At 39.3% G+C, this 72,089-nt stretch overlaps 1 protein-coding gene across 1 annotated transcript; it reads right to left on the bottom strand.

The window, feature by feature from the left end:
* Positions 1-16,932: 16,932 nt before the first annotated feature.
* On the bottom strand, positions 16,933-52,263 carry LOC141600680 (agamous-like MADS-box protein AGL27; the record flags this gene model as incomplete). Its single annotated transcript, XM_074420923.1, has 7 exons — positions 52,259-52,263; positions 51,837-52,043; positions 30,287-30,365; positions 29,939-30,006; positions 29,726-29,825; positions 17,261-17,302; positions 16,933-16,974 (listed from the first exon to the last, which is right to left on the bottom strand). Coding segments are annotated over exons 1-7 (543 nt in total), but the record flags the coding sequence as incomplete, so codon positions are not given.
* Between the last annotated feature and the right edge of the window lie 19,826 nt (positions 52,264-72,089).

Below are 72,089 nucleotides of genomic sequence, written 5' to 3'. Positions count from 1 at the left end.
TAGTAAGTTAGACAAGATTTGTCTAGCTTCCGCTGTTACGAGTGGATGTTTTGTTTTGGATTTCAGTCGTATTGAGATTTTATATACTTTCTTTCGGTATTTCTTTGAGACAATGTAATCGTTTAAACTTTAATAAATGTTTCGGAATGGTTACTTTTGATATACTAACCTCGGGCAATCGAGATGGTAACAACTTCTCATGCTAGGGTGGTCCTTGGTATGACACATTGGTATGTGGGGGTGTTACACCGAGTCATTTCGAGTTGAGTCGGGTTTGATTAATTAGTTGAGTCGGGATAATTAATTAATTAATTAATTAGTTAATATTTGTGAGTCGGGTCTAAGTTGAGTTGACCAGGATTTTCGTATATCATAATAATTAATAATAATGAGCTATGAATAAATATGATAATTAATAATGAATTATAAATAAAGTATAAATAATTAATATTGAATAATTTTCTATTGTTTAAGTGACGGATTTGTGAAACGGATTTACTGAAGAATATTTTTTAGTTGATTGCGTAAATTGGACTATTGCTGAAAAGGTAGGATAATCTTCTCATTTAACTGTGTCTGATTGAATTGGCTTCAGCATGAGATATGGTAATTGTTGATAATTCTGTTGTTAAGATTTGGCACATCGTTATTGTAATACTACGGATTTTATAGGCTGGTACTCGACCGAGTATGGCCTACTCGGTCGAGTAGTGTTGGTCGTGTAGTCTGTTTGGCTACTGCCGAGGAATACTCGGCCGAGTATGATGAATACTCGACCAAGTAGAGGATACTCGGCCGAGTATACTCTATACTCGACCGAGTATCCGGTCTGGCGAGTAATATTTCAGCGGTTTGATTCGAGAGTAATTAGAGGTTATATATTTTCGATTATCAGTTTCTAAACATCATTTTACAAAACCTAATCAAATGTACGACGCTCTAATCACTCCCAATCTCTCCTGTGTGTGTGTGTGTGTGGACAATCTTAGCAATCGTATTCAACCCTTCATCCTTTCGTCGGTAAGTCTCTGTCCCCATGTTTGTTGATGGTTAATTCTAGGGTTTGCATTTAATCATGAATTGGGGGAAATGGGGTTGTGCAATTAGTAATTGTGTTATGTGATTATTGTTTAGGCGAGGACTTCGTAGAGGAGCCGTTCTAGTGCCTGATTCTCTGCATTGCAGTTGTTGCTAAGGTAGGGTTTCCCTACTCAATTTCTGTTGATTGAATTAAGATGTGATGGTATTGTGTTTACTGTTATCTGCAGATCATCGGAGTGTTGATGTTGTGGTGGTGGTTGTGATGTGGTGGTGTTGTGATGATTGTGGTGGAGTCACTTGCGAGAGTGACTTCACGCCCTAGTTCGCCCTCCGTGGAACCCGTCACGGGAGGAGATGTGCACATTAAGGGACAGGGTTATCGCTCGTTGATGAGCGGGATTTAGGTGGGGATTGGCTGCGGTCCCCCACTGGCGACGAGGATTACCTGTTGCGATGGGTAATCTGGCAGGGCTACACACTTCGGTGTGTAGTCGGTTACTGTGTGAGATCGGGAGACTGGGGATGGAGGATGATCAGCTGGTTACTTGTGCTTTTGTCTTATTTTGATTGAGCAGTACTGACCCCGTTGTTGTTTTATGAAATCTGCAGTGATCCATTCGGGGATGGTGAGCAGGCTGTGACAGGTATTGCATTTGGTGAGCTTGGGGCGGTCATGGGGGTGTCATCGCGCCAGATGTAGTGTTACCATCATGAGTCGTAGCATATGATTTTGTAGTTGTTAGCATTTGGATTCGCTTTTATTGGTTTTTGGAACTCTGTAACCTTTTTACATTTACAGTATTTTAATAAATGTGTTTGGGACAGTTGCTTTTGATATGTACTAACCTCGGGCAACCGAGATGGTAACAACCTTTCATGCTAGGGTAGTCCTGGTAAGGTACCTTGGTAGGAGGGGGGTGTTACAAAGTGGTATCAGAGCCGACGATTCCGGTACCTAAAACAAATGAACCCAATGAACTTAGGGAGTCTAAATAAAATGAACCCGGGGAGAGTTGTTTGGAGCTACCGCAAGGACTCGGGAGACGTCCCAGAGTCGCATTATGGCCCTCACGAACTCCAGCCGGTCACAGGGGGAATGTGTTGTGTGTTCGTTTAATATATGTGTGTAGTATGTTGAAATCGGATGCTTGGAATATGTGGTAGGAGGTGTAATGTATGAAATTTAGAAGGATATTGAAATTGGTAAAAGGCGTGATGGAATTGTTATGTGACATCTTTGGAAACGGTTTTGGTATGAAAATGATTGGCATGTTACGTGTTTACTATGTGGCATTCAGATTTATAACGTAATGTGTGTGATTTTTGAGTAGAAAGCATGATAGGATGTATTCTTTATTGTTTATAGCTCATTTTGGCATGACTCGGCCGAGCAGGGCAGGTACTCGACCGAGTGTTGTTTGGCAGTGAGTAGCAATGGCTACTGGATGTGTTTACTCGACCGAGTACTTAGGTGTACTCGACCGAGCTCGGCCGAGTGTGGTTTATACTCGACCGAGTATGTTTCGTGTGAATTTGACGTTGGCTACTGGAGTGGATTACTCGGCCGAGTATCAGTGATACTCGACCGAGTAGTCCTTACTCGACCGAGTATTGTTGCATACTCGGCCGAGTGCTTCTTTGGCGAAGGGTCATTACATTTTGAGTCGTAGGCTTTTGTGCTTACGTTTTCTTCCTTCTTATCAGCTCAAAATACCGCCAAAAAGAACTGCCGCGCAAATTCAAGCTTCTGAGATGACCATAGATGAGATTGCTCGTATGATCGAGCAACAAGAGGCTCTTCTTGAGGCTCTCAAGAATGTGGGAAAGGGGGTGGAGAAACCTGTGGCTGCTACCTAACTTAGCATCATCGTCACCCGCTTCAACCCACCTACCTATGAGGGCGTTGGGGAACCTAAGTTGCTCGAGAACTGGCATCGTGAGATGGAAAGTCTCATGGATGTAGTCAAGTGTCCGCAGGATATGATACTTGAGCAGGTAGTGTACTACCTAAGGGGCGAGGCCGCTGTGTGGTGGCAAAATGTAAAAGAGGACGCCAGAGCTTACTACCAATTTGAGGGTTTAGGGGCTATACCATGGCCGGGTCTGAAGAGTGCTATGAGAGCGCAGTTTGTGCCAGAGCATATCCGTCACAAGTTGAGATCTGAGTTTGATTACTTCACTATGACCGATGATATGACAGTCACTGAGTACTATCACCGGTTCCTTGAGTTGTCTCGTTATGCTGAGGACATGCAGCTAGGGCAGAGGGGTTTGGCTCTTCGCTTTGAGAGAGGTTTGTCAGCTAAGATCTTGAACCGTTTGCCAGCTGGAGTCATCACTGATCTTAAGGATGTGTACCTGAGGGCTGGTCAAGCTGAGAGGTTGGTAGATCTCTCAAAGGAAGCTACAGAGAGGACTCTGAGAGAAGAGAAAAGGCGATAGTGGAAACAACAATCAGTCGGGTAATAAGAAGGGCAACTTCAATCATGCCAAGGCTTTTTCTGGTGGGGCTGGTTTCTTTGGGGGATCCCGAGGTTGGGGTAGAGGTGGTGGTCGGAGTTTGAGTGACAACTCCAACCTTTCTTGCTTCAACTGTGGTGGCATAGGCCACAAGAGATGCGACTGCATGGGTGCCAGGACTGGAGTAGGCTCGGGATCTTTTCAGGGGAACTTCTCATAGGGTCCGAGTCAGAGCTTTGCTAGCAACCGGTAGGGTGGATCATGGGGTAATCGGGGTGGACATAACAACAATGGCGGTTTTAACCGCAATAGTGGAAGATCTTATCAGCGCCCGAACAACAGTGTCACCCAGGATTCGGCAGCCAAGCCGAGTACTTCTAATGCTTCGGTTCAAGGGAGAGGCCATAAAAGCAGCGGGAAGCTCTTCATGATGGATAAGCAGGAAGCGCAGAATGATGCATATGTAGTTACCGGTACCTTTATTGTTCATAATGTACCGTCTTTTGTTTTGTTTGACTCGGGGGCAACACATTCATTTGTGTCTAGGAGTCATGCTTTATCTATGGGCTTGGGGGAGTTTGAGTTGGTAAAGGATGATATGTTTATACCTTCTGGGGAGTCAGTGTCATGTGTTAAGTTGTAAACGAGAGTGTCTATGCTAGTTGGAGGGGTAGATTTACCGATAGACCTGCTAGAGTTTCCTATGGATGGGTTTGAGGTGATTGTCGGGATGGATTGGTTGGGTAAGTATGATGCCAAGATAGATTGTCGGCAAAAGAAAGTGTCTTTAAGGGGTCTCAAGGGTATAAGGGTGTCTTATAAAGGGTTTGTTGTGAGACCTAAGTGTAAGTTCATAGCTGTGATGATCTTAAAGTCATGCTTAAGGAAGAAGTGTCCTTTGATTCTTTGTCCAGTAAGAGATCGTCGAGTAGAGCCGCAGACAGCTGCTGATATACCTGTGGTGGGAGAGTTTGATGATGTTTTCCCTGAAGAGATACCGTAGTTGCCACCAAAGAGAGATGTTGACTTCAATGTGGAGCTTAAACCAGGAACATGTCCTATATTTAAAGCACCACATCGTATGGCACCTAATTAAAGAGCTAGCTGAGTTGAAGAAACAGTTGCATGAGTTGTTAGACAAGGGTTGCATCCGGCCAAGTGTGTCACCTTGGGGAGCTCCAGTGTTGTTTGTGAAAAAGAAAGATGGGAGCATGAGGTTATGTATCGACTACAGGGAGCTTAACCGTGTCACAGTGAAGAACAAGTATCCTTTGCCTAGGATTGATGACTTGTTTGATCAACTGAGTGGAGCAGGTGTGTTTTCCAAGATCGATTTGAGGTCAGGTTATCACCAATTGAGGATAGCAGATGAGGATATTCCAAAGACAGCTTTCCGGTCCCGTTATGGTCACTATGAGTACGTGGTGATGCCTTTTGGTTTGACCAATGCACCAGCAGGTTTCATGGATTTGATGAACCGGATTTTCAGTCCGTTTTTGGATAAGTTCGTGGTTGTCTTCATTGACGACATTTTAGTCTACTCTAAGACTAAAGAAGAACACGAGGAGCACCTGAGGATCGTTTTGCAGACTCTAAGAGAGAACCAGCTTTATGCCAAGTTATCAAAGTGTGAGTTCTGGTTAGAAGAAGTGGCTTTTCTGGGTCATGTCATATCTAAGAAAGGAGTGTCCGTGGACCCTAGCAAGATTGAGGCTGTGACCAAGTGGGAGTCACCGAAGAGTGTTGCTGAGGTTCGGAGTTTCTTGGGCCTTGCAGGCTACTACAGGAGGTTCGTGAAAGACTTTTCTACCATAGCACGACCTATGACTGCTTTGATGAGAAAAGAGACCAGATTTGTTTGGGATGAGAGTTGTAAGACGGCGTTCCATACCTTAAAGGAACGTTTGACCACAGCTCCTATTCTAGCTTTGCCAGAGGGATGTGAAAACTTTGAAATATATACCGATGCTTCAAAGAATGGTCTGGGTTGTTTGTTGATGCAGGAAGGGAAGGTTATAGCTTATGCTTCGAGGCAGTTGAAGCCATATGAGGAGAACTACCCTACTCATGATCTAGAACTGGGTGCAGTTTTTTTTGCTCTTAAGATTTGGAGGCACTACCTTTATGGGGCAACCTTTAAGGTGTTTTCAGATCATAAAAGTCTGAAGTATATCTCCACTCAGAAGGAGCTTAATATGCGACAGAGACGATGGATGGAGCTGATCGGGGATTATGATATGGAGATCATCTATCATGAGGGTAAGGCTAATGTTGTTGCAGATGCCCTGAGTAGGAAGAGCGTTCATTCGCTATGTACAACCATGTCTTCGCTGAAGCTAAGGGATGAGATGTCTAAGATGGGGATCTTTATGATAAGGAAAGGGGATGCCATCGGGGATTTGACGATCGAGCCGGATTTGTATGAGAACATCAAGGGTAAGCAAGAGCTTGATCTTATGATCTAAGAGTGGAAGTCTAGAGTGGAGAGTGGCACAGTTTCCAGGTTTTTTTATCCAAACAGATGGGAGTGTTCGTTTTGATGGGAGATGGTGTGTCCCTGAGGATGCAGATTTGAGGAGAGTGTGTAACGCCCCGTAAACAACAGGAGTACAAAATGGTATATTTTATTAATAGCAGCGGAAATTACAGAGCGTTACCGCCGTATTTCCCCATACAGAGAAATACAAGGCTTACATTATTCTTTAGTACAACCAAATAACTAGTAACAAGTCTTATTGATAAGATTATATTATTATGATAAAGTATTCTTATCCTATTTTCTTGCGTCAACCTCACTCATACCCTTCCCTGTTTCCTGTATCTGAAAAAGATTAATAAAATAAAGGGTCAACCAACCATAGGTTGAGTATATTTCCCATAACCTCCAACTCAAATTAATATAATTCGGGTCATTATTATTGAACAGGGCCACATTATGGAGCCGAGACTCCCTTAGGCTATGCCCTCCTCCGTGTACACAGGATAACAATCTTTTCCTCTTTTTTTTTTCTCTTTTTCTCTTTTTTTTCCTTTTTCTCTTTTTCTTTCTTTTTATCCGGATATAATGGGGCGGAGCCAATTGCCGAGCCCCCTTCAGAGCTCACATCCATGTACACGGGATAAAATAATAATGTGGTCCGGTCCCTTTCAATAATAGTGTCCCGGATGATACATTGGCCAAATGTACATCTTAGCGATGATATTTTAACATTAACGTTATCATGTGAGCATTATAACGTCAATTATTAACACAAACAGTACCACAGTCATATCTCACGTAAACCAAATTACGTAAAATATACAAGTATAACATAACTTTATCACATAAACAATAATTAACGTACATTATAATATTAGTTGAGTAGTTATAACGATAATATACTTACTCATTATATTAACTTAAGACGAAGGGGTAGGAAATATATCTTATATATGAATGATTTGCTAGTTACTACCATGTTATCTAGGAACTACGTAGTAGCAATCTACTAATCTCCATTTTTTGCTTTGTGTGTGCGAGTAAGAATGAGGATGCAACCACATCTATTTATAGTTTGGCAAAGTCGGTTTATTTGCATGGCTAGTTTCTACGTGGAAATCTCCAACACCAATGAAAAGTCATCATTCACAACCTATGTCCCTAAAACAATACGTGGTACATCCATATACCACATTCCTCTTATATATTTTTGCTTTTTAAACATTTGTCATGTGATGAAAATCATTATTATATTATAAAATCTATAAATATCTAGATATTTTATTTTACGGGTTATTTTTTATGGGATAAGTCTAGTAAAATTCTACGAGTGAAGTTATTATTGAGTCGGATTCCAACCGAACTATTTTATTCTTATTCTAGGGTCTTACTTGTACTAGGTTATCATGCCTTTCGAATTTTACATGTCAATATATCCCTTCGGGTGAGATCCATTTTATTTTGTGTACTCTCTCTCGACTCCACATTGATAAAAACATCTTTCCTCTTTTAATGAATAATTTACTTAAATCTATTAAATAATATAATTTTGTTCGGGGTATCACAGAGTGATCCTGACAGAGGCTCATTGCACTCCTTACTCGGTTCACTCATGTGGTGATAAGCTTTATAAAGACCTTAAGAAGACTTTCTGGTGGCCAAACATGAAGAGGGATGTAGCTGAGTTCGTGTGATAGGCCCATTTTATATACATTTTAACCCCCTATTTTAGCTCTATTTTACATGTCATTTGCACTAATGTTAGTGTTTGTGAGCTAATTCCGTGTTCTAGTTGTGTTTGCTTGTTTTTTATTGTGTTTTGTAGGAAATTAAGCTTTTAATAGCTTTTTCCCGTCAAATTAGCATTCACCCAAGTTCACGAGGCTAATGAGAGCAAGTCTTGATCATGCAAAGGAGTTCCGGGAAGTATAGGGGCATTTTGGGAAGAAATTGGAAAACCCGAGCAAGAGGAGACCAATCTTAGTTGGTGGATATGTAAAGAAATGAAATCCAAATGAAAGTCCATGATAAGAGTTTGCATTGGATGCCAAAGGATGCCTAAGATACCTTAGACGGACGCATTAAGACATAAGCATCGGATTCCGCATCAACATTAAGTGCAAAGTTAAGACGGAATTAAGAGAAAATTGAGAAAACCCACGACCCCGATCGGGGTGGGGTGGCCCCGATCGGGGTTAGCCCCCTCTTCATTGTTTACGTTACTCCCTTATTCCTATATAAAGGGTGTTGATCTGGGACCTCAAACACACTTCATATACACTTCTTACATACTTTCTACACCACTTTTATACTCTCATTTTAGTTCTTAGTTTAGGTTAGATTAGATTTCCTTTTAGCATCTCCATTATGTTATACACAATTTCAATTCAAATTATAAACAATTTACATATCAAGTTATTTATTTTTGCATTGTTCTTCAATTCCATTTCCATTTCCATTTCCATTTCAAGGTAATTCTATTTACATTTCCATTATGTTTATCATTTTAATTATCATTAGTGTGGTTTACATTTTCATCATGTTTGAGTAGTTACATTTGTCTAAAGAGTAAGGGAAACCATGCATGACTAAGTAAATTGTAAATGTTAAAATGAGGCTAAGTTAAATTAATAAATTGTTTCTATCACATGTTTGCGCCACAATGTTTAATCTTTGGTTATTGGCCGTAATCGTAGATTAAGTTTGTTAATTCATTCTATAAGTCGAGATGCACGGAATCGGATTAGACTAAGCATGTGTAGTAGGACGACCTAGTCATAAACGAGAGTTCGAGAGTTTCTCTAGGACCCGGTCTATGGTTGACGCTAAGATCGATAGGTGGGTGTCTTTAAGCCTAAACATTTATCGAGTAATCAACTTCCTAAATTGACATGAGCATTTGCATAGTTTGCGTGTGTGACCCAACCTCCCTAGACATTCTTTTTATTGTTGTTTTTACATTACATCAAACCAATCAACCAAAGCAAACGTTAATTTACTAAGGTAAAATTCAATCCATAACAACTAATTAACAACTCCCGTCTCTCTGTGGCTCGACCCCTACGTACTACATTCATTTGTTTTTTTAGGGTATAAATATTATCTTTGTATAGGTGTGCGATAGCCTATCATCGTGGCTAGGTGTTTGACCTGTCAGAGGGTCAAGGGTGAGCAGCGGAGACCACAAGGTAAGATTCAATCCTTGGAAGTACCTGAGTGGAAGTGGGAGTCGATATCTATGGACTTCGTGGTTAGGTTACCTAGGTCACAACAAGGTAATAACATGATCTGGGTAATTGTTGATCGGTTGACAAAGTCAGCTCATTTTGTCCCTATGAAAGATACCTGGTCCAAGATGCAGCTGGCCTTGGGTTATAGGAGACATGTGGTTCGGTTACATGGCATACCTAAGGATATAGTGTCTGACCGTAATGCGAGGTTTATATCCAAGTTTTGGCAGGAATTGTAGGAGTTGATGGGACTACCTTGAAGATGAGCACAACTTTTCATCCTGCAACTGACGGTCAGACTGAGAGGACTATCAAGACCCTGGAGGACATGTTGAGAGCATGTGCCATGGAGTTTGGGGGTAGCTGGGAGGACAGGCTTGATCTGATCGAGTTTTCGTATAACAACAGTTACCATACCAGTATCGGGATGGCACCTTTTGAGGCTTCGTATGGCCGGAAGTGTCGAAGTCCAGTTTATTGGGATGACAGTTCAGAAGCAGTGGTTTTAGGACCACAGCTGGTACAAGATATGGTTGAGCAAGTTCGAGTAATTCGTCAAAAGATGAGAGCAGCTCAAGATCGTCGGAAGAGTTATGCCGACTTGCACCGCAGAGACATAGAGTTCGCAGTAGGTGACAAGGTCCTTTTGAAAGTGTCACATATGCGAGGGGTGATGAGATTTGGAAAGAAAGGCAAGTTGAGCCATAAGTTTATAGGTCCTTATGAGATTTTGGACCGCATAGGCGAGGTAGCCTACAGGTTAGGTTTACCACCAGCTTTGGATATAGTCCACAATGTCTTTCATGTTTCACAGTTCCGGAAGCATGTGAGTGACCCGTCACATGTACTTGAGGTTGAGAACATCGAGCTTGATGAGTCTTTGTCTTATGCTGAGGTTCCTAAGGAGATTCTAGACCGCAAAGTACGCAAGACACGGAATGGTGAGACCGTCTTACTCAAGGTTCTTTGGTCCAATCACAATGTGGAAGAGGCCACATGGGAATCAGAGGAGGCTATGCGAGAGCGTTTTCCTAATCTTTTTTATCAGGTATGGTTGGTTACGGGGACGTAACCGTTTGTCTTTTTAGGGGGGTAGGAGATGGTCGCATGTGTGTTTTTGTCTTAGTTTGAGTCGGGTTAGTCGGGTTTTGTGATGTTTTGTGATGTTTTGTGCTTGTATAGTGTTGGTATGTTGCGTCGGGAGGTCGTTTTGATGTGTTTTTTGGGTAGAGTGTGAACTTCGGAGACGAAGTTCTTTTTAAGGGGGGAAGACTGTAATACTACTGATTTTATAGGCTCGTACTTGACCGAGTATGGCCTACTCGGTCGAGTAGTGTTGGTCGTGTAGTCTGTTTGGCTACTGCCGAGGAATACTCGGCTGAGTATGATGAATACTCGACCGAGTAGAGTATACTCGGCCGAGTATACTCTATACTCGACCGAGTATCCGGTCTGGCGAGTAATATTTCAGCGGTTTGATTCAGGAGTAATTAGAGGTTATATATTTTCGATAATCAGTTTCTAAACATCATTTTACAAAACCTAATCAAACGTACGACGCTCTAATCACTCCTAATCTCTCCTGTGTGTGTGTGTGGACAATCTTAGCAATTGTATTCAACCCTTCATCCTTTCGTCGGTAAGTCTCTGTCCCCATGTTTGTTGATGGTTAATTCTAGGGTTTGCCTTTAATCATGAATTGGGGTAAATGGGGTTGTGCAATTAGTAATTGTGTTATGTGATTATTGTTTAGGCGAGGACTTCGTAGATGAGCCGTTCTAGTGCATGATTCTCTGCATTGCTGTTGTTGCTAAGGTAGGGTTTCCCTACTCAGTTTATGTTGATTGAATTAAGATGTGATGGTATTGTGTTTACTGTTATCTGCTGATCATCAGAGTGTTGGTGTTGTGGTGGTGGTTGTGATGTGGTGGTGTTGTGATGATTGTGGTGGAGTCACTTACGGGAGTGACTTCACGCCCTAGTTCACCTTCCGTGGAACCCGTCACGGGAGGGGATGTGCACATTAAGGGACAGGGTTATCGCTCGTTGATGAGCGGGATTTAGATGGGGATTGGCTGCGGTCCCCCACTGACGGCGAGGATTACTTGTTGCGATGGGTAATCTGGCAGGGCTACACACTTCGGTGTGTAGTCGGTTACTGTGTGAGATCGGGAGACTGGGGATGGAGGATGATCAGCTGGTTACTTGTGCTTTTGTCTTATTTTGATTGAGCAGTACTGACCCCGTTGTTTTATGAAATCTGCGGTAATCCATTCGGGGATGGTGAGCAGGTTGTGACAGGTATTGCATTTGGTGAGCTTGGGGCGGTCATGGGGGTGTCATCACGCCAGATGTAGTGTTACCATCATGAGTCTTAGCATATGATTTTGTAGTTGTTAGCATTCGGATTCACTTTTATTGGTTTTTGGAACTTTGTAACCTTTTTACATTTACAGTATTTTAATAAATGTGTTTGGAACAGTTGCTTTTGATATGTACTAACTTCGGGCAACCGAGATGGTAACAGTCTTTCATGCTAGGGTAGTCCTGGTAAGGTACCTTAGTATGAGGGGGTGTTACAGTTATGAGATGGATTTACTGAATAATATTTTTTACTTAAGAATATTTTTTAGTATATTGCATGTTGAGATTTGGATTATGCGGATATTGGACGGGCCAGGCTGGTTCTGCAGACCATGTCTCTGGTGGATAATGTGGTTGAGTTATTGGACTGCCCCAGGCTTAGTCTAAGGTGGATCATGTGAGTAAATGATTGGGATGCCCTAGGCTTAGTCTCTGGTGGATAACGTGGACAATTGATGTTGAGATATGACATGTTGACAGTAGTGAGACTGAATTGTTGCTTTATTATGATGACGTATTTTATCCTACTCAACCTCGTGGTTGACAGTGTATTCGTGAACACCTGTGATGAACCGTAACTGGGGAACAGACTTGGCAGGTGCTTGAGACTAGCTGGCTAAGAGCTTGAGAGGAGTGTGAGGACATGGAATGGACGACTTAACTTTAGCTCACTATTAGTTACTTATCACCACTAGTTGTCTTTTAATTCCGCTGAAAGTTTGTATTGTACTTATTTTGAGAAGAAAAGAAAAATATGTATAAGGCATTGAGTTTAATTTATTTAATTGCCTTGATTTTCTAAACTTTTTTTTTTACTACCTCCGACATTCCGAGATGGTAACAGTCCCACTTATCTAGGAAGACCTATTTAAGACTCTTAGATAAATGGAGGTGCTACAACAGGCCCATTATGTCTTATAATGAAATATCGGATGTTCTGATCTTTATCAAAACAACATAGAATAGAGTAAACAATTTGTTTTCTCTATTACAAACACGACCTTGAAAGTAGCCTTTAGACTCGATAGTTTTACGCCATCCCGAAACCCGATTTTTTTTTTTTTGTTGAATTCTTGCCTATTGGCCCATTATGTCCTATAATGAATATCGTATGTTCCTATCTCTATCAAAATAACATAGAATTATAGTATACAACTTGGAGACCAATTTCTCTTCATTTCCTAAAAAGAAATGGAGAGGCAAGTTCCTATCAATGGTCCGGATCGCATTTTGACAATATCTAACGGTTCTAAATTTCCGCATAAAAATGAAGGAAAATGAGAATGAAAGGGGAAATTATTATTTAAAGAGATTGTGAGAGGAAATAGAGAGAAATAAATTCCTACAACTTGTTTTCTCTATTACCAACACGACTTTGAAACTTGAAAGTAATCTTAAGGTCTCTAAATGTGTTTATTTCAAACTGTATGCCAATTTTAATACCATGTGTCATTTTTATATGGCATAGAGGTAGTATGGTGTGAATTTCGAGACGTCTTATCCCGAGTCCCAGCCCACCCAAAACCGTAGATAATAGCCTTCAGAATCGACAGTTTTCAGCTATCCCGAAACTCGAAATATTTTTTGCTAAATCCTTATTTATAGGCTCATTATGTCCAAAAATGAATATCGGTTGTTCGGATCTCTGTCAAAACAACATAAAATAGAGTATACAACTTGTTTTTGTCTATTTGCAACACGACAATGAACGTAGTCTTAAGGTCTCTTGAAAGTCACACTACAAGTTTTTTATGTCATATAAAATACACAAATTCTCATTGAAGACATGACATATCCGTCACAAGCTTGTGACGGATACCATTTTACCTCACAAAGTACCCACTTTTTCTCTCTTTGCAACACTATTCATGTGGTCCCCTTTCTCCACTAATCCATTTTGTTACCATTTTATTTCACAAAATATCCGCCACAAATGGTAACCCGTCACAAAGGAAACCAATGGTATAAAATAACCCGAGGTAACAAAATTCACATATGATTTGATATAGAGACATCTTGATATCTTAAGACTACTTTTCAGATTGTGTCGGTAATAGACGAAACAAGTTGTTTACTTTATTCTATACTGTTTCAGAGGGGTCAGAACATATGATAATCATTTTAAGTTGTAATAGCCTAATCATATTTCAAAAATCGCTGAAACATGCCGATTCTTAAAGTTTATCCAAGGTATTGGACAGACTGAGTCCCAGAATAAAATGTCTTGAAATGCACACAACAATTCCTCTATGGTATATAAAAATGAATTGTAGACGGACACTATCCGTCTAAAGTTGTAGAAGCAGTGACCTTCTCACAAAAAACAAGTGAGAGGGCAAGTAGGGGCATCCATTTCTCACCCATTTGCACTATGCATTTTTATTTTGTGAGAGGGACACTATTTATCTATAACTTTAAACGGATAGTGCATGTCTAATTGAAAATTTGTGAAAAATGATTGAAATTGCAGAATTGGCATATAATCTAAAATAGAGACATCCGATAACAAACCATACCTTAAATAACTTGACAAACGTCATGAAAAAGTGTAATTATCCGTATTATTATCCTAAATCATTGCAAATTTGTTGAGAAACATAAATTCTCATTTCAGTTATTTGTGACGGACACTTTTCGTTATAAGCTTATGAGCTGAGTTCTTATGGGTTTCTGAGAGGAGACTTGCTGATTGTGAACTCACTGAACGTTATCTTCAGCAGTTCAACCCAACCACAATTCAGAGGGGCATTTCAGAATAAATTGCAGCCTTCTCGATGTTCGTGATGATCCAGTTGCGGGCTACACATTCAAAGAAGTCCAAAGTCTGACAGACTTCAATTAGCAAAAACTCCATCTTCATATGTAGACTTGGATTATATTTACAGTGCTATATTTGTGGCGCCCATGTGACAATTGGCAGGTACGGACTAGGGAGTACTACAGCATAAACTATTTCAATTTTATTTCTCTTAGTTTGAAAATACAATATACTTCCTTTTACAAATTCTTATTTGATCCGATTTAAGCGTAAAATAGACTTAAAATAACCCATATATGTGATGAATATTACATATTTATAAGTACTAGAAATATCCTTTTATATTCATTTCACGCTTACAACAGTTTTAACGCCTTTAAAGTTAAAAAAAAATGGTACTCGTAATTAAGACCTGGCAAATGGGTCGGATTTCGGTTGGATCACTTCGTATCGGGTAATTTTCGGGTCAACATGTTCTCGGGTCATTTTCGGGTCGGGTAACTTCGGATCGGGTCATTTTATGTCTGGTCGTTTGGGTCAATTCGGGTCATGATTTGACATTAATTCAATCATTTTGATTCAATCGGGTTATTTTGGGTCACTTCGAATCGGGTCAGTTTCAAATCATATTTTGAGTCTTTTTCAGATTTCGGATAAGCCTTATCGAATCGGATCAACTTTGCCAAATCTTGTAACCATGATATATCCTCCATAAATTTCTCTTCAAAGAAACCATGTCACTTGTCAAGAGCTTTCTTCAAAGGGAAGTACTTGCAATCTTGCATGCTGAAAATTATCCAGTTGTTGTTGCTCTATAGTCCAATGAAATTCCACCAATTAGAAACTAGTGTCAGCTCACCACATCCTTAATAAATATACCATGCGCGCACCCACTTCTCCTCGTCCAAGTCTTCTTCACACGATACACTAGGTTTAATAACTAAAACGGACCAAACTTTAGTTTTAACCATAAAACGGAAGATTTGTGTATATACTTATATATAGTGTCATTATGTTTCTTGTCAAATGTAGTTAAAGGACACACCTTTTATTTTTATTTTAACTTTTGTTGCAAGGGTGAAGACAGAGTCATGAATCAGTTCATATACAAAGTTGAAGATGTACGTGATTTTTTTTTTTTTTTTTGACAGTCTACAACTGACGACAACTTTCAGTAAGGGAAGCTCTGCTACTGCACAAGTTCTCATTTGTGATGAGCATATCCGTTGCTGCATGTACTGCTGGTAAGTGTTCTTGCTAATGTAGAAAGTAATTTTATTGCATACTCTATAATGGTCACTCCTAATTTAGGATAGGTTAAATTTAATATATTTGTATGGTACGGTATTAAACTGAATTTTTGCTTCGTCTGTCATTTATCTTAGATTCTTCATTAGTATTGCATACTCGATAATAATGGTCACTCCTAATTTAGGATAGGTTAAATTTAATTTACCATAGAAGAAATTTCATTACCAATAAAAACAAGGAGGCTCGATTTAAGATCGTCCATAACCAGCTGAAGATGTGAAAAGATTTTAGTTTGCCAAGTAAGATATCAATGAATAAAAGATTCATTTTCCCTCCCTTTCATATACGTTCATTTCCATTTTTCTTTACTAGCAAACCTAGAAACTTGCTTCCGTCCAAATTCCTCCATACCGTTTCCCTCCAAATTTCCGTATTGAAACACGCCCTAACTAGCATCATATATGAGTAGTACGATATAAATCAGGGGAAATAGTTTACCTATGTTTAGTTCTTTAGGTGTTGCAAAACAATTGAAGATTAAACTTGCGTGTGCTAGAGATGGCGAAATTCAGAGTGTAAGTTTGCAGCTTGTTCTTGTAGAAAAATAGCCAAAAGCGTTGCAAGTTTACGTGGTCCTCCCTCGCAGGGGACTTGTGTTCCTGTAGTTAATCATAATCACCCGGTTGGCTTGGACTTGAAGTAGTAAAACACAAGGTTCGCAACATGCTAGTTAGACATCTGACATGCTAGCCAATTGGAGATGGAGATTCATGACACGGGTTTGAAACCCATCAGCATCAAGAATGCCCCTGTCACCGTGTGCCTCTCTTTGTAGACCAAAAATATAAAATAATTATAATTCCATTGAGGGAAGATACTCTTGGTTTATTACACCTCGTTATTACGCTGTGTATCGGGAGCTGAAAAGCCCCGTTCAATCACAATATATATCAGCTCACATAGCCGATACATGAAATAAATTTTTATGGTCAGTTTTGGGAGTTGGCAACCCTAAATCAGGCAAGCACTGAGAAATCAAAGGGAATCATGGGAGTCCCATAATATATTTAGAGGAGGAGAGTTAGCGTTCTCTGAGGTAGAGGATAGCTAGTATCAGTGTTGACCAGGCTAATGAATTCCATGCTCTTTTCACTGTCACAATGGCCGGCCTCTGGTCTTACCTGATTGTTAATGTTGATCTCATTTTCATTATCATGATTTTCGACCAGCTTGTTTCCGTCCATTTTATTCAGGTTTCTGACCTGAATACAACACAAGAGTGCAAGATTCATGTATTTCATTGATGTTTGCAATTTTTGGATACCCTACCTTTCAGAATCATCATTTACCTCTTCATTGAGCTGATCATTCTCCAGCTTCAACTTTTGGTCCTGTCATATACTCTATAGACATAAGCGAGTATCAAAATTAAAATGGAAACAAACATGGAGAAATTTTTACACAAGTTATTTGTTCATGGTGTGTTCAACACCATAGATAGTAAGGGGGACATCATTGCCTGACTTTAACACACTCGCCGTCCAAGGCCACAATACACCTTTAAATAACTTGCCAGCGAAGTGGAAGACTCATGTGGAAACATAATTCTCATGTACTGTTCAATTATAAATATCACCAGCCAGAATCACAGATTAAGAAAGTCAGAAATCGGTATACCTGTTCCTGAAGTGTAGCAACTGTTTCCAGCATCAGTTGAGTCTGGCACAAGCAACAGAAAAAAAAAAACTAATTAGACACTTTTTATTAACATAAAGAAAAGACATCGAGCCCTTATTGCAGCTCATGCTACTGAATCAACTGCTTTATTTTTTGTCTCAAGTCTCAACAATTGAAAAATGTTGGAACTATCTCTCCAGGGATTGTGGAAAATGGTCGTTCCCCTACCTGCTGCATCAAAAACTAAATCACAAGCCTCTATAAAAAAAAAGAGCAGTTCTAGCGTAACTTTCTAGTATCTTTTCATTTTTGGGTTCTAACTTGTCTATTGTTACTAGGAAGTAGGGACGTTTTCATTTATCAGCCAACTACGGAAGCAGGAATTGGATAGCTCACACCTTGGACTTCTTTCTTCTGTCTCAAACCAACTCCTACTTTTGACCTTTGAGGATAGATTTAGTTGTCAAAATCGCGATCCGGAACTTATGATCGTACTAACCTAGTCGTCGGATACTAGGATCGTTTTAGTTGTAGAATTGTTATAGGCATCAATAGCGTAGCCAGAAAATTTGATCAGTGGGGTCTTAATGTAAATTTAAGAACCACCCATAAAATAGAGGGGTCTTACATAGTAAAAAAATCAATACAATTTGTACATATGCGGGCATACGATATGGTAAATCTAAACAAAACTACAAAAAACTGTGGGGTCTCAAGACCCCATTTCTCATATAAGGTGGCTACGCCACTGGTTATAGGATCGTTCAGAAGCGGATAGGATCTAACATGATCGTGTGGGATCAAAGGTAGGATCATTCAGGATCATAAAAGACTCCTCATATAGACTTTTGACATTATACTTCACAAATTATACCAAATTTTCAAGCTTGTTTATCCAAGCTATTTGTAGGATCTTACGATCCTTTGATTCAATCCCTCAATCCAATACTACAAGTTCATCTTCGATCCAATGTAGGATCCCTATTGTGACAATCTTGTTTCTGAGCTACGAAAAAAAAGAAAAAGAAAAAAATAGTATTGGAATCTATTTTTATCGATCAATTAGAATTACCACCTAGTATCTACGTTAGCGTAAAATGGTCCATACTTTTGTACCCTTCATAACTTTCCGAACTCCAACGTCTCCCTAATGCTCTTAGTCCTACTTGCGGATGCACGTTTCGGAGTAAATGCAGCAAAATTTACCCGGCCCGAATGAGCGCCCTATACCTGATCTGACATGCGAACTAAGGACCCGAGCTTGACGCATAATCCGAATTCACCCGACTCAATATGAGCCGATCCGAATGTTTATTGTTGCACATTTACCATTATTCCTAAATAACTTGATAACAACTTATCAGGAAATTAAATTCCTAAAAACGTAAATTTCTGCAAACTCAGGCGGCATAACCCGGCCACCCGGGTAACCCATTTGCCTAGGTCTAATTTGGAGACTTTTAGTCTACACTTGGTGAATGCGAGCCCCACTATCAGGCATGAAAGGCAAGAAAAAAATAGTCCTTACCACGACAGAGATTTGTTAAGCCCTCACAAGCTAATCACTTCACCACCCTACAATCCACCTAAACTTCCATCTAGGGTGATAACGAGCACAAGCATAACCTTGTTCAGCTTGTGTTCATGAAGCAAAACTTGAAATCGCTCGCTCGAGCTCACCTATATTGTGTTCATTACTAAGCTTGTGACCTTACACCTGAGCTCTCTAAACTCGAGCCTACATATAATTGTTAAAATTTCTTTAAGATTTGAAGGTTATATACTTCCTCCATTTCTCTATGATCTTCCTACTTGACTTTTCTTGCTTTCCAAGATGACACATTGACCCATTTCTAAGCACTTACTATTACTACTTTTTCTTGTTGAAATTATTATTTTCTGAAAGATTGTTTAGTTACTTATGTAAATATTTTAGTATTAGACTATAATTTTTAAGATTTTGCTATATATTTAAAGTCAAAAGAAAGTCAAACATAAAGATCTTAGTGAAATAGAGGAATGATAAAAGTATTGGGCAAATCAATGAGAACATTTGGTATGGTCAAATGAAGATATAACAATCATGATGAAATATTTTTATATAAGAGCAAAATTTTATCTAATCGCACAATTTGAGCCGAGGTCGCACGAGCCAAGCTCGAGTTGTTTGTGAGCTGTCTCGTCTCATTATCACCTCCACTTCCACCACATTGTGGGTCTCCCCCTCTCAAAAACTTCTATTTGGGATTATCTGTAACAACCCGGATTATAAACAAAGGAAAAACTTATATAAAATGAATATCAGAGTACGATACTGATAAAAGGGTCAAGGTGGCGGAAACACCAAGCCCAAATCCGGTTCACTACTAACTCCAAAACAAACTAATACATTATTCGAAAGGTTCTTAAAACATAAAGTAAAGTCCTAATTTATTATTCATCTCGCCGCACAGAACTTCCCAGCAAGATATCATCCAAAACAAAGAACAAACCGAACAACCCGAGAAGGGGTCGACAATCAGTCGGGAGTAACTAGATGCTCTCCCAGTCATGTTTACAACAATTGAATATAATCAACAATCATTAACAAATGAAATGTAAAACCAGTAAACATGCGAGATCATCTATACTCACGAAAACCCAACAAAGCTTACCACAACCTAATTAATCTTAACGAATGCAAACATGCAAACCTAGACCATATGCAACCACTAGACCATGAATACTTACAAGACTAGTAGTGACAAACGACCCACAACAACCTAAGGCACAAAGCTAGCATTGAAGCATAGCAAACATGGTGACACACAATCCACAGCAACAGAAGGCATAAAGCTAGCAACAAAGCATAGCGAATAGAGCGAACGCCCGTTAGAGCGTATAACCACTGCCTCTAACTGATGGAGCGTATAACCACTGCCTCCATCGGTACTATGTATAGCGTATAACAACTGCCTATATGTCTAAGACCTGGCCAGACTCTCGATGCAATAACTGTACACCGAACGACACTCGGGAACCAGAGCGTATAACCACTGCCTCTGGCTAGTTCCGAACACAGACCAAAATAAATCCCGCATCGACGGGTGGCGTTAGTTCGTTCCGCTAGTATATAACTGATACTACCGCCATCTATTCAAACTAGCAAACCACAAAAGCACAGTATAACGGACCGTACTAACATGCGTTTACAACATCACGACTTAACTCATAGGATAGTATAACTGACCATCCTACTTATCATATGAACAAGAGTAACCAAAGATATATATGCAACACAAGGACATAACATGTTGAACACAATACAACATATGAAACAAGTATAAGCAACCAATGTTATAGTAACTTCAGCTATAACTTTAACAATAACCATTCAATGTTATAGTAACCCTAATCATAACATAAACTCTGGATGCGAGGTTATAGTAACCTCGACTATAACTTTAGAGAATATGACTCGGAAGTTATACTACCTCAACCATAACCTTCACACGAAACTCAAAGTTATACTAGCAATAACCATAACCTTGAGCCATAAATCTCAGGGTACGTTAGTTACAGCTATAACCTTGACTCGTACTTCAATGTTATAGTAGGTCCAGCCATAACTAGAGTAGCTACCCAAAGTTGTATTAACTTAAGCTATAACGCTTGAATCATCATCAATGTTATACTAGCTTTAGCTATAACTTTGGAAAGAACCCTTGGCCGCCTATCATACCGCCACTAGGGTTTATTCGTAAACCCTAATTACGCTCATGACACCCATAATAAACACATAACCAACATATGATATATAATTAATACATTAAAACATATACGAACATGCGAAAACATATTTAATCATGATAACAAATAATCAAACATGTACCAATCATACAAAACAATCATTAAATCATATTAATTACATCAATTGGCATAAACACAATTAAAAGAGAAACACCTAGTTACCTTTTTAGCAATTAATGATGCGAAATAAGAATGAAAACTCCAAGAAAGACACGACCAAGAAAACCTTGTCTCCAACACGTGTCCACGTCCCAAAAATCAACTTTTAAGAAAGGCAGAAATCGAAACTCTTGAAAACACCATGAAAAGCTATCCTTGTTCTTCACCCATTAAAATAAGAGACCATAAAGGTAGGTCTAAAGGTCCATATAAATAATTCTCATAAAATTATTTGGAGAATAAATTATTGTAAAGGTAAGAGCAAGGATTGTGAAAATATAATTTATCAATAAGTTTGGAGGAAGAAAAGATATTCCACAATGAAGTCAAAGGGAGAAAAGAAGAACAAAAGAGAGAAAAAGGAGGAAGAAGGCATGCGGCACTTCACGCGTGAAAAAGATTGAGAGAATGACCTAGTTGCTTGCTAGGTTTAGGTTTCACGCGAGAAATAAAAGAGAGCAACCTAGTTGATTGCTTAGGGTTTTGTCTTTATATAGAATAACAAGTGGGCTTTGAGTCCATTAGCTTATACAATGGATTATCTGATTATAAATCGGATTGGACCAAATTAAAACGCAAGAAGGCCTTATAATAGAAAAGAAATTATTAAATTAAAATAGTCAAATCGTGCCCGGACATTTTAACCCTTTCAAAAGTAGATCAAAACGGGAAATAATAAAATAGAGAACGAACGCGATAAATATAAATATTTCCAAAATACATTAATAAACTTCCAAATAATTAATTTAATAAAATAGTTTTATAATAAAATATTATTATAAAATACGGGGTGTTACAATCTAACCCCCTAAAAAGAAGTTTCGTCCTCGAAACTTGAAATTCAAAGATAAGATCAACTGAAGGTAAGAATTACTAGTGATCATCAATAAAGGTCATCTCGGAATCCTAACCGCTGCGCACTCTGATCTATATCCAAACTCAAACCAAAGAAAAGATCCTAGATCATCAATGTCGTTATCAACTTCACACACTCTACAACCTCAAAAGTCACTTCAAACTTATACCATCAAAGTCCGTAAAGATCATTAAGCCAACTTCTAATCCTCATGTTACAAACACTCATCCAACTACCTTTAACCATCATTCAAAAACGTATACGATCTCTCATAATCTGTATGAACTTATTACTATTACTCCAAATCCACATAACCTTTAACAAATGCTCCAATTCTAGTTTACCATTAACCACAAAATCTGACGTTAACCAAAACCCCAAACAGATAATCTCTAAACAAAGAACATCTTTCGAATGAGAAAAACTCTTTCACTCACGAGTGCCATTATAAATACTCCAGCCTACACTAATATCCTCAAATTGAGGAGTGCTTACTACCATTCACAACTCTTAAGCTCAAAAGCCTTTATTATAAAACCTCGATGATTCTCGAAATATGTCTAATATCCAAAGTCATCAATCCCAAACGTCAAACTCTGACTAGACTGTCAAAATCTTATCCAACCTCAATCTCATGACAAAATCATCTATTGCACTCGCTAGACCCAATCATTTCCTTTGAAAACTCATGATCACGGCATTACTATGCACCCAACAATCATAAACCATAGGTTAAGCTAGTACCTATTGTACCACAACACACTTATCCGTCGATAGCACATTTCCATCAAAGAAGAATATTATCACCATATAAATCTTAACACCTGTACTCATATAACAACAACGCTTATAACCTCAATTTCTAATCACAGTTTACCATCCATGACTATCATCTCAACATCACAAAACCACCACAAGACTGTATAAATCTATGTCCTTTAATAAATACTCATACTCTTAATAAAACACTTTATCTCAGGTAGAACAAACAAACATCTATACACCCTCAAGGTAAAACATCCTTAAACTTTCAGAGCTCACTATAACACCTTTAATACTCCTGAAAAACTCTAAATGTTATCCCAATTCACACTCGCATACAACTGTGTTACTAAGTTCTCAACCTCAAATAACCAAACATCAAACTCAAAGTATCTAACATCGCTCGGCAACGAATCCAAGATTCCACTACGAGATGATCACAAGTAGCTCTAAAGAGATTTCAAACATTTCCCAGTTACGAAGAAAGAATAAATAACTTGCAAACCAAAACAAAACATTTTCGTGCAATACCATAAGACAAAAGAACACATAACTTTAGGATGTATAAGCTCAGAGAGAAATTAATGAAAAAGGATAATTTCAAAAGTACAAAGAAAAAGGAACTGGAGTTGAAATAAAGATAAAATAGAGAGCAACGATAGATGAAACAGACAGAAGACAAAGATAAAAGAAACTTTTGATCCGAAGGCTCAAATAGAAGAGTTACGGTTAACACGTGCAAGGATGACAAGGACAGACGACTCAACAACAATTCTATTTATCCAAAGACGACACCTTAACATAAGATAAATAAAGCACGATAACCAAGGTCTTACAAATATCGTACAATCGTCACTCAAGATATCTCCGCCTCGAAACATCCTTCCGTCATATCTCCATGATACCTCAGAACCAACAAATCTATATAACTGTCCCTTTACAAACACTATATTCCTCATATTGTCAACTCTCAAGATCATAAACTGTTACAACCATAAACTCTCAAATCCTTCCACTCTTAACAACTCCATCTAATCACACTTAAAGAATCCATCCATAACAAACTCTATATCCTCAAAAGATGAACACCACAATTCATTAGAATCATCGTCAACATGGCTGTTCACTAAGCCAACGCTAAAACACTTCAACATTAACATCTCACAAGTCCATAAATTACAGTTCGCTTTCTCTCAATCAATCCTTTAAAAGGTACGATCAGCAAATAACTCCTCAACAGATAAATCATAAATTCCTTCATAACTCGCTAATTGCCATTAACGATCCTTACCCCTCAAAATGGTACTCCATTAAGCACGAGCATAATCTCCAAAATTCTCAACTTGCTCAATCCTAACTCCACGATAACATTCAATTCATTTCCATTACTCTACTCTCGATCCATAACTAACTCACATAACTTTTCTTTAACATAAGACAAAGTTCAACAATTCTAACCATTAAGAGCATAAGCCACGATATTCCCAAATAATACCATAAGATAAATCCACTCTTTATGTCTCTCACTTCTCGTAAAACTATGAAACCACAATCTTACATCTTATTCCACAAATTATCACCCTCTATCATCACTAAGGATTTCCTCGAGCACATAAAAGAACTTAACAACCACTTATCCCAAATGAGACTTTATCTTAACAACCTCTAATCCCAAAGGAAACTTCATCTCAAAAACCTCTAATCCCAAAGTAAACTTCCTCTTTACCGAACTCATAATAATAAACACTCTTTTCTTTCATACTTCAACATCCCAATCTTCCAATTAATCCTAACTTGATGCCTCAAGAAACCACAACAGAAACAACCTCGAAATCACCTCAAACAAGGACAACACCACCAAAAGATCCAAAAGGATGAAAGTACGATAAGAGTAAAGCTCAGGTTACCAAGGATTAAAAGTTTTGACCGACATATAACCAAAACGCATGACACATAAAATGTAAATGACATTTTTCAAAATCGAAAAACCTTTCTAATCAACAAAACATGCTCGAAAAGCCGTTCATGAAAACACATTTTATACAATTAATGAGGAAACAAAATATTAAGTCATAAACAACACAATATAATACATGAACTATACATTTAATACAATTAATAACGATAAACATCAAGACATTAACAAACATATACATGAACAAGACATGTAATACAGTTAATAACGATGTGAAACATCAAGGCATAAAAAGTAAGTACATGAACAATACATGTAATACAATTAATAACAATGCGAAACATTAAGGCATAAACAAAAAAGTCCTTAATTGTTTCTACCCCATTTACTCTCACTCATTTACTAAGTCAATTTAATTTTAGTCATTAACTACGCGAGAGTTGGGAGCGTGTTCGCTCTGATACCAACTGTAACAACCCGGATTATAAACAAAGGAAAAACTTATATAAAATTAATATCAGAGTACGATACTGATAAAAGGGTCAAGGTGGCGGAAACACCAAGCCCAAATCCGGTTCGCTACTAACTCCAAAACAAACTAATACATTATTCGAAAGGTTCTTAAAACATAAAGTAAAGTCCTAATTTATTATTCATCTCGCCGCACAGAACTTCCCAGCAAGATATCATCCAAAACAAAGAACAAACCGAACAACCCGAGAAGGGTCGACAATCGATCGGGAGTAACTAGATGCTCTCCGAGTCATGTTTACAACAATTGAATATAATCAACAATCATTAACAAATGAAATGTAAAACCAGTAAACATGCGAGATCATCTATACTCACGAAAACCCAACAAAGCTTACCACAACCTAATTAATCTTAACGAATGTAAACATGCAAACCTAGACCATATGCAACCACTAGACCATGAATACTTACAAGACTAGTAGTGACAAACGACCCACAACAACCTAAGGCACAAAGCTAGCATTGAAGCATAGCAAACATGGTGACACACAATCCACAGCAAGAATGAAAGGCATAAAGCTAGCAACAAAGCATAGCGAGTAGAGCGAACGCCCGTTAGAGCGTATAACCATCTGTCTCTAAGATGGAGCGTATAACCATTGCCTCCACGGTACTATGTATAGCGTATAACCACCGCCTATATGTCTAAGACCTGGCCGGACTCTCGATGCAATAATCAGACACCGAACGACACTCGGGAACCGGAGCGTATAACCACCGCCTCGGCTGTTCCGAACACGACCAAAATAAATCCCGCATCGACGGGTGGCGTTAGTTCGTTCCGCTAGTATATAACTGATACTACCGCCATCTATTCAAACTAGCAAACCACAAAAGCACAGTATAACGGACCGTACTAACATGCGTGAACAATATCACGACTTAACTCATAGGATAGTATAACTGACCATCCTACTTATCATATGAACAAGAGTAACCAAAGATATATATGCAACACAAGGACATAACATGTTGAACACAATACAACATATGAAACAAGTATAAGCAACCAATGTTATAGTAACTTCAGCTATAACTTTAACAATAACCATTCAATGTTATAGTAACCCTAATCATAACATAAACTCTGGATGCGAGGTTATAGTAACCTCGACTATAACTTTAGAGAATATGACTCGGAAGTTATACTACCTCAACCATAACCTTCACACGAAACTCAAAGTTATACTAGCAATAACCATAACCTTGAGCCATAAATCTCGTGGCACGTTAGTTAGTTCTGACTATAACCTTGACTCGTACTTCAATGTTATAGTAGGTCCAGCCATAACTAGAGTAGCTACCCAAAGTTGTATTAACTTAAGCTATAACGCTTGAATCACCATCAATGTTATACTAGCTTTAGCTATAACTTTGGAAAGAACCCTTGGCCGCCTATCATGCCGCCACTAGGGTTTATTCGTAAACCCTAATTACGCTCATGACACCCATAATAAACACATAACCAACATATGATATATAATTAATACATTAAAACATATACGAACATGCGAAAACATATTTAATCATGATAACAAATAATCAAACATGTACCAATCATGCAAAACAATCATTAAATCATATTAATTACATCAATTGGCATAAACACAATTAAAAGAGAAACACCTAGTTACCTTTTTAGCAATTAATGATGCGAAATAAGAATGAAAACTCCAAGAAAGACACGACCAAGAAAACCTTGTCTCCAACACGTGTCCACGTCCCAAAAATCAACTTTTAAGAAAGGCAGAAATCGAAACTCTTGAAAACACCATGAAAAGCTATCCTTGTTCTTCACCCATTAAAATAAGAGACCATAAAGGTAGGTCTAAAGGTCCATATAAATAATTCTCATAAAATTATTTGGAGAATAAATTATTGTAAAGGTAAGAGCAAAGATTGTGAAAATATAATTTATCAATAAGTTTGGAGGAAGGAAAGATATACCACAATGAAGTCAAAGGGAGAAAAGAAGAACAAAAGAGAGAAAAAGGAGGAAGAAGGCATGCGGCACTTCACGCTTGAAAAAGAGAGAGAGAATGACCTAGTTGCTTGCTAGGTTTAGGTTTCACGCGAGAAATAAAAAAAAGCAACCTAGTTGATTGCTTAGGGTTTTGTCTTTATATAGAATAACAAGTGGGCTTTGAGTCCATTAGCTTATACAATGGATTATCTGATTATAAATCGGATTGGACCAAATTAAAACGCAAGAAGGCCTTATAATAGAAAAGAAATTATTAAATTAAAATAGTCAAATCGTGCCCGGACATTTTAACCCTTTCAAAAGTAGATCAAAACGGGAAATAATAAAATAGAGAACGGACGCGATAAATATAAATATTTCCAAAATACATTAATAAACTTCCAAATAATTAATTTAATAAATTAGTTTTATAATAAAATATTATTATAAAATACGGGGTGTTACATTATCCCTCATCACATCATTAATGCATATCGTATTCGTACTTCCTTTCTAGTCATGTCACTCCTCTATTAGTCCTTGTATTTTCTCATCTATCAAAAGCCATACTCCTTCATACCTAATACTTTGTGCCATACAATCATGTACCCTAAGGCGAGCTCGCACGAATCGAGCTGGATTTGCTCGCGAGTTGGCTCATCTCATTATCATCCTACTTCCATCATTTGGGATTATCCTTCATCACATCGTTAATGCAAATCGTACTTCCTTTCTAGTCATGTCAATTCACTATCTATCCTTGTATTTTCTCATACCTAATACTTTGTTCCATACAATCATGTAAGGTTGTGTGGTAGAATTGCATTGGGGTAGGGTCCAAGGACTTGATTGTGAATAACTTCTTTCAATAGCACTTTTCTACGCGACCTTCTCTTTCTTACCGTCCTTATAGTGATGTTTGAATAAACATAACCAAACGAAAAACAGAACGATTATTATCAATGTTCCAATACGCTTTCTCTAACATCAGGGAGGGTGCAAACTCAAATATCAGAAGGTGGTTATGAGAAGCCTTAGAAAATAAGTCAAAGCAGGAACCAAAGGACTGTCAAGGGTTCCTGCGTAACAAAAACGCTGGAGATTGCACGTCATGAAAACTTCACACAGTAATGACAATGTTATAGCCTAAAAAGATTCCACTTGGCTAACAGGAGCACTAAAACCGTGACAGAAACTAAATAAGTAAACGGAAAGATATAGGCTAAAGGTGGAAAGGGTTGTCGCAAATAGCACCATTGCATAACATCATCTTTTCTCACGTGGTAAGGTAATCCGGGCAGTTTTCCCTCATTCATCTTTCAATAACAGAACTAGTGTAGATCCCGCGCAAATGCGCGGCAAATATAGGCCTTTTAATTTTTCACAAATTCTCATTGAAGACGGGCACTATCCGTCACAAGCTGAAGACGGATAGTGCCCCTCTCACAATATGCAAGTGACACTATCCATGGGGTGCTCGATTTCTCCCCCACTTGGCCCCCCACTTGCCTTATTGTGAGAGGGACACTATCCGTCACAAACGCTTTGTTAATTTTTAGCGCATTAGTTATAGATTTTAGATTTATATCTCACGAATTTTTATAAAAAATAACTAATATTAAAATAAACCAAAAGAATTGAATAATTCCACGAATTGTGTTTTTTATGAAAATATTTTAACTACATCAAATTATTTTTTAAAAAAAATCTTTTTTCGTCACGAAGTTAATAATAGGAATACAGTTGTTATGTATAGATTATTTTAAATGGAAAATTAGCTTAATAAATGAAAATCTAATTTATTTCCATATATAAGTTTGAGCAATTTGGAGGGAAAATTTTAGAGAAGTTTTATTCTCTTAGTATATAGGAGGATTTATATTTTTTAAATTTGCACCTTATTAATATTTATCAGTTCACTCCATTGTATTTTGATATGAAACAAAAAATTGAAATGGAAACTAATAAAAAAATTTATTTAAGTTGTGAATTTTTTTTAATGAATGTTTTTTGTCACGAAACTAATAGTAAGAATGTGTCAAATTATTCTCTACAATAATAATTATTACATTACTGAAAAATTTAGCAACTTATACTTTATAGTTTAATATCAATTTTATTTTATTTTAATGAAAAAATCATAATTATGAATTTATTTAAAAAATGAGAGTTTATTTATAAGAATATATTCATTGAAAAGATAATAATGTAATGAAAGAGAATTTTATTTATTATCTTATTTAGTTAGATGCTTTTTGGAGGGAAAACTAAGAGAATTTTTATTTTCTTAGTAGTAAGGGGGATTCTATGTTCTTCATAATTACTCATGAAAGAACTGACCCTTCTCTGTATAGTTGTATAGTTGTCTTACAACAAATTCATATTCCATATCAAAGAGAAAAATTTAACAATGAACAAACGACATAGGTAGGACCACCAAAAGCATGATGCTAATAATAAAATGAAGCAGCCACATAAGAAAAGTACCTTCCGAGCTCTCGTCTGTAGAAGAGCTGTAGTGAGTTGTTCCTCTAGTTGTATGAAATCATCCACACTGAGATGCTCAAGATCCGGCGCTTCCAAATGCCTGATACACATCAAAGACTACTTCGTAAATGGGTACTTACTCAGGCAAAGACTTTCAACATTTGCAATTTACGTCTTCAAACAATCAACAATCCTGAGAGTCTTAATGCTTGCCTTTCAACTGTATTGACTAGCTCTCTACAAGTTTGTGTTATTGGACGACCTGAACCCTGCAATTCTTGCTGTTGAAAACAAAGATCCTTATCAGGAAGGAATGGAAAAAGGTAGATTAGGAGAAACACGAATATTTGATTGATCTCTTTCATATGAAAGAGACGAAGTTACATTCTGATTCCTGTCATTTCTTTTGGCGTGCTTAGTTCAGCATTGTCATGCATGCTGCGTACAGCAAATTCGCGTAACTACATTATCATACAGTCAGAGATTTTCTGTTGGTGGAGATAGAAGGCCATATTTGCAATGATTGTTGTTCTTAGAAATGAGTTCCGGCAGCTCTTTTACCTCTGTGTCTTCGACAATTGTTAAAGCCTCCCCATTTGAAGTAGTAGAATCTTCATAGCGTTCAATAAACTGGGCCAGACTGCATGCAGAAAATTAAAACTACCGAAGAATCAGACATGTGAAATTTAAGCAGTATTTAGCAAACAATGGCTCTTTACAAAGCTAGCACATTTGGCACACCAGCATTTATGCAAAAACAGCAAGAGATTACTCTCCTAAAGGCGAGAGGTAGCCTCAAGGAGCCACAAGAAATATATGGATAATCCTTTATAAATGAGTATCGACGCAAGACGTACGCTCTTAAAACCAAACAAATCAGCTGACTGTAAAATAGAAAGCACCATGAAAACAAAGAGTAACCATCTAAGAGAAAGTACAAAGAAAGTGAAGAGTGAGCAACTTCAATCTTGATTCACACATTTCCTTATAAGGTGAAGGCCAACTTTCACTATAGCTAGGGCCAAGGGTTAAGCAAAAAAATCCGATACGAAATCCGAATTAAAAAATCCGAATATCTAGATACCATTTAAATTAGATATCTGATCCGATTTTTTCTGATTAAACTGGATCGGATGTGGATTGAGAAATTTTAAAACCGGATTTCCGAATCCGACCCGAATTTTTAAAAACTTAAAAAAATAAAAATAATAATAATAAAAAAACTTAAAGACAAACCACGACACACATTATTATACAATAATAATAATATACATTATACAAGTCGGTAGACACAATTTTAATCACGTCCATATCTTTAAGGGAGTGTTTCACAAAAATTTGAATAAAAGGTAGTAGTATGCAAAATAGTGTATTTATAAGGTAGTGTTCAACAATATTGATCTATTTATAATTGATTGTTTTGTGTCACAAAACACTAGAAGGACAACCTTGTTTAGGTCTATGTTACTCCGACTCGACAAAGAAGGGATACGCGTATCAGAGTTTCTAACACGGTATTTTGAAAATTTTGCCATACATGAACGAACTAGGTATAATTCGGACATGGATACGACCCGACTAATAAATTATGTAGGAAGTTTTCATTTTGCTTTTTCAAAAGTGAACCCGATAAATAACGAAAATCTCTTTTTGTGTGTTAAAATAGAAAATGAAAACTGCTTTATTAGGTGAAACTGAAAGAAGAAAGTAAAACAAAGTTGAATAATTAAAAAGATTAAAGGTCCCTTTTTGGCTATTATTAGTTTATCGTTCTCCTTTTACTTTTTTTTTTTTTCTCATCTCGCTCTCTTCTTTTACATTATTGAGACCAAATCAGTTGACATTAATGAAGTGCCGGTGTCGCGTCGGAAATTGGTGTACAGGATGCGTGTTTAGGTGAAGTTTCGGAGTAACATAGGTTTAGGTGAAAGCTTAACCTCTATATTTTGAATATTGTTTTAAAATTATAGTCTTGATGTCTTATTAAAAAAATGCTTTTGATTAAGTAATTGATTTTTCGCTAAGAAAAACAATTTTTATTGTTTCATATAATACGATTTCCTTGTAATTTAGGGCCTCATTTTTTACATAGAGGGCCTCTCAAACTCATTAGACGGCGCTCATGATCCCCATTATAGCCTACATAAAGAGGCTAAAACTAGATGATGGCCCTCGGGAGATTATTCGTAGATGACAATAACATAATTGTAACATGATGATGATTAAGGAGAAATAAATTGATCCTAAAATCTTGGATCCTTAATTCTATTTCGGTTTTCAAAATCGTTTTAATCTTTTGTCTCAATTTAAATTTTAAGTTTTTATAAAAGAAATCCGGAATTCGATTTTAAAACCTGTAAGTTTACCTTGACTTTGCATTACATTTTTGCTCTCCCTTTTGTTTTTCATTTTCCCTTTTCTATTCGCATTTTGAGGTGTGCGTTCACCCATGGACGGTTCTAAAGGATGATTCATGTCAGCCGACCCCAAATCATTTTGGGATTAAGGCTCTGATGTTGTTGTTGTATAGGATATTCTAAAGCATCCAAACTAAATGTCAAATAAATGTTTTGGAATTTTCGGATACGTACGTTTTAGTCGTGCTTCACCTTATCCATCCCGATGCGATTAATTTTTGACTTAACTATACTAGCTATCTAAGTAAATGATGATTCACGAGCATCAAATTTCATAATGATTTGCTTATTTCACAGTCTATCGAACATCAAACCTACGAACTTGTTTGGCTTTAGAATCTATGAACTAGCTTGGTTTGGGGGTTATTGTTGTAAGGGTAATGGAAGAATATAAAGAAAACACAAAAGTATGGGTAGTGGTGGTGGTGGATATAGCAATGTGATGAACTTAAAGTGATAAATATCCATCATGCTCGTTCTACCGCAACGTCTTAGTCGAGCACTATGAGTTATCTCCATATGGAGGTGTGTGCTTTAAAAATCAAAATGCTCTAGAAAAATCAAAATGCAACGTTATCCTAGTATTCCCTATTCTTGTATTTATGACAATATATCATTCAATATGTGGTTCCTAGTAGGCTCAAAATTCTTATGACGTCTACTGAGGGGGCCCTTGGCTTGGCTCCCAAGTCAATCACGTGGTAGCCCTATATGGAAGGGACTAACAACGCTAACAATGTATGGCGTAATGTAAGTGGAGAGGAGAAAAATACCTTGTCTACTTCCCTTGCAGGAAGGAGGAAGTGTGGAATGAGGAAAGGAGAAAGTATGGATTAAGGAATTACAAAAGTGTGAGGTGAGGAAGTGCCTTGGTTACTTCTCTTTAAGGGGAGAAAGTGTCAAATGAGATAACATTGAAACCGCCGGGGCAATCTACGCAAAACTTGCGCAATGACTAGATTTAAACTACATAAAGGTCTCACTTATAAGATCATAATGATGAAATAATGATGAAAAATTGCTTCTGAGTACTGAAAAGGTTTGTAAATACGGGTATGATGAGTGTGTACTTAAAGCTCAAGGTTAGTTTGCTAGTTCGCCTAACCTTAAGTTAATCAATTCAACGCCAACGAAGAATTTTGAATTATTTCGAGAGGTTATGTTCTCATATTTGCTTATGTTCTCATTTTCAATGGAGCCAAAGGCTCAATACTAGTATTTTAGTAGTTTGGTTCGAGAGGTTTGAGATTCTGATGGAATAAAGCAAAGGGCTTATTGTGCTTAAGCTTCTTTCTATTGTGAAGTCCAATTTAGAAACAACCTTTTTTGTAAAACTGACATAAGGGTAAGTCCGCGTATATCGACGCCCTTTACCCCACAATTTGCGGGAGTTATTGAGGCATTGGGGTAAAGTTTTTTTTTGTTATGTAAAGATATTTGATTAGTTTTTGTATGCGAAATACACTTTTAAAACACGTATTGTACCTGAATGAGATCGCGACCATTCTTATTACTTATTAGACAAGGATAGAGCATGGCAAACCATTCGTACTGAGGATGGCAATTACGGTTGCAACCAAGACCAAATCGATTAAAATGAAAAAAAAAAAAAAATTTGTCCAAATCATTTTTTAGAAACAAATACCCGATTCATTATTCAAAAACCCATACATATGTACTATTCAAAATAGCGAACCAAATCTATTATCAATCCTGTTGAGCCCATACAAGAACATATCAATTTTTTTTTAAAAAAAATTTAGGTTTGAATATCGAGTATAGATTATGAAGTGTTGAATATCTATGGGATTTGGATTTGGATCATGATCAATGATCCAATAAGTAAATGATTCAGGTTTAGGTTTAGGTTTAGGTTTAGGTTTGGATCATGATCTAATAGGTACAAATCTGTTAACGCTTAATTTAGTTAAGGTACTAAATTTTTTATTTTAAGGGTATATATCATATATGAGCCTATTAATTGAGGAATAAGCAATTGGGACTATGTTTGCTGATCCATGTAGAAGATAAACGAAGTCCAAGGAGACGCTGGGCTAGGGAATGCTATATCAAGCGCTTGGATGAAGTTTCAGGAAAACTCGGCGGCTAACCAACTGCCTCCCCGCTAAGGAATAGTTACAAAGAAGCCGAATATTGCCTATATATATGAGAGGCATTCGTCGAGACAACTCAAACAACAACTACTAAACTTAGTCTATATTTAGATCGTAGATTCTTAGTCTTAGATTAGTTTAGGATTAACATTAGACTTAGCACGGCGACCCCATCCGATAACTTCGTGTCGGATTCGTGTCGTGTCAATGATTACCACCTCTAGAGGCACTTAGAATAATTAAATTGACTAATGTTATACAAAATTCAAGTTATGATGCATTCATCTTTGATTCATCGTAGGTCGTATCAGTCGTGTCAAGTTGGACGGTACACGTTACAAATAGGTCCTCTCAGTTGATTTTTTCCTATTTTTAATTTATGTAATACATCTCATGCATCATATTGCATATCGGCTGCCTCTCATATCGATATTCCTCGGATGATACGATAACTCGATAAGTATCGGTCGAGATTTTAAACCATGCCTTATGTCCACCCCGACCCACCCCATCTCCGTCTAAGGACTCTACGGTGGGCAGACCTTGGAACTATGGCTTGTGGGTGTGGTTACTAAGGTAAAGGTGATGGCTCACGACTCGTGAGGGGTTTGATTTGAGAAGTGTGGCATGAGATGAGATGAAATGTCGAGGAAAAGGGAGGATGGCTTGGTCGCACGAGGTGCAATTGTAAGCGTGGTGGTGAGCGGGTGATAGAGAGAGAGAGAGATATCTATCAAAGTCTACTGCGGTCCAAATTCGTCGAACTCGGGTAGTTGGTGGGGAAGTAGAGGTGGCGAGTGGTGGGTTAGGGTGGATGGAGGAGTATGTGTGGTTAATGTGGACTAGGGTAGTGTTAGGCGCATAAGTTTCTAATTTAACCCTTGTCGATCCTTGTGATTCTTTCTTCTTGTCTTCTTAATAGAGAATCTTGAAGATCGCGTGTGTTTTACTAGATGATATGATCACTATTTACAACGTTCATCCCTTGTGTCTCTAAAATGACTTCCAATCTTTAAACTCGATTTTCCGGAAATAGTGCCAAAATGAGTTTCGGTTGATACCACTACTAAAATGTAGAGACTTATTGTGTACTTCTGTTGCTCGAAGATGTGTGTAACAGCAAATTTTGTATCACAAAATAAATGTAATACAAAATAAGGAAAAATTTTACAGGAATAATCCGAACTATAACTCACCTTCTTATATTAATCCAAACTACATTTTAACTCAGAATAATCTGAACTATGCGCTCATTTTTCTCACAATGCACCAAGTAACCTACCACCTGTTAATCAGGTCACGCTTAAGAAAAAAAAAAATATCCTTAAACTCTCGTTTAACTCATCTCTCTCTTTCATCAACCATTTTAACTTCTTCATCATATGAACATTTACACTCATCATTGAATCTTCTTATTATTCATTGTCAAATCGGTGCCGCATCTACTCAGAATAATCTGTACTCGAAATACACATGAAACAAAGTCTCAACTGTGGCTAGCCAGTACATCCAGAATAACAATTCAACTAATCAATTACTCCTTAGTGTCAACAATTCATCAATGAATATTCAAGTTCAAACGCCAAAATTATACTCCCCATGGACGCCCAACTTTCTAAACTATCAACGAACTCATTAATCGGTGCCGCATCTACCCTTATATATCTCGATTCTGGACGTTATTCTCATCTTCATAGATGCAATCATTCAATTAATCAACTCCAAAATCTGGATTTCATTCCTCTAAACTATACCGCTCCTACATGTAATGGTGGGACGGTGGTGGATGCGGCGGTGGAACCACGGCCAATCACGCTACATAAAAAAGGAAAAAGACGCCAATGGAAGTTACAAGGGCTCGGGTGAACGGAGACAGTTGAGACGAACGACTAGTGGCAGTGCGGCAACAGGTAGTGGCGTATTGGTGGTGATGTTGTGGCGATTGGTGGTGGGTTTAATGGAGACGTGATGATAGTGTGGATGGGAAAAAATTTCAGATTGTTGGGTGATTGGGTGAGAGTGTAGGAATGATTCTTTCTTTTTATTTTGTTTTTTTAGTTTTGTTTATTATAATTATTGTCATTGCCACGTCACCATCAGGTCATTTTTAACCTCATATAACAAGTCACAATTGGCTAAGTCTATTTTGAGAAAGGGGTATCTAAAGTTGGGTTTATTCCCAGTTAAAGTATAGTTCAGATTAATATGAGAAGATGCGGTATAGGTTGGATTATTCCTATGAAATAACCTTTTTTTTTATTAATATCAGAAAGTTATGTGTACAAGCTCTAATGTATCCTCTGATTCTAAATGTCGTAGTAAGGTAGGGTACGTGTATGCTGTCTCTAGAAGAAGAGCGACGTAGTATTTGAATGACACCTGTAGAGGTTGTATATGCACTATGTAAGAGGTGTCGATTTGTATTCTTAAGAGGGTCACTGAAACTTGTTCTCTCTTGAATGTAGTTTTGGTGGATTTGTATTCTTGAGAGGGTTACTGAAACTTGTTCTCTCTTGAATGTAGTTTTGGTGTGCTTGTTGACTGCTTGCAGATGTGTCTTACAAAGAGAATTTGTAGAACTTTTGTGTCTTCTTCTCTCTGAAATTTATGATTATGATTTCCCCCCCTTGAAATGAAGTGAGAAATGCTCTATTTATAGAGTTTCAATTCCCCTTGGTGAACTTTGTCATTCACAGGCCCATTTATGGGTTTATTAGTGAACTTGGCCAAGTTTGGTTGTCCTTTGAGTTTAATGATCCGGATTATCCATTTCGTAATCCGAATTGACCCGTACTTTATTTAATTGGGGCAAAATATTTAAATTGAGCTAAAATTTAGTATTAACTCAAAAATAATTGATTTATTTTATTTATCCGGCACTTTAATAAATTTTCAGTGCCTACAATGTGTATAACTCTCTAATTTATACAGGGTACTGATTTTTCATCCCATTTTCCCTCCGTAACTTCTCTCTAATATATTCTCTCTAATTTCACATACATTTTCCCCTAATTCCGTATCACCTTATTTTCCATCTCATGTCGTTGAGGGATGGCGGTCGCCGGCAGGAAGATACTTTGCTGGCCGACAAGTCTGTCGGAGTGAGGGTGGTTGGTGCGTGGGGTTCGGGTGGGTCGGGCCGGTGCGTGCGTGTGTGCACGCACCGGCTCGACCCACCCGAACCCCACGCACCAACCACCCTCACTCCGACAGACTTGTCGGCCAGCAAAGTATCTTCCTGCCGGCGACCGCCATCCCTCAACGACAACGACATGAGATGGTGAAACCACTGTGTACTATGTGAAAGTTGAAACCATTGTGTATTGCTCTGTAGTACGTACAATATATTGAAAAATTAAGAAAACAAAAGGCCAAACTACATAGTCAATGACGACATCCTACTACACGGCTACACCAATATCCCACCATCCAATAACAATTAATAGCAATTAATTTGAGCATAAACCCTAATTAAAAATTTACAAAATTATAAAGGAGTCAATTTGATTAATTGTAATAGCAGTGAACTAATAAATATATGTTCTATAATCGAATAATTAATCATAATTGAATAATTGAAAGAGGTTGAACGAAGGTAAGGATGGAAGCCATGGAACAATAGAGAGAAAAAAGAGGGAATGAAGTTTGCTGGTTTTTTAGTAAGGGTAGTAAATGGAAAGTTTGGTGCAAAAAGAACCGTAATGAGTAAAATTTTTACTGCAAAAATAAATTACGTTTATAGGATATATTGATTGTTAAGTAAGTACTTTGTATGTTCTTCATGGGCTAATATTAGTCATATGTTGACTTCTGTTGCGTTATTTTAGGCTATTTACATGTGCTCTGTTCATATTTTGAAATATGTTTGTGCGTATCATGTTCAGGCTTAGTCGACACGTAATATCAAGAGAACGCAAAAGTGAAGGTTTAGCACATAATCGGGAGGCAAAAGTGTCACACTAAACCGGAGCAAGATGGGCTTCGTTTAGAGGGAGGAAAATCGAAGTTTTTAAGACTTAAAAGAGAGGTAAAGCAGTTCATGCGGTCAGCCTATGATCTATGTGCGAAGGAAGGAAGTACAATCCTGGACTTCGGGTACAATTTGCATGAATCCTCGAACTCCGATCTAGGGAAGTGTTAGATCGCATATGGGCCTGGGCCGCGCCCGTCGAGGAGGAGAGAGGTCCACTTTATATATCCAATGAGGTTCCATCCCAAAACCAATTGGCAATGGGAGGAGTAACCCTTGACTTATAAAGTATATTACACTTCTCTCTTTCTCCGATGTGGGAGACATACATGTGATTCTTCACACGCCCCCTCACATGTAAGGTCTCCTTTCGATCGATCGACAGGAACACCATTCGTTTTTTTCGAACCTGCTTCGCCGGGCGGGAACGTCGTCGCTTTTCGGACCCGCCAAATAGTGGCCCAGTTTCGCCTTTCGTCGGACGGGAACGTCGTCGCTTTTCGAACCCGTTTTCGTCTCGGAACCCAAGACTAAACCTTGAGCTCTGATACCATGTTAGATCGCACATGGGCCTGGGCCGCACCCGTCGAGGAGGAGAGAGTGTCCACTTTGCAAATCCAATGAGGTTCCATCCCAAAACCAATTGGGAATGGGAGGAGTAGTCCCTTGACTTATAAAGTAGATTACACTTCTCTCTTTCTCCGATGTGGGAGACCTACATGTGATTCTTCAAAGGAAGTATAATCATCTAGATCTATAAATACCGCGCATGCATGTGCACGATCCATACTAGTGAAATGGTGAGCATAGAAATTACATACATAAGTGAAGTAAATGGACCGCCCTTGAGGAGGAAGGGGGGAGGAGGAGGAGGAGGCTACCCATTAACTCATCCAATTGTCAATTAACCCACCCGTTTACATATTAGCTTACCCGAGTACATATTAACCCAACCCGCCAATAATCTACAAGCCTACACCTAATACATCGAACTTTAATCATCATTTCATGCTTTATAAAAGAGTTATTAAAGGTAACTAAAAGATTTGTCATTATTCTCATAGAAGTAGATGATGCAATGTTAAAATGGTTAGGAATGAAAGTCGATGGAGGATTGTTGGAGAGGGAGAAAGTTAACAAAGAGTTGAATGAGGTCATTACTTAAACTAAGGGGGCGTTTGGTTAGAGAAAGGGAAAGGGAAAGGAAATTAGAAAGGGTAAGAGGGGGAAATGTAAGAGATTACCTAAAACTTAACTAGTTGTTTGGCTACATCAAGAAAATGAAGTGTGGTGGGTTGTGGTTTGTTTTGGTGTACGGATGGTGGTTTAGGTGGGGTGGTGGTGGCTGTGGTGGTGGCAGTGGCAGTGGGGTGGCTGTGGTGGTGGTGGTGATGGTGGTGGCGGCGTCATGGTGGTTATGGAGGTGGTGTTGCGATGGTGGTTTATGTGGGGTGGCTGTGGCAGTGGTTTTTAGTGGTGTTTTAGGTAGGGTGGTTGTGGTGGTGGTGGCGGTGGCGTCATGGGGGTGGTGGTGGTAATGGGGTGGCTGTGATGGTGGTGGTGGCGTTATGGTGGCTGTGGCGGTGGTGGTTTGTGTGGGGTGCATGTGGTGGTGGTTTTGGTGGTGGTGGTGGTGGCGGTGGCGATAGGGTCTTGTTGGTGACGGGTGTGGTGGGAGTCGTAAGTGTGGTGATAGGTAAATAAGGGTAATGAAATCTCATACATTGAGGGGGTGGGGGTAAGGAATTAGATGGATTGAGAGGTAAGGAAGGGAATTGCATTCTCTTTGTTTGTGTCAAACAAACACTAACAAAGGGAATCAATAACTTTGTTTTCCTTTCCCTTTCTTATAGACCTCCAACCAAACGCCCCCTAAGTGTGAAATTTAGGGAAATACCCAAAAAAATATCAAAAAGGTAGGGGCACATTTAAGAAGTCCCAAAAACATAGAGGTATAGCGTAACATTTTCAAAAAAGATATGAGAAAAACTACTACTAGTATTTATATTAGTTATTATTATTATTAAGACAATTATATCAGTTATTATCAATATTAAAACAACAGCTCATGTAGTTCATACACTTACAATGGGATTAAAGCATACAATATCTTAAGTTGATAAAGTTTAAAGGGAAGTTGAATAGTTCTATATTGTTGTGTATAATCTCCAATTATAGGTTTGAGTAACTAAGCTCAAGGGCATTAGTAATAGATGAACCTCTAAGAGGTTTGTTCTCATGTCACATAAGCTAATATACAAACTCATTTACCTACAAACCTCCTACCAACAACAAATAAACCCCTTCAAGGTCCATATTATGGCCCACTAAATTTTTTCTCCCCTCACATTCTCTCTCCACAAACCTTCATACTAATTTGTAACCTCTCTCATCCATGAACCTCGACACTCATCACTACCAATAGAAAGTTTGTAGACAAACCTATAAAATGATGGACATGTCATCCTACAAACCTCATGATGAACCTTTATTGCTAATGCCCTTAGGTGTGTACTCAGGAAGTACCACGTACACTTGATGGGACTTTTCTAAGGACGGCAAATTTGGCAATGAATCCAAAACCCTTTTCGGGCCCTTTGGGTATACATACCCTAATGAGTCGAGTACAAGTCTTCTTATTTTGGATGCGCGTGGGTATGAATCTAGTATGGGTATGGATCTACTTACAAAAAATCGCGTGTATAGTTTAATCTTTCAATCATTCCATAGTCCGTCCTTGTTATCATCTCGGTTGACATCGACAACATTCATACTCGACATTACGATTGGTTATTTTCAAGTTACGTATATAGTGTTTTGATATTTTGTGAATTTAAACATGGAAGATTTTGTATTTATCTTTATTGTTATGCTTTTTTAAAATTAAATGGTATTTTAAAACTAAACGATAGTACATTTTAAGTATGGTAAATTAAGTAAGATTAGACCCTTAGGTTAACTGAGACCCTAATCAAACCTTTCAGGTTCGGGTATGGATCTATGAATCTCATTACAGAATTCAGATTTCAGACCTTGATGGGTATTGGTACATCATGAGAACACGGGCCAGGTATGAGTCTTATAGGACCCTATCCATATTCCATACCCTACTTATCGTCATCCCTTGATTTACTTAGTGGCAATTATCAATCTGACCCCAAAAACATAATAGGAATCCAATATGTAGACAGTGAGTTTGGGAAAACACATTCTAACTCGTTGAAGCAATTGGTTAACACAAATACAACACGACACTTATTTCGGTGGGGTTAGGGTTAGGTATTTGACACGACCGTGACACGAATAACCCGTTAATTATAATGGGTCATAATTGTGTTGTGTTGGCATAGAAATCTACCTAGCTTATTTATAAATTTATAAATTATAAGACATAATATTCATCATTTTCGGCTAATGGATTAATAACTGGGTTGAAATGACACTACTTAAAATAAATGGATGAACAAGACAGGTTGGGTTATAGAAAAATTAAATGGGTTGGGTAAGGATTAAGACAACTAACCGAATTATGTAATGGATCATGTTCGGGTAGAGTGATAATGGCTCTTTTAATGTTGAACGAACACAAATCTGACACGACATGATCTGTTTATGAGGTTTAAATCTACCTACCAAATGTGTTTTGAGTGTTGGGGAGTTTTTATGAATGGTATGGTATAGCGTGAAATATCATAGGTCCATGACCGTTAAAGCATAGAATAGTATTAGGGGCGAGTATTATTATTGAGTGATTCGTCTTCCATTTTCATTTAAGGATGTATTGTAAGAATGATCCTACACGTGATGATAATTATATCAGTAGTAAATCTCGAAAAAGTCATGATCCAAGGCTTGAACTTTTAGAATAACACTTGTCTAAAAAAAAAAAAAAAACCTTTAGAATAATACTCGATCTTCCATGGTTCTACACTATTCTTACGCCAATTAATCAATATATTTCATTTGTTTCATTTAATTGTATACTTAGTTCAAAATATGAGGAAAAGTTTTGAAAAAAGATATACAATTAAATAGAACAAACTAAACATATAGAACTTGAATATGTGGCACACTATCTAACATGGAAAATGACCAAGCATGCATAAGACAAGACAACCAACTAAAAGACATATATCTATCAATCAAACTGATACTCAAACATTCAAGCTTAAATTACGACGCATGCTGATGCCTAACATTTAAGGATGACCAAGTGTTTAAACTTTAAACAAGTGTTGACTAATTATATCAACTGTGCAACAAAAGAATCAAAACTCATTATACAGTTTTAACTTTTACATAAGCTCTCCCTCCTCTCTCTAAACAAAAAAGAAAACCCTAAATCGCCAGATTGTTTCCGCCGCCTCTCCTCACCATCCACCTTCTCCCTTCTCCCCCTACCCATCGCCGGAGATGGGGTCTTTCCTTGACCCATCTCCGGTGATTAAACACCTCTCCTCTTTGTTGCGTTCCCCGGTGGCCTGAGTTGCTCCTCCCTTTGTTTCAACATCCACAACGATTGGTGGAATCCCGCGTTTCAAGGCGTTTCTCGGGTCTTTCTGTCGGGCTGATCAGTTGTTGTCGCTGCTCCCTTGGGGTTCCTGCCCTCTGACTCCTTGTCCTGTCGCCGGTTACCTTGCATGCAACCAGGGGTGATCCCCCCATTTCCCCCACCCCTGGTTTGTCTTTTGTTTCCGGCTGTGAATCGGAATCTTATTGTTTTCGTGGTCGTCTTACGGTGTTTCTCGCTGTGCCCATGTTCTGGGTTTGACTGGTCGCTTTTCTGTCGGTGGGTCCGACGCCTTTGGTCCGGTCTGTTTGGTGACAGCTGTGTGTTGGCTGTTTCGTTTTGTGTTTATGGGTTGGCTTGGACCGAGTGGTGATCCCTCCCACTTCCCCCACCTCTCGGTCCTTTGTCCTTGTTTTGTTGGTCTATGAGCATAACTCATTGGGTCTGTTTGGTACCGCAAGGTGATCCCCCCATTTCCCCCACCTTATCGGTCCACTTTTTTCTTGTGTGTTCTTTATGTCGTTTAAGGTTGTTGGTTTTTGCATGTGAGGCGGTGGTCCTGGGAGGAGTCGTTTGGTGAAATTGGTGTTCTTTGTGGTTTCGTGGTGCTTGCTGATCTGTCGCTGATTTCCGCGGTTGTGTTTGTTGGATCCGATGGAGTGAGTTTCTGTGTGCTGGGGTCCTTGTTTTCCTGTTTGAGGGGTGTTGGGTAGTGTAACACCCCCTCATACCAAGGTACCTTACCAAGGACTACCCTAGCATGAAAGGCTGTTACCATCTCGGTTTCCCGAGGTTAGTATATCAAAGTTACAAATTCCAAACAACATTTATTAAAGTATAAAAGTTAAAGATTACATTATCTCAGACCAACTCAAAATAAACGTACAAGGTCTTAATACAAATGAAATCCAAGACATCTAAACTCATAACAACGGAAGCTAGACTTGACGTGGTGACTCCCCATGACTGTCCCATAGCTAAACATCTGCATTACACTGTCACAATCGCTCACCATCCCCCGAATGGATCACCGCAAGTTTTACAAAACAACAACACGGGGTCAGTACTACTCAATCAATATAAGACAACAAACATTACCACCAAATGATCATCGATCTCACACATCAGAATCGACTACACACCGAAGTGTGTAGCCCTGCCAGATTACCCATCGCAACAGGTAATCCTCGCCGCCAGTGGGTGACCGCAGCCCATCCCCACCTAGTCCAGCTCATCAACGAGCGACTAACAATCCCTGTCCCTTAATGTGCACATCCCCTCCCGTGGCGGGTTCCACGGAGGGCGAACTAGGGTGTGAAGCCACTCCCGCAAGTGACTCCACCACAATCACAATCACATGACATCACAGCCGTCTCAATCCGCTCATACCAACATCGTCACAACAATCTCCATACTCCGATGATCAGCAGATAACAACAATTACAACAAGCACAATCTCAAATCAATTGACAGTAAACTGAGTAGGGAAACCCTACCTTTTTCGCAATCCAAGCACACATAAGCAATCAATAGCAGTTCCTCATGACACCGTCACCTACATACAATAATCACATATAATCCCAATTACCACATCGCACAAAATCCCTTTCCCCCAAATCACAAATTAGGGCAAAACCCTAAAAGACCAATTAATGAAACTTACGAAATTAGAGGCTTACCGACACAATCGACACAAGGAAAGATGCACTAGACTCACGAACAATCCACACCATAGGGAGAGATTTGGAGAAGATTAGAGCGTCGTTGAGTGATATGTTGTGGAACCGTGTAATTAGAAACTGATTTACGTTTTAATATAATCCTAATCATCTCCAAATCAAACCGCTGAAATATTACCCGTCAGACCGGATACTCGGTCGAGTAAAGTGTATACTCGGCCGAGTATCCTCTACTCGGTCGAGTATTCACTATACTCGGCCGAGTATTCCTCGGCAGAACCCAAACAGACTACACTCTTGACACTACTCGGCCGAGTAGGCTCTACTCGGTCGAGTATTTAGCTTATGAAAATCCGTAGTGTTACAATCTTCCCCCCTTAAAAAGAACTTCGTCCCCGAAGTTCCAACCCAACCTATAAAACATGGACACCTAACACCAGCTCCACTAACCACGCTTACTAGATAACATATCCTGTCGATATTGACTTCATAACATTATCGAATAACCACAAAATAATGTTTCCAATCTTGTCTCACTTCCATAACACTCAATAGCACTCAATACCAAAACAATCCACAAAAGAAGATCAACCATCAAAACGGAATGTTATATTCTACCACTCTTAAAAGGAACTTCGTCCTCGAAGTTTACTCACACTCATAAAATCATCATCCAACTGCCAAAACTCTCGTACTCATAAATATCATCATCCACTTTTATCAACACTAACGAAAAATTCTCACACTCCTAAACATCGAACTACTACAAGCACAGCCATGGCCTTTTAACACTATCAACCACTATATGTACCCATCCATTCCTTATGCTACACCAACACTCTACGTCCAATAATATTACGACATGCACAACCCTCAAACGCTCTTTGTCGCATCCTACTCCTCTTAAGACACATGTTACGTCCTCGTAACTCACTAATACTAGATCCTTAGCTATACCTCTCATTATCTGCATCACCACTACATGTGAAAGATACTCGCCTATAATCTAAACACTTACTATATCCAAGGCTCTCTTACTTAAACAGTTCTCATACCTCAACTCATTCTGCACTCCATCTAACCAATACCACACAATCCTGATCATAACAAACACTCTAACTATTCCACATTACCGCAATACGACATACCTCTCTATATAAACTATATAAAACTCTTATCGCCAAAAGCATAACTCACGATCCACACTTGTTACGTACACTCACACTAGATCCTCAAGTTCTTTCCTTCATTACCGCAAAACTCATACATAACTTAACATGACACTAATTCCCCAACACCCTACACTCACTGTTTCAACCAAGGATTATGAACCACCTGCATCTTTCAGGTCATTACCACACATGTTTTACGAATCACTTGCCATTACCATGTCTACTAAAGCCTTATCTAGAACAAGATCAACATTACTGTAACAATCTCTCACAAACGTGTCCCATCAACAGAATATCACTATACCATGACAACAACGAAAACATATACAACTCTATTTCATATCATACTATACCCTCATTCCCAAACTTAACCTGGTAAAGAAAACATCAATAAACAAGACAACTGTCTATCTGCACAAACTGAAACTCACAGGGAGCAACATCAAACAAAACAACAATCTATGTATAACTGGTATATACTGTCTAAACTCGAATCATAATCATCCCGCCTACTCCACCACAACCGTTGACGGCATCGCAACACCGTCACCAACAGCCGCACCGCAGTGCGAAAATGGCCGCATCACAACATTAAGTACCATGCCCGGATCACTACTCGAGGCACAACAACCACATCGATAAACATCACAATCGCATATAATTCCCATAAACACTGACTCAGTATGACATTTCGAACAAGAAAACTCATTCAAAACCGTTTTACTAGATTATAACACAACATATTATACGGAATAAACTGACAAGAATCTCATGAACATTATCCTTACCATTTCACGGAAATAACATGTATCATCAATACACATACAATTTTAACTATCCATGCTAGATCAATCAAATTATTACCTTTTTAACCTCATTTCATTAGTATACCGTACCCAACATAAATTACAAAACATTCATATAACAACTTTATAATTATCACACCATACCACTTCTTGTGAGGTTAGAACCTCACACAAACATTTACACATATCATAGACCCGTAATCACATCCAACTAGTCAATCCTGATCACGTAAGTTACCACCTGTTAAAAGTTACCTCTCACCCGAGCTTAACTCGTACACCCCTCATAACATATTCTCCCATCCGCATAACCATCACCCCCTGCCAAATGTAACCATACCATTAATACTCAACTACTAACAACCGCCTCATATAACCACATCTTATACTCTCTCACAACCATACATATCTATCTGGTCTCTACAAAATCAACCTCATTAGATCAACTAGCTTCCCTAAAGTAACATCATCCTCAACCACTAGTGACAATACTATGGCACCAACATCCTTCATGTGACTACTCTCTTACTATCACTTCTTAATATCACAATCCGTTTTCTCTCTTTGGTTATCATCCCAAATAACGAACATCCAATCCATCAACAAGATTTACCTCAACATTATTCCCAATTCTATCCTTTATCATATCGTTACCTGACTCTCCACCAAAATCTCAGATCGTGTAACCACTCTACAAGCTCCTTATTCCCTTAATACCTCGAAACTCACGGCTAACAAGTCGTCCTGCTCTCCTATATAACCATTAACTCACACCCTCTAGTGGGGATATCGTACATTTCCATAATTTCTTACCTTCATGCTCCTTAACTCCGGTCAACGTTCTCTCAACTTATTCCATCCCTCTTTCCCTCCTTTTACTCAATAATGCCAAAATAATAAGTCATCTCCTTTCTCCTTGTACCTAACTCTTTAGTAATTGTTTATTCTCCCATAGCTCCACAACTCTAATTCCATTAATTCACATCAATATCTTAACATTCTTCTTATCATTTATCCTCTCACATCTTGCTTCTCACTCACCCTTGTCACATCAAGTCTACACACTAATGGTTACTCTTCCATTAGTCGTATCTCCCTTTCGTATCTCTAGGAAACCAAAAAAAATTTACCTCATACCGTTAACTTCTGAAGGAATTACATACTAAGCTCACCTCTTGATATTCCAAATTCCCAAACTTAGCCACTATCTACAAATCCACATCGCGATATAACTTCCTTTAAGTTCACTATATAGCTCTCTTTCCTATCTTCTTACAACAACCTTCCATTACATATACCCTTAAGCAACTATATCCTAGCTGTCTTCCTCCATACATCCTTACACATCCAAATATGCCACTATTCGTATCCCTTATCTCAATCTTTCATTCTCATGCTTCTTTACACTCATCACCTTTGACCATATACACTTACTTTTATACTACTCATCATACGACTATATCACTCATCATATCTCACAAAACATGCTCTTTACCTCGATTAGCTCATCATCCGACCATTTTCTTTTTCCACCATCCTTCACACCCACATTAACACATGTCTTCCTTACCCAACACATGTCCCTCATAAGCCGTCATTCTCCATGTCATAACTTCCGGTAACTTACGTATCAAGACCGTCTCACATATAAAAGAAGGCGTTAAGACTCAAAACATACATGTGTATATACCCTACGACTCAAAACAATGAAAAACATAGCCACCGGCTCAAAACAAACGTAGGAACATAGCCACCGACTCAAAGTGGCCGCCCAACGAGGTACTCGGTCGAATACATAACATACTAGGTCGAGTACAAGGTACTCGGTCGAGTAACTATATTACTCGGTCGAGTTTTCGACTCCAGAAGCAAACTCATTTGTCGCAGAAGGATTACTCGGTCGAGTATTTGGAATACTCGGCCGAGTAGACCTTACTCGGTCGAGTATGAGACTACTCGGCCGAGTACACGACTCCAGACGCTAAACAGTATTATCACAGAGAGATTACTCGGCCGAATATGGAATACTCGGTCGAGTATAAAAGACACTCGGCCGAGTAGGGACTACTCGGTCGAGTATAGGCGCATTCTCAAAGACCGTCCAGTTTTCGTAAAACAGTCATATCTCACTCGTTACTTGGTCATTCTGGGCGTGTGACCTATCGTTAGAATCGTAAGAGGACAAGCTATCACCTCAACTTGGAATCACAGCAATATCATTTCCAGAACTCGACTTATGACAGTTTTAAGACAACCCTTCCAAAATCGGTTTGTATACAAATCAAAATTTCTTAACAAAACAACTGAAACATGCATAAACAAACAATAACGATCCAATACTTCTAAAAACCAGTACATGGGTGAACTTTTATCATATCCACATGGAAATTAAACACGACATTCATATACATAGACACATGACCTTAATCACATGCTACTACTAACAACCAAACATTAACATCATCATGATCATATAAATACATCCTATCTCACATTACATATACTCCAATTATTTCACCTTTTGTTAACACAATTAAACAAGGTTTTCCATCTATATATGATACTCCACACCCCGTTTCAAAAGCCAAGCAGTAACCACATAACATGCTCCAGGTTCTGTCACACGCAACTACGCACTTCCTTTATCATATACCACCATGGTCAGATCCTTTCATTTCATCCAATAACAATAAAAGGCTCAAGTTACAAGTATTACACACACATGACTCAACATACAAAATTTTCCCCCATGTGACCGGCTTGAGATTGTAAGGGCCTTAGTGCGACTCCGGGACGTCTCCCAAGTCTTTGCGGTAGCTCCAAACAACTCTCCCCGGGTTCATTTTATTTAGACTCCCTAAGTTCATTTGGTTCATTTGTTTTAGGTGCCGGAATCGTCGGCTCTGATACCACTTTGTAACACCCCCTCATACCAAGGTACCTTACCAAGGACTACCCTAGCATGAAAGGCTGTTACCATCTCGGTTTCCCGAGGTTAGTATATCAAAGTTACAAATTCCAAACAACATTTATTAAAGTATAAAAGTTAAAGATTACATTATCTCAGACCAACTCAAAATAAACGTACAAGGTCTTAATACAAATGAAATCCAAGACATCTAAACTCATAACAACGGAAGCTAGACTTGACGTGGTGACTCCCCATGACTGTCCCATAGCTAAACATCCGCATTACTGTCACAATCGCTCACCATCCCCGAATGGATCACCGCAGTTTTTACAAAACAACAACACGGGGTCGATTACTCAATCAATATAAGACAACAAACATTACCACCAAATTGATCATCGATCTCACACATCAGAATCCGACTACACACCGAAGTGTGTAGCCCCGCCAGATTACCCATCGCAACAGTAATCCTCGCCGCCCGATGGGTGACCGCACCCATCCCCACCTAGTCCAGCTCATCAACGAGCGACTAACAATCCCCGTCCCTTAATGTGCACATCCCCTCCCGTGGCGGGTTCCACGGAGGGCGAACTAGGTGTGAAGCCACTCCCGCAAGTGACTCCACCACAATCACAATCACATGACATCACAGCCGTCTCAATCCGCTCATACCAACATCGTCACAACAATCTCCATACTCCGATGATCAGCAGATAACAACAATTACAACAAGCACAATCTCAAATCAATTGACAGTAAACTGAGTAGGGAAACCCTACCTTTTTCGCAATCCAAGCACACATAAGCAATCAATAGCAGTTCCTCATGACACCGTCACCTACATACAATAATCACATATAATCCCAATTACCACATCTCACAAAATCCCTTTCCCCCAAATCACAAATTAGGGCAAAACCCTAAAAGACCAATTAATGAAACTTACGAAATTAGAGGCTTACCGACACAATCGACACAAGGAAAGATGCACTAGACTCACGAACAATCCACACCATAGGGAGAGATTTGGAGAAGATTAGAGCGTCGTTGAGTGATATGTTGTGGAACCGTGTAATTAGAAACTGATTTACGTTTTAATATAATCCTAATCATCTCCAAATCAAACCGCTGAAATATTACCCGTCAGACCGGATACTCGGTCGAGTAAAGTGTATACTCGGCCGAGTATCCTCTACTCGGTCGAGTATTCACTATACTCGGCCGAGTATTCCTCGGCAGAACCCAAACAGACTACACTCTTGACACTACTCGGCCGAGTAGGCTCTACTCGGTCGAGTATTTAGCTTATGAAAATCCGTAGTGTTACAGGTAGGGTGGTTGTTGGATCTTCGATGGTGGTGTTGGTCGGGGTAGGAGGTGGTGGTCTTCTCGTTTGTTGAATGGTGTTTCCTTTAATTTTCATGTCTTGTTTTTTCATCTTAATAAGCTGCTCCTATAGGAGCCTTGGTAAGTCAAGTCCCTTTTACGGGGTTGGTGGTGAGGTGTTTTTGTCTTTGGGGGCTCGTGTTTCACATGACATGTTGGATTTCCCGGTCCGTTTGTCCTACGTTCAATGGATGCGATCTCTAAGGTGTAGGAGATTTTTCTCCGTCGAGGGCGGACATCGTCTTGCCTCTCATCTTTTCTTTCTACGTTCTTTTCGCAAGAGCGTAAGTGCACCTTGTTATTGTCAATCCGGCGTCTGTATGTATCGACGGTATTTGGAGGTCTTCTGTGTGGATGATGATGATACCGGCGTTCGTGGCCAAGATGGCGTCTCTTGCCTTTCTACCATCGTTTATCTGGCATATCTTAGTATCGTATCTTTTATTTTATATAAATGTTATGTATTATCGATGTATGGCTTTGTAGTGCTAGATTTAGTTGTTAAGTGTCTGGTGCTACCTAGTCGAGTAGCTTACTCTGTATTATTTACAATAATGTAAGTTATTCAACCTTCTGTCAAAAAAAAAAAAAAAAAAAAAAAAAAACTGTGCAACGGTGGTCTGGTGAACGACGTGTATATATACACCACATTCGACGACGACGGCTGTATCATCACTTTTGTTTTTTTATTTACACAAATTCTCATTTAAGACGGACACTATTTATCTTAATTTTAAGACGGATCAAATATTTCTACTCTCATAGATAAGACAAAAATATTAAGCCTAGATATATTAGGAAAAATAATTGGGGGAAAGATTAAAATTAGACTAGTTATTTGGGTGATGGGTGGGTTTGTGTAATTAAAATGAGGGTAATTTGGAAAATTTGTGTAAATCGTCACTTAATAAGTCGGGAACTAAGAAAAACGATGCTCGGAATAAAAAATACGGTGGTAATTGGGGAGTATACGGTGAAATTTGGGGGTTATTTGTAAAAACTTAAATACGAGGTGGTAATTTGTAAAATTCCGCAAATACGTGGTGGTTATTTTTAATTTTTCCTAAAATTAAATTAGAAACTGCAAGTACAAGGAGAAGATAATAAAAAAAATAAACAAACGAATGAGAACGGAGACGGTACCTGGAAGGAGGAGAAGAAGAAGAAGAAGAAGAAGCGGGAGTAAAGGACTGGTAGAGGCGACCGCGAGAGGAGAAGACGATAAGAGCGACATCGACATCACAGAGAAGTGAAAGTTGGCGAGCTTTTTTGATGAGACCAGTACGGCGTTTAGAGAAGGTAACTTGACGGCTGCTCTTATCTTCAATTCTCTGTATCTCTATCTTCCGTCTCCCCCATTATCTCAACCTCAACTACACTTTCTCTCTAGATTATTGATAGTGATTATTGAGAGAGGCGATTAGAGATTTAGAGGATAGTGATTATATAAATTCTCCTTTTTTTAGCAATTTTTTTTCTTTTATAACAATTTTTTTTTTTTGGTAAAAATTTGCCTTTTTTGGGATTGTTCGTTTAATTAGTGCACATTTACGGGATAAGCGGACCCCATGTACGATTTTTCGTCTACTCCTCTTAAATTTTCTATCAATTACTTCTATCAATTAGTCTCACTATAGACGGATATATCCGTCTAAAATAAAAGCGGAATTACTTTTTTACATACGAAATTTACTCTTACAAATACATTTTTTCATTAATTTTCCATTTCATACCCTTTTCCTGAACAAAAACAAAATAAGTCTTATATGTACCTTTTTTTTCCCTAAAATTGAATCTAATTGTTCTAAAGATTGGAAAATGGATTTAATTCTCCAATTAGTGAAATAAGTTTGTTGTTAACAATTATTAATATGTTTTATTAAAATTATTAGGGTCTATCAATTATTCAAATTAAGCTTTATTTGTTTATCAATTATTATCAATTAGGGTTTATTGTTGGTGGAAGGTGCGGTTATGGTGGCTCTGGATAATGCGTGGTGGTTCTGAGTCGTCCGCGGTGGATAGGGGTGGTGTGTGACGGTGTTGCGTTGGTGAGGTTACAGTGGTCATCCTCCCTTGTTTGTATGTCAAAAAATAACAAAAAGAAAATTAAATATGTAAATCGTCATTGTAGCCGCATTGTAGGATAAGACTCAATTGATTACTATCATATTGTCATTATCATTGTAGCCGCATGACCATCGTAGCCACATAAGAACACAATTCAAATGACAAAAAGTTAATTTTGTGGATATCACGCATTTGTATCTTTCCGTCTTTCGTACATCAAGAATTTCAGTGCAAGGGCGGGGTGCAGGAGATGGGATGTCGTACTAGAATAGCCGGTGAAGAGGATGATGGTCGCCGGAGGGTGGATTGCCGGATGCCGGAGGGTGGGTTGTCGGAGGTGAAGGGAGAGAGATGAAATAAAAAAATCAATTAAGTGAAGGAGGAAAAAAAAGTGACAAGGGTAAAGTTGTAAATGACGTATGTGAAAGAGTAAAATTCGTATGTGAAAAAGCACGGCCCAATAAAAGACGGGTCAAATATGCTTAAAGTGATGACATTTTTGGGCCCATTAAACTTGTTGATTGTCTTATGCTTAAAGTGGGTGAATATGTGGCTCGTCTATAACTATAGACAGATATCTCCCGTCTATAATGAGAATTTGTGATCTTCTATTTAGAACAATAATATTAAGCCCATTTTCTCTCCATTTCCTAAAAAGAAATGGAGAGAAAAGTTACTGTCAATGGTCCGGATCGCATTTTGACAATATTTAGCGATTCTAAATTAACGCATAAAGATAAAGAAAAATGAGGATGAAAGAGAAAATCATTATTTAAAGAGATTGTGAGAGAAAATGGAGAGATCCATTCCAATAATATTACCTGTCTATCCTAATCAATAATTATCTATTCATTTGTCAAAAGAATTAAAGAATGAAAGCAGAATGATTGTAGACCAGGCAGAAATAATAATATCCCACTTTTCTAGGAGATGAGGACAATAACTTACCCTTAATGGTACTATAATAGATAAATCTTGATTAAAACACCCTAAAAAGAAAATAAATAACTTTTGATCAGGACGGAGGAATGAAAACCCAATCTGGATCACATGTTCCATAAACTTGTCCCACTTCCTGTCTCATCCACAAAAAATTGACATATGGCAAAAAATAAAACAAAAAAGAAAAAAAATGTCAAGTGCAACTTTTTGCCCCGTCTAACACTTCATCATCATCTTCCCCTCATTTCATGAAATAATTGAAATCATAATTTTTTTTCTAAAAAAAAAAGGCACGGTTTAAGTTGCGTATGTCTCGTATGTTATTGTTGCGGGGTTAGGGCAGGCATTTATGAAGCAAATCAAGCCACGGTTTTGACCCCGTCACACAAAACGAGGTCGAACCAAATTTCCGTCTAAGAACTTGTATTGAAAAACGTTACTACTCAATTCTAGGAAGAATTTGGAGTATTTTTGTCTAGGGAACCTTGCATAATAGAGCCACCAACAATGAAACAAAACCGAGTGATGAGGACATTTACACGGTTTAAGAGGCTTATCAAGGGGTCGCTTTCAACCTTTCCTCTTTTGAACAAGCAAGTTCTAACACACCTTTGGAAGGCTACCAAAAGCTTCAACCGGTTTTGTGAGCTTCTAAAAGGTCTATTGTGATCATAAATAAGTCAATAGAACATGCCAAATGGAGGTTGTATTTTATGCTTTATGTCATTGTCTTGTGTATGATGTTTGCTGATGATATTGTGTTGATTGATGAGACAAAAGAGGGGGTGGAGAGAAAGTTGGAATTGTGGAGGCAGACTTTAGAGACTCGTGGGTTCAGGCTGAGCAGGAGTAAGACTGAGTATTTGAGGTGTCAGTTCACTAAGGTGGCGGGGTTGAGATCGACAGAGGCGGGGAGTATTATTTTCGATGGGAATGTTGTTGAGGGTTCGGATTTCTTCAGATATCTTGGATCTATTATTCAAAAAGATGGGGAGTTAGACGGAGATGTGGCTCACATAATTAAAGCGGGATGGTTGAAATGGAAGAGTGCTTCAGGGTTTCTATGCGATAAAGATATGCCCCAAAGATTAAAGGGAAAATTTTATCGCACGACAATTAGGCTCGCTTACTACTTTACGGCTCCGAGTGTTGGGCCGTGAAACATTGTCACATTCAAAAGATGAGTGTGGCGGAGATGCGCATGTTGAGGTGGATGTGCGGACATACAAGGAAAGATCGGTTAAGGAATGAGGTGATTAGGGAAAAGGTAAAAGTGGCGCCAATAGAAGACAAGATGATGGAAAACCGACTAAGATGGTTTGGCCATGTGAGAAGGAGACCTATGGACGCACCGATTAGGAGGGCTGGAGACTTGGAGAACAGAAAAGGTCCTTAGAGGCCGAGGAAGACCGAGACAGACATGGTTGAGAGTGATAGAGCACGATATGAGAGTTCTGGGGCTTGAGGAGAGTATGGTGACAGAGAGGGCACAATGGAGGGAAATGATACATGTGGATTTTTAGTATTTGATATTTTTTGACAGACTTAGTGTTTTTTTATTTATTTGATTTAAAGAAAATTAATTTATTTATTTTTCTCTCCTTTATTACACACTTTTTCAACAACCACTTTCTTATAGATTTTACCTGGTTCATTCCGGATCCTTAACTCTATTTCGGTTTTTAAAAATCGTTTTAATCTTTTCTCTCGATTTAAATTTTAAGTTTTTATAAAAGAAAGACGGAATTCGATTTTAAAACCCCTTAGTTCACCTTGACTTTACATTACATTTTCGTTCTCCCTTTTTGTTTTTCATCTTCCCTTTTTATTCGCATTTTGAGGCGTGCGTTCACCCATGGACGGTTCGAAAGGATGATTCATGTCAGCCGACCCCAAATCATTTTGGGATTAAGGCTCTGATGTTGTTGTTGTTGTTGTTGTTGTTGTTGTCATTGTCTTGTGTAAGTTGTGTAAGGTCTAGAGGACCGTTTTTTTGTTGCCTTTTCAGCTCACATGTGAGCCTTAGATCTTAGTTTGTAATCAAGGGTCAAGATTGTATCGCTTGTAGTATAAAAGCCAAGGTTAGACATGAGAAAAAATCATATTTGGATGAATGAAAAAAACACAAGTTAGAAACATTGATTTCTACTAAACCTCTTTTGCTTAGTGCTTAGAGTCGGGTATTTTTCTTTGCTGTGTGCTGGAAGATTATCCTTGGGTATTTTTTTTCTTTCTTTGTGTGCTTGAAAATTATCCTTTAGTCTTAACCTAGTGGCTGTGTGCTTGGGTTAATTCATATCCCAATCGCATCCTTTACTCTATTCGATTGTAGAGTTCGAACCGTGATTTTAAACGGTTAAATCGATTTGTTCGATTGCAGTCTTCACAGTTTCTGTTGAGTTTTTATTCGTTTTTACCACGATTAAACAATTCCTTTTACTGTCCAAATCGTGTCAGTTTCGGTCAAAATCCGAGTCTTGAAGGTTTCACTTCAAATTGGTTATCAGAGCTTTAGGTTTAGCACAATTCCATTGTTGTGCTAGTCTTGGGAAGAAACCTTCTTGTGAGTTCACTAAACCTCAACTACATTCAAAAACACAAAAACAACCATGAGTGAGGAGAGACTACTCGGTATTGGGAACCAAATTACCAAACTCTCGGAGAAATGTGACCGTGTGTTGGATGCTCTCAATGCCATGATGACCAATGTTCCAACACCACCAAGGAACCGGAGAAGACCACACCGTGGTATGGAAAGGGGCCGTGACTACATGGGAAGAGAGCAAGTTCATGGAATGCAAGAAGAAGAGCCATGCCCGGACTTGGAGGGGTCCATGAACGAATCCTTCCATGGAGACCTCAACAAAGACTTAAAGGTAGAGATTCCCAACTTTCATGGTAGTTTAAATCCCGACGATTTACTAGATTGGATTAGAACCATTGAAAGGGTCTTTGAGTTTGAGTATTACTCAGATTATAAGTCCTTTAAAGTTGCCAACACAAAACTTAAAGGGTATGCTTTACTTTGGTATGAGTCCTTGAAAGCTCAAAGGAGAAGGTAGGGGAAGTAACCTATTAAGTCTTGGATTAAACTTAAAAAGAAGCTTGTAGGAAAGTTTATGCCTAACGGCTACACCCAAGATTTGTCTCTTAGACTCACCGTGAATATGACCTTAGGGGTGGGAAAATTGGGCAAAGGGAAGACCTCTAAACCCACCTATGCCGAGGCTAAACCCAAAGACACCAATACTCAAACCGAAAAATCCACACTTGACAAGAGTAAGGACCTTGAAACCCCACAAAAAAACACCTTGCTTCCAAAAGAATGTCACCAATGCCAAGGTAATGGACATCTTGTCAAAGAATGTCCAACCAAGAGAGCCTTTGATGACTTTGAGGAGAGTCATGGGAGATTAGATGAGAGTATTGTTTGTGTTGGGGAGGAGGAACCCGTGGAGACTAAGAATGAGGAGTTAGTATTGCCGGATTCCGGGATGAGTCTAGTCACTTGGACTGTGTTGAGTGCTCAACCATTGGAAATGGATCAAAGACAACAACTTTCTAGGTCTAGGTGTACCATTGGAGGAAAAGTTTGCAACCTAATCATTGATGGAGGTAGTTGTACTAATGTGGCCTCTAGTGTCCTTATTGAGAAGCTTCCCTTAACCATCCAAAACCATCCATGTCCTTACAAATTAAGGTGGCTTGACAAGGGGGCCGAATTAAGGGTTGACAAACAATGTTTGGTGCCTTTCTCCATTGGCAAGAACTATGTTGATGAGGTCCTTTGTGACATCTTACCTATGGATGCTCGTCATTTATTACTTGGGAGGCCATGGGAATTTGATAAGAACGTGGTACATAATGGGAAGGATAACCTATATGCCTTGAACTTTGACAAAAAGAAGATTGTTCTAGCACCACTTCCACCGTCAACCATGTTTGAGCCTTCTAAAGGGGCAATGTTGGTCCAAGAAACCAAGGAGGTCCAAGGGGAGGGTGAAATAGGAGGTGCGCATGTCCCCCATGCCGAGTGTGTGTCCAAGGAACAAGTCCATGAACCGTTCACTAATACGGTTCAAGCAATGATCAACCATGGTGTTCACAAGTCCACGAACAGACTAGGAGACTGTTCAACTACACAGGGAGTGTTCAAGTGGGATGGTACCAAAGAACGAGTTCAAAAGAAGCTCCTTGATGACAAGGGAACCGAGGGCACCATGGATAATGTGTCAAGAAAATGTCCCATGTTCTCTACTACTTGCTCATTTGAGGAAGATTCCAAGGCTAATAACAAATTCCACATGGTTCAAGAGGGGATCCTCAACAATGTTCAAACCGTAGGTGTCCATGATGGTGTGCATTGTGACTATTCCATACACTCTACTCCAAGTTTTATTGAAGTTGAGCACAAGGCCAATGGCACGGGCGGTATGAACAGAACAGTCAAGGAGAGTGTTCACCCAAGTGAGCAAGAAAATGGTGTCAAGGAACGGGTTGAACAAGGGCTCATTCGTCATAATCAAGTCAAGTCGAGTGTCTACTCGAGCAATCAAGGAAATGTGGTCAAGAAACGGAATGAACAAGGAATTCCATTTCGTACTCAACTCAATCGCAAGGGAGTGTCCTTAAGTCCTAAACAAGGGACAAAATTCAGAATTGGGGATCAAGTTTGGGTCCGATCATGCAAGCTAGGAGTCCTCACTAAACGGGACAAGTTCATGCCAAGAGATGAAGGTCCATTCAAGGTCATGGTTCAAGTTGGAAATGACAAGTACAAGATCAATCTATTGGGAACTCATGCCACCTTCAATGTGGAGGAGTTAAGTCGTTGTGATGAAGAGCTTAATGGTAACAATGGCGAGGATTTGAGGGCAAATCCTTTTCAAGAAGAGGAGATTGAAGCAAATCAAGCCACGGTTTTGACCCCGTCACACAAAACGAGGTCGAACCAAATTTCCGTCTAAGAACTTGTATTGAAAAACGTTACTACTCAATTCTAGGAAGAATTTGGAGTATTTTTGTCTAGGGAACGTTGCATAATAGAGCCACCAACAATGAAACAAAATGCAACAAAACCGAGTGATGAGGACATTTACACGGTTTAAGAGGCTTATCAAGGGGTCGCTTTCAACCTTTCCTCTTTTGAACAAGCAAGTTCTAACACACCTTTGGAAGGCTACCAAAAGCTTCAACCGGTTTTGTGAGCTTCTAAAAGGTCTATTATGATCATAAATAAGTCAATAGAACATGCCAAAGGGAGGTTGTATTTTATGCTTTATGTCATTGTCTTGTGTAAGTTGTGTAAGGTCTAGAGGACCATTTTTTTGTTGCCTTTTCAGCTCACATGTGAGCCTTAGATCTTAGTTTGTAATCAAGGGTCAAGATTGTATGGCTCGTAGTATAAAAGCCAAGGTTAGACATGAGAAAAAATCAGATTTGGATGAATGAAAAAAACACAAGTTAGAAACATTGATTTCTATTAAACCTCTTTTGCTTAGTGCTTAGAGTCGGGTATTTTTCTTTGCTGTGTGCTGGAAGATTATCCTTGGGTATTTTTTCTTTGCTGTGTGCTTGAAAATTATCCTTTAGTCTTAACCTAGTGGCTGTGTGCTTGGGTTAATTCATATCCCAATCGCATCCTTTACTCTATTCGATTGTAGAGTTCTGGAACCGTGATTTTAAATGGTTAAATCGATTTTGTTCGATTGCAGTCTTCACAGTTTCTGTTGAGTTTTTATTCGTTTTTACCACGATTAAACAGTTCCTTTTACTGTCCAAATCGTGTCAGTTTCGGTCAAAATCCGAGTCTTGAAGGTTTCACTTAAGTTTAGGAGGGGCTCATGAGGAGGTTTGTCGTGTTGGTCTAGGCTGGTGGTGCCGTGGAAGGTGGGTGAGTGTGGCGACTGGCTAGGTGGTGGTTGGGTGGTGGTTAGGAGTCAGGATTTTGGGGTTGTTGTTGTGTGTGTTGTCGTGGGTGTGGGGATGCGTTTGGTGTGGGTTTTTGTAAGGGTTATTTTACACGTGACCCTTAGACATTATTATATTGTAGGTGTTGTTAGACGGGTTTTGGTGAACAGGGTTTGGTTAATGGTCGGGTTTTGTTTTAGTTTGAGACGGGTTTATAAATATTAATTTACGTAATAATATAAATATAATGATTAATGAATAATTAGTTATATAAATAATAAACTGCTTTATAATTAGTTTAACTATTTTGTATAATTAGATTTGTTAGTAATTGTATACGATTATTATAATTGCTAGGTGACGGTTTTATTGAGGAATTCTATTGACTGCTCGGATTGCTTTAATTGGATTTGCTTATCAGGTAGGAATATCCTACTCAACCTTGTGTTATGTTTTTATAACTGAGTTATGTCTGAAATAAGTGTTATAAGAATTGTGGCTAAGCGTATTATATTAAATGTCGTGATGGATGTCATTGTTATTTATACCGTTGAGATTATTATTGTTAAGTCATATGAGTATTGCGATGAGTTGTGCATAGCAAAAGAGTTGCAACTGCTAGATGTGCATAGTACGGAGGGTGCTACTGTCAGTTGAACGATGGTATGAGAGTATCACTGCTAGTTACACAGTTGTGCATAGTACGAAGGGTACTACTGCCAGTTGAGCATGGTACAAAAGTACTACTGCCAGTTATGTAGTTGAGCATGGCACGGTGTTGAGGGTGTTGTGCTACTGCCAGTGAAAGCATTTATTTATTTACGGTATGGTTGGATGAGTTGGCAATGGTTGGATGTCGGTTGGTTGTGCTACTGCAGTTGTTTATTTATATTGAGTAATTATTGTTGTTTATTTTATTCCTACTCAACCTCGTGGTTGACAGTTGATATAAGGGTTTTATCGTCGTTTCCCAATCAAAAACAATTTATATATCCAATTGAAAGTAGTATTAATCGGGGTCAAACCACGAGGATGGAGGGGTGTATATTGAGTCCAATGCGAGTCTAGTCTAGTTGGAAAACAAGAAGGATTGGTTCTAAACTAATAATAAACTAAAATGAGTTGCTAGCAAAAGGTGTAAGCAATCGATTTAAAGTCTAGGGTCTTCGGGTTCATCTTAGTAGGTGAAAATGAATCATGGGTGAATGAAGGGGTCGAGGGTAAGGTTTAGTCAAGGGAAATGGCACAAAGTCATGGCCTTCCTAAGGATGACACCTAACTATCATCAAGCATACAATCCTCTCCTAATCATGCTATCAAAATCCCTCATAAACTTTCATAGACAAAGGACTTGAGCAAATAATGAAGAAAGACAAGAGCTTTCACTCAAGCAAATCATCAAACACCTTATATGCATGTATAGGAGGACTAAACAATTTACCCACAACCCACATATTCATCACCCAATCAATCCATTAATTCCCACTTAGAATCTCTCTAAACCCTAGAGGGTCACTACTCACACATAATCAAAGAGTAAATGCAAACAATTTGAGAAAGACAACTAAACACAAAGGAAAGCATGTTGTAAATTATAACAATGAAAATAAGGAATTGAAATGTAAACTATTGATTTAAACAAAGTAAATAGGAAGAGAATTATACCAACAATAAGGAAAGATTGATACTTTGATTGAATTAAGGAAGAAATTCTTCAATATCTCCAAAATACAACCCAATAAACAAATGTAAATAATTGAGAATAAGTACTACTAGGCTAATTTTACTAAATAATTAATATTGATTAAGGAAAGATTAGTGCTTTGATTAAGGAAAGATTGCATAAATTAAAGGTAAGTTTTCAGATCTAGGGCCGTGTGTACAATTGATTAGGGAAGGGGTATTTATACTATTTCATTGGATTAGAGGAAATGAGGAAATAAAGCCCATTTTCGCAGCTGTTGTCCTGTGCCGGTCAACCGGTTGCCAGCCACCTCCACCGGCAGCGACATCTCCAATTTCTGGCAAACTTCAAGCTTGGGAATCATTCTGCCGGTGGGCCGGTTGCCGGCCTGCCGGCAGAGAGTTCTTCTTCGTTGCTTCTTCTTCATAAGAGAGAGTGTGTGCCGGCTGACCGGCTGCCGGCTACCTATGCCGGCAGCGAGCTCTTCTTAATTTGCTCCAAAAATCACCTCAAAATTTGGCTAAGTGTTGGGCATGTGTTCCCTGCCGGTGGACCGGCTGCCGGCCTGCCGGTGGACCGGCTGCCGGCAGGGAACATTTTCTCAGCTACTTCCTTTCATCCTATCATCTAGTGGCGTTCCCCCTGCCGGTGGGCCTGCTGCCGGCCTGCCGGGTGAGAACACTGCTGCATTATTTTGCCTTCCTCTTCTTCATGGTTATCCATAGAACCACCCCACTTGCCCCGATTCCTCTATAATTGCCTCAAGTCCTGCGAGAGAAACACAATTTCATAGGTGCGAGTATCGGGCACAAAATGCAAGGTAAGGCACACCAAACCGACTCGATATGAGTCGGAATGCATGAAAGAAGAAGGGAAATTTGGTGCAAATGAATCATATATCAGACCTCCCCACACTTGAACATTACTCATCCTCGAGTAAGTCCAAAATCAATGTGCAAGACACTACTATAATAAGTATCGAGAGTGCGTGCACAATATAAGCATCACTCAATTATTCTACTACATAAGCCGATCGAGTATTAGCGCACTCAACACCCTTTCAACTCACGTAGTTGTGCTTGTGAGGTAAAGCACGACTCATGAGGCAAGTGAGGTCTTGCAAGAAAAATGCGATGCATCCAATCATATAAGCATAAAAGCAAGTAGTAGAATGCATCTAACAAAAATGGTCCACTTCCTCACCTAAGTGGCCGAATTTTCAGCTCAAAAACATGGTCTCGGTAGGGAAATACCGTCTCAGTGTCTCAATGGAGGTGCCAACCCCCTAGGCGTGGCCTAGGCAACCCTAATGTGTCCAACAAAGCTCAAGAAACGGATTCTAGAGCGGGAAAGGGGAAAGAAGGACTAGACCTCCAAGAATTACAAAGCCGACACAAGATTCAACCAAAAGACCCTTGACTAAGGGGACCTAAGTCAACGACATCCTCACGGTTTTCACTCGTCTCTCATTAGAATGCCAGGTGTTTTTGTACAAAAAGGAACCAAAACACTTTCCTACTCCGACTCGTGAGAACGTGCCCGCAATCTAATGTGTAAGACCATCCTATGTCCAAATGAGATGCAAAATGTAACAATGCACAAGCCATGAAATAAGGGTTGAAATGAGGCTATAGAGTAGGACGAAACGGGATTAGTGCAAGCACCGTTTGGACATGTGGAGTTCAAATCAAGAATTGCCGACACATCACATCCCACTTCTTATTGAAACACATGAGACACGTATATGCTCTAACATAGAATTGAAAACCAACACTATGCAAACATTACATAAACCCAACTCAAATTGGAATTTTTTTTTAAAAGTACTCCTCTTATTTCAACAAATGAGCAACGTCTACACCCTAACAAAAACTCGGTTTCCCAAATTATGCAAAAATTGTGTAAACCCGACTCACTTTGGAAAAACATCAAATTGCCCCTTTATTTAGCAACAGCTTTTTCTACCCCTTTAAATGATGAGGAGGGGTGTTGCTTGCATTTTTCTTTTCCTAACACAATTATATAGAACACAACTAGCCTATTTTCTTGCATTTTTCAAAACTTTTTCACTTTTCTATTTTGTTTTTCATTTGGACATTAACATCTCTTATTCATATACAACGCCAAATGCATGCCAAATTTCGGCCCAAGTGGACATGTACACTATCCACCATTACGACTCAAGTCACCTCCTACGACACTACTACAAAACCGACCAATTCTTGATCAAGGAAGGGTGGTTATGGAATGTAGCTATTTTAGTGGGTTTGCCAAATGGAAAGGCTAAGGCTCAAAGGGGGTTAATAAAAAAGTGAGATAATGGAAGGGACAAAACAAGGCAATTTGGCTATGTGAGGTTCATATGCAAGTGAAAGCAAATTTTATTTCATAACTCGTGCACAAAAAATGAATTGCAAATCACGGTCTAAGGACGGAATGACACACTTATGCGTCTACACATAACACGCCCCGCGAGGATACCTACTCACAATCCTAAATGAGGGTTGGGTATGAATGCACCAACCCTAGGAGGCTCTAATCCTTACATATGAGTAGTTAGGTCGAGACTTAGGTCTAGCCTACGGTCAATGGTCTCACAGGGTGGCCTATACTCGTTAGTCGGGTCCCAAATTTCCCACGGCTAACCTATGGACACGGGTGCAAGCCACGGGGAGGGGGAAGGCACTATTGGGACTTGACTCATCCTTGGGGTATATGCTTCCCTCCCTTGACCACATTTCAAGCAAAACATTTATGTACAAACTTAGTGCAACAATATGGAAACACGACACATATATACATGTGAAAATGCATGCAAGTAATGGAAATGACATAAAGGAGACGTGCAACAATTTGACTAAACCTAGCAGCATATCAACACCAACAATCCAATAGTTCCCCAAAGGAACATCCAAGGCACAAAATCCCATCCTCCTTCAAATATACAAGATATATAAAGAAAGAACGGTAAAGGAGTAAGAGATTAGAACGGGTTTACCAAGCAATCTTCTAGCTCCTTTTTGCCTCAAATGGTCAATGCCTAAGCCAAAGGTTAGCCAATAAACAACATATATATACAATGCAATGTTTTTGTGATTTTTTTTTGAAGACTTTTCAATTTTTTTGGATTTTTTTGAAATTTTGTCAAATTTACAAATTATTAACAAATGTACAAATTATTTACAAATATATACGGAGTAGATATTTCCCTCCCCACACTTAAGACTTACATCGTCCTCGATGGAACGAAATGTAGGGAGGAAATGGAAAAAGAAATAACATATTTTTGTATTTTTGTGATTTTTTTTCAAAATAAAGAACTTGTTTTTGTATTTTTGGTTTTCTCAAAATGAAATAACATGTTTTTGATTTTTTCTTGGGCCTCCTCCCCACACTTGCTATGTACAATACCTGGTGACGGGGGGAAGTGTGGGTTGGAGGCAAAGAGAATGGAAAAGAACGTGTTTTTGTGTTTTGTTGATTTTTTTTTTTGAAAATGAAATAACATGTTTTTGAATTCTTTGAATATAAGGAATCTCCTCCCCACACTTATCTATGTACATAGTGTATGGAGAAGATTCGGAAATTAAAATGCGTGTTTTTGTGAGATTTTCAATTTTTCGATTTTTTTGTGTTTTTAAGTGGGGATGCAATGCATGAACTAGGCTAAATGCAATATTGAAATAACAATGCAAACTATGCTAAATGGATGCAATTCCTATATGTGACAATATATTACAACATTGAAATCTAATGCAATCTTAAATGAATGCAACTACATGATTATATTCTACATATCATACAACTAACTAAATGCATACAAAATGGAAATATGAATGAGATAGTTTGGATTTAGGGAATCATACTTGTCTTTGGATTGGAAAGGGAGCAAGAGTAGGCCAAGTGTGAGGCCTCCTAGGACTAGTTGTCCTCCTCATAATCATCATCTTCCCCGGTGCCGAACTCGGACTCCCTAAGGAAATCATCGGTGCTCATAGGACCGGAGGGGTCGCCAAATCCCGTGGTGGGCTCGATAAAACCTCCCATGCCCGCTCCCGAACTACCCCCAACCTCGGGTTTCCCAAAAATGGAGGGTACACCTCCAAACCATTGAGCATCTTGCCCCTCCCCTTGAGAAGTGGGAGGGGGAAACACGGGGGCGGCAAAGTAATCCGGCCGAAGATTGATGTCGGCATAGACAAATGTCCCATTGCTATGGTACCCACCATCCGGCTCAAGGTAATATGAAGGGTGGAGGTGGGATGAGTGCTCGTAGTTCCTCCTCATGTAGTCATCATAGACCGGAAATTGACCAACCGATTGGTCATAGTATATCCGGTCCAAACGTTGTTCAATGCCCCGCCTCTCACTAGCGGCGGTTTGCAAAACCCAACCGCATATCATTCATAAAGATAATCAAGTCGGCGTGGAGTGGTGGCGGGGGAGGAGGAGCTTGGCTAGAAGAGCCCTCACCAAAGTTGCCCCCCCCAAGGTTGAGGTTGAAAGGGTGGTGGTCGGAAAGACGGGTTGGGCATGTGGTATTGGAGACTAGATGGAGTCTCCCTCTGGTCGTCCCTCCCGTAGACAATTGTATGAGTTTGGGGAGGTTGGGATTCGTCGGGCTCCGCCTCAACTTCAAGGAGGTATGAGTCTTGCCCGGGTGTAATCTTAAATTTGGATGCATTGGGGAGCGGGACCGAGTTCTTCTTTTGGATTTGACAATAGTCAATCCCGTCGAAAGGATTGGTTTTAATCCACTCAAGTTTCTTCGTCAACCAATCCTTCGTGATATAAGTTTCACCATGAATCCAACGCATGGTGGACAAATCCACCGGGTTATCAAGACACTTGGCAATTCGGGTGATGAGGCCACCCACATGAAGAGGGACTTTTTGTCCCGGAGATTTTGCAAGCTTGCTCAAGTGAAGGGCCAAATGTTGCCCCACATTTATCTCATAAGGGGTTGGGGTCTTGAGCAAGTAAGAGCCCAAAATTTCTAGCTCGATAACACGAAACACCCACGGTTCATCAGTTGCAAAAACCGTACACCCCATGAAGCGATGCCTTATTCTCATTGGGGCATTATGGCAAGCAATTGCCGGTCTTTTCAAGCCATTTTGATCCTCAAGCCCCGAGACGGCCTTCCAAACCCTAGAAAAATGCATGTTCTCGGGTGGCTTATGGTTTGGGGAATTTGTGAGACCAAAAATTCGGCAAAGTCTAGCAAGCGACATGGAGTGGTCCCGGTTCATTAGTCGAAAGTGAATTTGGGCAACCATTTGTGTTTACCAGTGTTTGTCGAGGCGAAAACTACTAAGGAATTCCCAAGTGAGACGGGGGTAAGTTTCCTCATGTAAGTCGTACATTCCTTTCATTCCAACACCTTTAAACAATTCAAAAGTCTCCGTGTCTAAACCCAAATTTCTCATAGACGGACGACAAATGAACCTAGTCGGGGTAAGGGGGCGATTTTTGAACAAGATGAATTTACCTTTTTGTGCTTGGGTTGCAAACACCACATTCGGAAAGTCGGGATCCGGGTTGGTGTCGGACGCCGCCGTCTCGACTAACCTTTGTTGTGCTAGTGCCATTTCCGCCCTTGTCCTCTTGTTTGCCATGTTTTTTGGTTGGATTTAAGGTTAAAAAGGAAGGAGGAGTGATGGGATGATGGTGGGTGAAGGTTTAATGGATGTTTGATGAAGGTTGGTGGTGATTTGATGGTGATTTGGTTTGTTTTGGTGGTAATGGAGAGGAGAAAGGAGGTTGAAGAGAGAAGAAAGAGTTGAAAAGAACTGAGGAAAATAAGGGATCTCGTGTAGTTTATTAGCTGATTTTGCGTGTCTCTGCCGGTGGGCGAACCGGCAGCCGGTCTGCCGGCAGAGAGCGCAGCTTATTGTTTCAAAAAAATTCGATTTTCCTCAAGAAAATTTCAACTCGCTGCCGGTGGAGGGCACCGGCTGCCGGTCCACTGGCAGAGAGTACCCCTAATTCTCAACTTTTGACCTGCAGCGTATCCCCTGCCAGTGAGCCGGCTGCCGGCCTGCCGGCAGGGACTTTCTCTCCTTGGTTTTCCTCCGTTTTCTCCTCAATGTGATTTCCTCTGCCGGTGGGCCGGCAGAGGATTCTTCTCCTTCAATTTTTCTTCTTCTTATTCTTTAATAGTGGATCTCCCTGCCGGTGGACCGGCTGCCGGCAGGCCGGCAGGGACTTCTCCTCAGCTCAATTTCCTTGTTTTTCTTCAAACAATTTTCAGCTCACTGCCCGTGGAGGGCACCGGCTGCCGGTCCACCTGCAAAGAGTCACAGTGCTTCATTTTCATCTTGTTTTCTTCCTTTGACTCATCAAATCAATTCCCGACTCCTTCACTTACCCATTTTTGCGAGTTTTCAGCTTTCAAACCGACGCCTCATCTCGGGATTATGGGTAAGGCTAAGGGTCCCGCTTAGCAATCCAAGTTTTGCCAAGAATGATAATTCCAAACTGTCTCAAGTTCTAACTACATGCATGCTATTTACAAATGGTGGTTGTTGTGGGACTCCACCAAACCATTTCATGTTCAAGAATTTCAAGTTGCCTCCTCCTCGGGAAGGGGTTCCCCGAGGTAGAGCACTTCAACCGGACCTTTGTTGTCACCTTCATAATAACGCTTGACTCGTTGACCGTTGATCCTAAAGGTTCCACCTTCCTCACTGATGCGTGTCCAAAATATGATGTTTCACACTTTATTCTACACGCATTTCAGAGCTCAAATGTGCAATATATGCCATTATTTCCCTATTTTCCTCTACTTTCGTGTTTTTTGTCTGTTATTGCAGAAATATGAAGAATTGAGCGGAAATCGAGCCAAATCCGTCCCTAAGTAATTAACATTGCATTTGACATGAAGTATTGACTCGAGGAATGAGCTTGGTGCGCGTTTCAAGGCCTAAAGATAGCAAAAGCATGGGTGCGTATGAGTTTAACAAGCGAAGAAGTGCTTCTCGACATTGCAGCCTGCTTCAGATGGCTATATCTCGAGTTCTAGACCTGATAATCGAGTAAATCCAGTTGGAGGTGAAAGCTTATCCTTTTAGCTTTCCAACGCCGCATAGAACGCCTGATTTGACCAAGGAACGAAGAAATGGCAGCTGTTTTAAGATCGGTGCGCGCTGCAGAATTCGTCAGAATGCACTACTGTACAGCAATCTTGGTCGATCGACTGAGCAACATGGTCGATCGACCAGAGCACGAGATCAGAAGCTACTGTTCAGTATAGGTTGGTCGATCGACTGAGCAACATGGTCGATCGACCACTCCACGAGCTGATACGAGAATTAAAAGATCGAGATTTATCAAGCCCATAAGTGTTTAGGTTTAGGAATAATGTTACGTGATACTCCTATATAACGTAACCTAGAACATTAAGTTTGAGATTCAGTTTTACATCAAGTCTTTACATCTAGTTTTCATTCAGTTTAGAATATCAATTAATTAGGGTTTGGGATATTGTTTCGCATTGGATTTTCGTTGATGGTCTTTAATCATTCCGTTACAATTCTTCTGCAAATTCGGTATTCCCTTATTCTTATTTCAGTTCATCTTTATTGCATTAATAGTATAGAAATTGCTAGTTAGTTTTCCCGAAACCGCAATTATCATTTATGTTAATTGTTTATTCCATTAATCCAAGCATGAATTCTTCTGTTTATTTCCCTAATATTATTGTTGTTATCATTCCCGTTATGAGTAGCTAGATTGCTTGTGCTAGGATGTAGGGGAATTATAGATTAGGCGGCGTAGATTAAACACGGACTGAATTCGCATGTCAGTCGATCGACCGCCATACTTGGTCGATCGACTGACCACGTGAGGTTTTTATTTTCGTTTTAATTGTTTTAATTCTTAATTCGACGAATCGAGTGCACACGACTAGTTGAATGTTTAGGATATGACTGACCCAATAATAGATCGAAAGATAGGGACAGTTGTTAGATCACCAATTAAAATGACTAAACTATGCTAAGATCGAGAGATAGGTAAAGTTTAGATTATAAGTCACTTTTCAGGACGAAAGTCAGTATTAGTGCGTGATATTAGGGACTTTTAGCGAGATCGAAAGATGCTATCTGTTAAGAGTGGACCGAGAGGACCTCTTTATTTCCCGCCTCATGTGCTTTGATTTAGACCTGTTTAGTATGCTGCCGCCGAAACTATAACGAACCGACCATCCTAGTACCTCTTTTATTCTTGATATTTCATTAATTTACTTTTCTTTTATTGTTATTAGCTATAGACCAAATCAATCCAACCCCCTCACAACTGTTACCTTAGACCAGATTTAGACAACTGAAATTCCCTTCCTCCCTGTGGTTCGACTCGTGCTACCACTAGCTTCTGTTAGTTTAGCTCGGATTTATAAATATTATTTTTGATACTAAAACGACGGTATCAAATTTTGGCGCCGTTGCCGGGGAGGTAGCGCTAGTTTTATTTGTTTTTATTTTGGTCTGTCTTTAGCCTCAAGGGAAGACTGAGTACCTTGAGGCAGTTCTTATCTTCCTCTTTAGTGTTGTTTCGATAGGTCCTACAGTCCTATTAGCAAGATTTTAAGGATTCACCATGTTCCGTTCTTGGGAGCAAAGCGGGTGGAATTTTGTGAGAGATGTGGTGCTGAGGGGCATGATTCTGCTATATGCCGAGCAACTATGGACCAAGTTTATGCTTACAGGCAATATAAACAAGGTCATTATACGCCGCCACATCCGTACTATCAACAAGGCTTTCAAGAGCCTTCATATTCTTTTGCACCACCTTTGCAAATCCCTCTTCCCTCTAACGAGATAGCAGATCTCAAGGCTATGATAGAAGAGATTTCGGCCAAAACTGCAGCATGGTTTAAATCAACTCACTCCCGAATGGCCGACCTTTCTTCTCTTCAACACCTGGAGACCGTGCATGCTATACGCGGTCGTAATGGGTCGACCCCTGAAAAGCCTGCTATGGAAAGGGTAAGCCCGGAAATTAATAAAGATGAATTGGGAAGAGAAGAGGCTGAACTCTCGGAGCAGAAGAATAGCGTTAGGAATAGAATTGCTGCATTTGAAAGTCAATCGACCTCGCCTACTGCTGATATTGTTGATAAAGATGAGACCGAGCAAAAAGAGACTTTGAATGCCATCACTGAGGAGCGGGTCTACTATTGCCGGGTCCACTGTGGCGAAAGATGGGTCTGAAAAGAAGAAAGAAAAGGGGTCTGTGAACAGTGGCAAAATAAAGACGACTAGCAGCATAGGCAGTCGATCGACTGCCTATCATGGTCGATCGACCGCCTTGAAAGAACAGTGGCAGAAGATTAACGAAGCAGAAACTTCAAACAACAGCAGGACCAGTCGATCGATCGACCATCATGGTCGATCGACCAGTCCCGACTTTCCATGCCACTTGTCAGACTGAAAACCTCGGTCGATCGATCGACCAACCTAGTCGATCGACCGAGGAAGCTACTGAAGGTGCTCAGTTCCGTCCCCCAATGCCTAATGACTTGAGAGACCATTTGTTTCGGGGTACGACAACTCCGAAAATATTGAGGCAAGACCCGAGTGCTGATGGGTCAGTCCCAGTTCCAAGGTATGACCCCATGTCGGTTAATGGCTCACATTTGAGACGGTCTGAAGAAGGGTCGAGCTGCAACAGAGAGAAGGTAGTGGATTTTCAGCCTAAATCCACTGATGCCGGTGCGAGAGGCTTAGAGGAGAGGGCTAAGTTACTTCTTTCAGCCCCATATCCGGAGAGACTAGTGCCGACGAAGGAACAGGTATCATTTAATAAGTTTGAAAATGTTATCCGTAGCTTAAATGTACAAGTTCCTTTTCTTGAATTAGTTAAACAAGTGCCTGCTTACACGAAATTTATGAAGCGACTTTTGTCCAAAAAGAAGTCACTTGAAATTGTACATTCTGTCGCACTAACTGAGGAGTCATGTTCCTATCTGACCCATACTGCACCACCTAAGTTAGCTGACCCAGGTAGCTTTTCCGTTCCATGTAATATTGGTACCTTCTCAATTGAGAAGTCATTATGTGACCTAGGAGCCAGTATTAGCGTTATGCCTTTGAGTCTAGCTAGGAAATTGAAATTGACTAGGTTTGCAGTTACTAGCATGACAAGACGGATGGCCGATCGTTCGCGGTCCAAATTATAGGAGTCTTAGAGGACATTCCTGTCCAAATAGGGAAGTTTTTCTTCCCTGTTGACTTCGTTGTACTTGATATACCCGAGGATGCTCATATTCCTATTATTTTGGGTAGACCATTTTTGCACACTGCTGGTGCAGTTATAGATGTAGGCTCAGGGACGTTGACCTTTAAAGTAGGGAAACAGTCCATCGTTTTTAGTCAGCCTGCTAAGAAGAAAGACCCCATGTGGCCGGTCACTTGTAGTACGGTTTCTGAAAAGAAATCATATTTTATGCTTCCTGATATGCCTGTCTCTATTCCTATTCCTGTTGTGACACCTCCGCCCCAGATTGGGAGCAAATTGGAGGAAGATTTGTCTATTTCTGATATTGCAGGAGCTGGTTTGGGGAAGGATGAGCTGCAAGTTGCCCCAGTCGCAAAGAAGCCAGTCATTTCGAGGGGTGGTCTTGGTTGCCTAAGCTATGGGACTGATGAGGAAGTCGATGAAGAGCCAGTCAAAGTGAGATGGTCTGATTTGGACTCCAACGATTCCCAAAAGGTCATTGATTGGGGAGATATGGAAGCTGTTGATCCGTTGAGCCATACGGATATTGAAGTTAAGAAGAGTGCAACTGA

This window comes from Silene latifolia, chromosome 9 (assembly GCF_048544455.1).
Source record: "Silene latifolia isolate original U9 population chromosome 9, ASM4854445v1, whole genome shotgun sequence".
NCBI classification, from domain to species: Eukaryota; Viridiplantae; Streptophyta; class Magnoliopsida; order Caryophyllales; family Caryophyllaceae; genus Silene; species Silene latifolia.
Note: the sequence above shows the minus strand (reverse complement) of the source record. Positions and strands in the feature narration are given on the sequence as shown.